The sequence below is a fragment of the Amborella trichopoda genome, chromosome 3 (genome assembly GCF_054954075.1).
Source record: "Amborella trichopoda isolate Santa Cruz 75 chromosome 3, AtrichopodaSantaCruz75HAP2 v2.0, whole genome shotgun sequence".
Classification (NCBI taxonomy): Eukaryota; Viridiplantae; Streptophyta; class Magnoliopsida; order Amborellales; family Amborellaceae; genus Amborella; species Amborella trichopoda.
In genome coordinates, this window is record NC_142338.1 from 43,582,443 (window position 1) to 43,654,531 (window position 72,089).

At 36.4% G+C, this 72,089-nt stretch overlaps 4 protein-coding genes across 15 annotated transcripts; 1 reads left to right on the plus strand and 3 right to left on the minus strand.

Annotated features, from left to right (window-relative positions):
- Positions 1–386: 386 nt before the first annotated feature.
- BMY2 (beta-amylase 2) lies at positions 387–34,606 on the minus strand. 3 transcript variants are annotated; one of them, XM_088860705.1, is made up of 11 exons: positions 33,843–34,606; positions 26,414–26,638; positions 23,831–23,952; positions 16,006–16,083; positions 15,381–15,584; positions 14,314–14,508; positions 13,833–13,997; positions 12,426–12,686; positions 10,406–10,618; positions 9,728–9,950; positions 387–749 (listed from the first exon to the last, which is right to left on the minus strand). In XM_088860705.1, exons 3-11 carry the CDS (start codon positions 23,879–23,881, stop codon positions 721–723), a joined length of 1,419 nt encoding a protein of 472 aa, XP_088716831.1. In that variant the 5' UTR covers positions 23,882–23,952; positions 26,414–26,638; positions 33,843–34,606; the 3' UTR covers positions 387–720. The 3 variants fall into 3 exon arrangements, 2 of the variants coding, with proteins under 2 accessions (XP_088716831.1, XP_011624011.2); XR_016051169.1 differs by lacking the exon at positions 23,831–23,952 and having other exon boundaries at positions 13,844–13,997; XM_011625709.3 differs by lacking the exon at positions 23,831–23,952.
- A 2,563-nt stretch (positions 34,607–37,169) lies between these two features.
- On the minus strand, positions 37,170–44,273 carry EMB1270 (Pentatricopeptide repeat (PPR) superfamily protein). The gene is made up of 4 exons (XM_006878591.4): positions 40,439–44,273; positions 39,665–39,865; positions 39,040–39,130; positions 37,170–38,885 (listed from the first exon to the last, which is right to left on the minus strand). Exons 1-4 carry the CDS (start codon positions 44,167–44,169, stop codon positions 38,340–38,342), a joined length of 4,569 nt encoding a protein of 1,522 aa, XP_006878653.2. The 5' UTR covers positions 44,170–44,273; the 3' UTR covers positions 37,170–38,339.
- A 7,617-nt stretch (positions 44,274–51,890) lies between these two features.
- On the plus strand, positions 51,891–57,394 carry LOC18422716 (protein CYTOSOLIC ABA RECEPTOR KINASE 5). 10 transcript variants are annotated; one of them, XM_020668244.2, is made up of 9 exons: positions 51,891–51,970; positions 52,503–52,669; positions 53,575–53,831; positions 54,260–54,386; positions 54,778–55,051; positions 55,523–55,655; positions 55,784–55,870; positions 56,029–56,181; positions 57,079–57,394. In XM_020668244.2, the coding sequence occupies exons 2-8, from the start codon at positions 52,573–52,575 to the stop codon at positions 56,155–56,157; spliced, it is 1,104 nt and encodes a 367-aa protein (XP_020523903.1). In that variant the 5' UTR covers positions 51,891–51,970; positions 52,503–52,572; the 3' UTR covers positions 56,158–56,181; positions 57,079–57,394. The 10 variants fall into 10 exon arrangements, with proteins under 10 accessions (XP_020523903.1, XP_020523910.1, XP_020523917.1 ...); XM_020668251.2 differs by having other exon boundaries at positions 56,029–56,158; XM_020668258.2 differs by having other exon boundaries at positions 56,101–56,181.
- A 467-nt stretch (positions 57,395–57,861) lies between these two features.
- POLD4 (polymerase delta 4) lies at positions 57,862–59,448 on the minus strand. Its single transcript, XM_006878594.4, has 2 exons — positions 59,183–59,448; positions 57,862–58,375 (listed from the first exon to the last, which is right to left on the minus strand). The coding sequence occupies exons 1-2, from the start codon at positions 59,346–59,348 to the stop codon at positions 58,182–58,184; spliced, it is 360 nt and encodes a 119-aa protein (XP_006878656.2). The 5' UTR covers positions 59,349–59,448; the 3' UTR covers positions 57,862–58,181.
- Positions 59,449–72,089: the final 12,641 nt, after the last annotated feature.

Below are 72,089 nucleotides of genomic sequence, written 5' to 3' on the forward strand. Positions count from 1 at the left end.
AAAGGAAGGGGAGGGGGGGGGTTCCTTGGTTTGTCTTTATTTGGCTCATATAAAACTTCCAAGGGTTCCGTGCCTTCACCCAAAAAGCCTAGAGAACTAAAGAAAGGTAACCCATGTTTGGGCTCCAAATTGGGATTTCTGCCGCTAAGCCAAAGTGAAAAGATATCATGGCTTTGAAGATCAAAAGGAGGAATTTGTTTTATACCTTCGAGTGAAAACATTCACGCTCTCAAAGTGAGTGTCCTTTACAGAATTTGTCGACAAGTCAAAAACACATTGAGAGAGAGAGAGAGAGAAATAGGGCGAGAGAGATTGTCGACAAGTCAAAAACACATTGAGAGAGAGAGAGAGAGAGAGAAATAGAGCGAGAGAGAGAGAAGGAAAGGTTTGCTCACCTGCAAAAGAGCTGGTTTTTTCCCTCTTTTTTTCTAATATGGAAAGAACTGTGCACACCGAAAAATAAAAGAAAAGAAAAAGCACCATATTCCATCCACAATGCAACCACAAAATGAGAAAAACACAAATAAATAATAAAAAAAAGGAAGAAAATCAAGAGATCCAAAGAAGTTGGAGCATTACCATCGTACTACACTGGGAAAAAACCAAATCCCATTTGTTCTCCCTTCTTCTTATTTCTTTTCTTTTCTATTCCCAGTTTCTCTCTATAGAATGCAACCCCACGAAATCCTGGCCAATTTAGAGGTCACCCCTACTTGTTAGTTAGACCTGAGCATCAATAACGGCTTCTCCTGCATATGTTTGTTCAATACGACATTAGAGAAATGTTCAAACATTCTACGTATATATTTCCTATTATGCTTCAAAATTTATAACTGAGAAAAACAAAATACGATAACAAGGAAAGCAAATGCTAATGAAAGAAGAGAATGCTAAAGCAAAAGCCAAAAAAGAAGACCTCTCCCTCTCTCTCCTCTCTCATTTACAGTAATTAATTATAATTGATCCAACATTTGTCTCAGAAATTATAAATCTATAATTAGTTTTGTAGAACTATTTATTATTTTTTCTAATTTTCCTATTGTTCTAATTTTTCTCAAGATTCGTGGAAAATGATTTTTAACCAGTTATCTTTTTTTTTTTATACTTTGAAACCCTTTTTTCCCGTCTTTTATAGACTTTGGATGTGTTTTACCATTTCTTTCTTTCTTTTTTCCTATATTTATTTTTTTTGCCCTTTTTTGGATCTTTTTTAATCTTTGGGAGTCTCAAGTAGGACTCGAGTGAGTGGACTAGACTTGCCCTAGTCACTCAGCTCGCCCAAGTGGCAAGTTCTAAGCCTAAGCCTAAGCCAAGTGTTAAAATTTTTGGAATGCCCTATATTACTATGACATTTGGAAATTTCGGCGCACCTTCCTCACCGCCTTTACAGTGTGGTCAGCTTTTCACAGCCTCTGCCCGCCCCCCGTGTCCCCTCGGGAAACAGTTTTTGTTTTTGGTGATCCATTGGAGAATATGCCCCCTGAAGGCTCAGCCGATTCCCCTCCCCCTTCCCCCCAACCAACTTCCCCATCCCCTTTCCCATTCCCCAACCCCCACCCATAACCCTTTCATGCCCCTCGGCCATCAATGATCCCAACGACCCTTCTCCCACCCCCCTCCCCAATCTTCCCCCCCCTTTATTCCTCCCCCTCTGCCATGGATGGCTCCCCTAGCCAACCTGGCCGAGTCCTCCTCTGATGGCTCTTCCTCTCGCCCCTCTTACCCATCTGTGGACTCATCCCTCGTCAACAATGAGGTAAGTTGCAAGGTCAAGCGGGAGGTCTCAAACCTCGATTGCAGTATCAACCATGACAAACCTACCCCCCTCTCTCTCTTTTTAGCCCCCTCTGCCATTGATATCCCCCTCAATGGCTTCCTTCCCAGATGCTCTCCTAGGAGTGTCCCCCACCTTAATATCCCCCTCAATGGCTTCCTTCCCAGATGCTCTCCTAGGAGTGTCCCCCACCTTGATATCCCCCTCAATGGCTTCCTTCCCAGATGCTCTCCTAGGAGTGTCCCCCACCTCATATCGCCAAGATGATTATCATCTCTTGGAATGTGAGAGGTTTGGGACATCCCCAAAAGAAATTGCGGTTAGGGACCTCTGTCTCAAACACCACCCAACCATTTTAGCCCTTGCCAAAACTAAACTCCCCTCTCCTTCAAGTAAGACAAGTTTGGGGCTGTAGCCCATGTCAGTGGGAATCGTTGCCTGCCACGGGGGCTTGGGGGGGCACCTGGGTCATTTGGGACTCTAATGCCCATAACCTCTCCTCCACCCACATTGCCTCTTTCTCAATTTCTGTTTTGCTATCCCGAATCCCGATGGTCTGTGCTGGAAGTTCAGTGAAGTCTACGGCCCCAATGTGGAATCTCTTAGACCTCAGTTCTGGGATGAACTTAACCTTATCACCTCTCCCCCACCCCACCTACTGCCTAGGTGAGGACTATAATGTCACTAGGTGGTCTTTTGAGAGGAATACTAGTTCTAGGATTTCTCAAGCCATGCTGAATTTTTTTGATTGTCTTCCATAACAACCCAATTGATATGCCAATCCAGGGGGGGCAATTCACGTGGTCCATCCACTACTCCACCCCGTCCCTCTCTAAACTTTACCGTTTCCTGGTCAGTATGGATTGGGACTCCTCTTTTCCAGGGTCCCATGTTTTTGCTTTGCCAAAACCCACTTCCGATCATTGCCTAATTCTGTTGGACACTAACCTCGCATCTAGAGGTCCCAAACCTTTAAGATTTGAATGGGTTTGGTTAGAAGAATGCTCCGTCAAGACCCAATTCCCTGCCTGGTGAGATTCTCTCCTCGCTGGCTCACGGCTGGGTGGGATTTAAGATTCAACGTAAACTCCAGTTTCCTAAGTCTTCTCTTAAAGATTGGAGCCGTCAGCTGCCTGAATCTTTCCAAGACTCTATCCTCAACCCTCCTGTCTATCCACAGCCTAGACAGCGCGGAAGATTCTAGGCCTCTCTTTGATTCCGAGCAGCAAATGAGATCCCAACTCAAGATTGATTCCCAGTCTCCTTAAAAAAGAAGAGATTTTTTGGCATCAGAGGTCCGGGATCAAATGGCTCCAGTCTGCGGACCTCGATACCTCTTTTTTCCACAAAATTTCCAATTGTAGACGCATAGACAATACAATGTCACACCTCTCAGTAGGTGATAAAACTCTTGACCAACTCTTTGAGGTCAAAGAAGCCATAATTTCCTTCTTTAAGTGGCTCTTTTCTGCCTCCTCTAGTTCCAGACCCACAATGGGTGACCTCTCTTTCCTCTCTCTCCCCCCAATAAAGCATCTTGGCTAAAGAGACCCTTCTCAGAAAAAGAAATCATTTCGGCTATCAACCAACTTGCTTTTGACAGGGCCCCTGGACCCAACGGCTTTCTGATGGCTCCCTGTAAAATACTTGGGGACTCTCTCTGCATCGACATCCCAGTTCTCTTCAAAGAATTCCAATCCAGGGGCGCCGTCCACAGGGCGATGAATCCTACCTTCATTACCCTCATCCATAAAATCGAAGGAGCCAAGCAACTTAAAGACTATCACCCTTATCAACTCCACCTACAAAATTATTTCCAAAGTCCTAACAACTCGCCTGAAGGGGGTTATTGTCAAAGACAGACAAATCCTCGATAGGGCTCCTGTAGCCCATAACTACATCCATTCAAAACACTTAGCGAAATTACCCAATCTGGTCAATAAACTAGATTGAGAAAAAGTGTATGACCATGTAGACTAGGCGCTTTTGGATGAGGCACTAGGACGGGTCGCCCAAAGGTTTCTTCCAGTGTTCGAAAATCGAACCGGACTCAGAACCGGCAAAGGGCCAGTACTGAGTAATCGGTAAACCGGCCGGTTCAATCGGCCTAACGGCAAGTACCGGGCGATCAAAAAAGTGTGTAAAAACTATAAAAAAAACAAAAAAATATATGAAAAGTATATTTAAAGCAATGATAAAACAAAGCACATCCTACTTACCCAAAAAAATAAAAAACCAAACAAAACAAAAAAAAAGAAAAAAGAAAAAACAAAGAACGTCCAAATGAATTTGAAAATTAGTGAAAAATGGGTTTTAAAAAATAGATTTGTGACCAGGGGTATTTTTGAAATTTTTCAAAAAAAATGGGAAAAATGTAAAGATAAGCATTAATGGCCAAAACACTTTCCAATCTTTGCCAAAATAATGAAAAACATTAAAAAACACATAACAAACAAATCCCTTATTTTTTGGGATTTTATATAATGTTTTTGAATTTCTTTTTAAAATACACGATCGGATCACCAAAGCCGTCCAGTGACCAATTCCGATCTAACCGGGTGGTTCCGATTTGAACCACCCGATTTTGTGAACACTGGTTTCTTCCCCTCCTCTAGGGGGACCTAGGTAAGGCGATCCCCTCTCCCCGTTTCTCTTTGCTATATCGGCAGAGGTTTTCAATCGGGCCATCTCAAGGATGTTCTCATCAGAAAGAATGCATGGCTTTAATTGTGGACCCCAGGGCCCTATTACCACCCACCTCCAGTATGCAGACGATACCCTCGTCTTTTGCAACGCCTCCCAACAGGAACTCGATAACCTCTTTCTCTTCATAAGATGTTTCGAGCTTTCCATGAGCTTCAAAGTAAAACTAAACAAATCCAAGATGATAGGGGTTGCTTTGGATCTCCAAGTCACTCAGTCCTTTGCAGACAACTGGGGATGCCAAGCATAACCCCTCCCTTCAAATTATTTGGGATTGCCTCTTTGCATTGGCAAACCCAAGAAGTGTTTGCGGTCGCATATCATCGACAAGGTCGACCGCGTATAAAAAAGGGTTGAAAGTCGGTCGGGAGCAAACAAAGACCGCATTAGAGAGACCACGGCGGAGAAAACAGGAAGGCTCATATGTGGTGTGGTACTTGCAGGCTAGAAGGGTCATTTTATCTCCCTGGCGGGGAGATTAAACCTCATCAAGGCCACCTTGCCAATATCCCGGTGCACCAGATGTCCATATTCCACATGCCAGCCGCAGTTACTTTTTGACTCGAGCAACCTTTTGCAGATTCTTTTGGTCAAGCAAGGTCACTACCCATAAGTTCCACCTCATCTCTTGAGAGAAACTATGCCAGCCTAAGCATCTCGGTGGACTTGGCATTCAAAACCTGAGGAAACACAACACGGCCTTGCTTGGAAGATGGTGGTGGCGCCTTGCCATCCAACAGGACCAGCTATGGACACGGATTTGCGACACAAATATCGATTAGACTCTTCCACTTGGGTGCCAGAATGCAGGCCCAACAGTAGATCTTCCAAAATCTGGAATTTTATCCTCTTCACCTGTGCCCTCTTTAAAAGTCTCCTCCATTTTCACCCCAAGGAAGATTCTCGTATTCGTTTCTAATACAACTTGTGGTTCGGGCATACTCCTCTCAAGGACCTGTACCCATCCTCATTCAGCCTAACTCGAAACCAAGGAGCATCGATGGCCAACGAAATGACCCTATCAGGCACCTCAAGATCATGGAGTCCGGCTTTCAGGAGAGCACTCAATGAAACGGAAACTTCCAACTTTTGAAACCTTGTTGCAGCCCTCCAGAACTGGTTCCTTGCTCCTCAGCGTCCGGGCCATAGTTATAGGAATCTCTCCACCGACCTCGCGTTTCCGATTCCGAAACCCGATTCCACGTTTCCGTTAAGGAATCTCCACAGAAACCGTTTTTCGGAACAAGGAAACTCGATTCCATAATTTCAGAATCTCGATTCAACACATCTTTAGAAACTATTTTCGGAATTAAGGAAACTTGATTCCTTAATTTCAGAATCTCAATTCAACACATCTTTAGAACCATTTATTTGAACCAAGGAAACTCGATTCCTTAATTTTGAAATCTTGATCCAACACATCTTTAGAAATTTGAACTCATTAATTGTAGGTTAACGTTCCTAAATATATCGAATCTGGATTCAAGCGAGGATTAAATCATGATTCCACGTCAAATGGAGTAAAAATTTTCCTTCGAATGCTTCTAGTGGTTGCAGGGTTTCATTATTTTACTTGTGCTTTACTTTAAATTTAAAATATAATTGGTAAATACAACACATAATTAAACAAACCATGGCGCAGACATAATCTTATTTTGTCTTTATAATAATGAAGTCAAAATCACAATTTAGAAATACTTTTTTTTGTATATAAAGACTGTAAGTTCAATAGTCAACACACTCACTTTAAAATTAGGGAAACCTTCTAATAAGAGATATCCAATATAGGTTCTAAAGTTGATGAGGCTCAAGAGGTGTTTGTTGCTTCCTTCTCCATAAAAATGAAATCTTGATTCCTGGTAGGGGTCGTCAAACGCATTCCATAGTCTATATTATTGTAAATCTCGATGCCAAACTGGTATGGATCTCTGATCCATGTACTTTAGAAACTTGATTCCAAATATGTTAGAATCACAATTCGAAACCACAACGTACTATGTTCCACATATGTCAGAAACTCGATTCCATAGATGTCAGAAACTCGATTCCGCATATTAATGTATCTTGACTCTTGGAGTGTCGATTCCAAGGAATTGGGAATCTCGATTCCAAGGAGGACAGAATCTCGATTCCATACGTGGATGAAACTTGGATCTATTTCGATCGAAACATGATTCTCAAAAACTAGGAATCTCGTTCTTAGCGATTGCTATTGTACGGACAACGATTCCGAAGACATGAATCTTCTAGCCGGCCGCGATTTCGCGATTCCAATTCCTAAAACGATTCGGGTTCCCAAGCGTTTCCAACAAACTATGGTCCGGGCCACATCATTTGGACTCCATGTCCCTCTAGGAGGTTCTCGGTTTCCTCCTATCAGAAACTCCTTCAGCCACCCACTTTCCCTCTGTCTCCCACATCCATAGTAGCTCAAGCTTGGTCTTCTTTTGCCCCTCCAAAAATTCAGGTCTTTCTGTGGTTGGCCCTGTCAGAGAGGGTTCTCATGGTTGACCACTTGTAGAGGAGGGGTTTTCCCATTCCCAATAGATGTGTGTTATGCTTCGCAGACAAGGAAAGCAATGCTCATCTTTTCCTCTTATGCCCCTTTGCCCATAAACTCTAGGGAGCTATCCTCCGGCTCTTTAAACATCAATGGGTGACACCATCTTCTGTCCCTCAGCTTCTAAACTCTCTGCACCCTTCCCCGTGGCCAAAATCAGACATTTTACTCTGGAAGGCTACGGTTGCAGCTACCATTTGGGCCTTGTGGATCGAGCGCAATGATAGGATCTTCCGAGGTGAATGGGCATCATCGGCTGCTCTCTTTGCCAAGAACAAATCCTGGGTAATTTTTTGGGCTTCCAACCACAAGCGGTTTAAAGTGTATCTCACACCACATTCTATCAAGACTGGGAAACCATTCTTCTCTATAGACAAATCCATATCCCTCGTGCTTCCTTTTGGAGGCCACCTGACCTAGAACAAATCAAGCACAACTTTGGTGGCTGCTCCCTGGGCAACCCTAGCCCCTCGAGAATCAGGGCTCTCCTCAGTGACCATTGTGGCTCCACCATTGCTTCCTCCTCCAAAAACATCGGCCATGCTGACTCTATGACAGCAGAGACTTACTTGAGGGGATCAAGTGGCTCAACCCTCAGTGGAACTCCTCGGTTGTGATTGAGGGAGACTGTAAGATAATTAATTGGACTTCTAGATCTACTCCCTACCCTTCGCCACTCGCTCGCATCTTTGACGAAATTGCACACCTCTGCAGGGATACGCTCATCTTATGGAGGGATACTTCGCGGGAATCAAACCAAGAAGCTGACACCCTCACTAAGGAGGCCGCTACATCATCTTTGGACAACATATTAACCCCTCCTCTTGATGGCCTCTGATTAAGAAGTGTTTTCTGCATCTTTACGGGCCCTCCAACTCCTTGTATATTTCTCTCCCCCCCTCCCCTCCCCCCCCCCCTCCCCACACCCACCCCCTTCCCCTTTAGGGGCGGCCTATCTTTTTGGTTATACTGTGCACCCCTTGCTGAGATGAACCTTTTTTTGTTTACAGAGCTCCTGCTCTGTGGGAAGCCTATTTTTTGATATCTTGGACTCTTTTACCATATAAAGGTTAACATGTTCAACCAAAAAACAAAAACACGTGGAAATTTGGAGACAATAAAATTACTCATGCAAAAAGCACATTAATATGTGAAACGTGATATACAATGAAATACAATTTCACACCACATATATATATCAGAACTATATATGCAGATATAATTGAGATGTGTGAAAGCCACATATAAACCATGTCACGAAGTCAATAACATAAACACTCATTCAGATAACATATTTTGAGGGTTAACAGCACTTGATATTTCTTGTATTGCTCATCTGACATTACCACCATCCCAATTATCCGCACTTCTCCCTCTTGAAAACAGAGGAAAATAGATTGATCCAACCCTTGAGAGTGTGTGTGTGTGTGTGTGTGTAGAGAGAGAGAGAGAGAGAGAGATGGATTTTATTAATTGTAAAAGACAACATTGACATAGACAAGAGACACAATGTAGAGATGTCTTGAGGGTCAACTAATTAGACTTGACTTGAGGCACCATCAAAAAATTTTCTTTTGTGATAATTCACCATCAAAATTTAACCGCATGGATACTCAAAGCAATTTGTACAATTCCCCTCATATACATGATTTATCCACAAAAGTACTCATAAGTAATCCCAATCCTCTCCCTAATATTTGTACTGCATAATAATTGTCCTAAAAATCCCACGATTTCCTCTCTCTCCCTGAAAAGATTGAAAGCAGCTTCATCTCCCATGAGCCATCCCCTAACAAGGGATCAAAGACCATCCCTCCTAGGAAAGAAGTCCATCGTAATATACATGCAATTGAAATTCATGGGTAGGAAGCTTTCATGTTGAAGATGAACTACTTTTTAGGACCTTCTCCAAGGTCACCAACCATTAGAGCCAACACTCCAATAGTAGAGCTGGTGAATTCAAGACAAGCGACCCAAAAGGGAACCAGTCCTATCATTGGCGGAAGTCATAGGAGCATTGTTACATAGAAATGGACACACATTTCTATTAGTGACACGGATGTGAGTGTCAAAAATGTGAACCCCAAAATGTCATCTAGACATGACACATCCCTACATCATATGGGTGTATGCGTGTGTGTGTGTCTATATATATATATATATATATATATATATATATATATATAGTTTACATCTGCATTTAAATATTCTACAATTCAAATGCCATAACAATAGTAAAGCATCACAAAAAAATTAAACTAAATTAATAAACCAAAATTGTATTTGTAAATATAAATTTTATTCATAAAAAATTTATTATAATCCAATCCAAGGTTGCATCATAAACATGGAAAAAAGCTAAAAGCCTATTAGGATATGATTATCAACTCAACTCTTAAAATGTGAAACGAAACTAAACTACATCTAGAACAGAAGAACTCTTTAATCTCAGGAGTTAACAAATACAAAAAGACCTAACCCAACATTAAACTTAAGCCTACTAGAGCATACCGCTAATTTCAGGGGAAAGCAGTTATTACACCAACAGAAATAAGAATACATACAAGATGAAGTCACACAACTACAATTATTTACATTTAACAAACATCACAAATTGAAGCCGTCAATGCGAATAAAAATCTAACAAATAAATAATATAGATTGCACTATAATCAGATTTGACTACTAACCATGCATGGATTTGACAAAACGATCAAACTCAGAGAAAAATGATGCCCTTTGTATCAAAGAAGGAGACATTCTTTGATATGCAAAGGAAGAAAGGTGGTGGCGATCTGGATCATTTCTCGGCTTTGCAGTTTCTAGGATCCTATTGAAGCCTTCCCTATCATAACATGGGACTGCATTCTGACTGGCAATAATCATTTTCTGATCCCATGCTGCATTCAGAACCTGAGAGAGAGAGAGAGAGAGAGAGAGGGAGGGAGAGAGCATGTTCACATACAAAGAAAAATAAAACTATATCTTCTTTTTTTAACGTTAAATACAACTATATCATTGATATGCTATAACAATACCATATTTTTTATTATTGTAACCTTTGTCATTTACATTAATACTTAAATGAAATGCAAAAAATGCATTATTTTATAAGCCACCGGTGTGACCATAATTTGGTGGTGGAGGAAATATCTCCTAATAAAAATGGTATAAAGAACCATGATGCTAAGTGTCAATAATATCTCGTGTTATTTTATTTTCCGTTAGCCAAGTGAACTCCCAAAAAATGAAGTTTTTTACCAAATTTAGAACCAATGGGATTATGGTACTATTTTTTTGAAACGAACATTGATTCATTTGCCTCCACAAGAACAGAAAATGCTATTTATCTAGATGACAGTTTTTACCTGCCAAGTCAAGCCTTCTGGATCTGCCATTGTCTCATCATTATCCTGAGGAGTTAACTGCAATCCTGAGAATATAAACCTGAATGTTGCAGAATGCTTCTTGAGAATATTTAGAATCAGAGTATACCCCTCCTGATTTGAGGGGTTATAGAAGCCTGCTGTAAGTTCTGCTGCATGGCTGGCAGTCCTATACCACCAATATACAGCTGGAATCTGCACATAACACAATAAGCTATTACCAAAACCTTGTAAAAACTCATTTCAAGTATTAAGAGATCATGATAAAGAGAGAGAGAGAGAGAGATGTAAACCTTCTCGAAAGTAAATATGTAATGAATTTAAAACTGGCATAGTTGGACAAAGGAATCTACCAGAAAGGTGGATGCTTTTTTCCATGAAGACAAAAGACTCGTGCCTACAACATCATAAACACCCATGGCCACAAAATACAAACATGCAAGCACATGAGTAATAAAAGTCCCCTCTATATAACCGCCCATGCCCACCAAACACATGAGTGTTGAAGGTCCCACCCTCCCTCCACCCTTCAAATCCAGGCAAAATCCTCCCTGCCCATTTTTGAAACTTCCCTCTCTCTCTCTCTCTCTCACTCTCTCTCTCTCTCTCTCTCCACATATATATATATATATATATATATATATATATATGGGAAAAGATGTTGTGTGCCCAAGTGCGTACTGCTACAGTAAATGTCCACGGCCTAGATTGAATTTTGGCTGATCTGACGCTCACCGATGTCCGATAGTGTTTGAATTTTAATTGTTTGTCTACAAATCCAAATCACTTGAAATTTTAGAAGTGTGTTATTCAAAAATAGGTGAATCTACGAAAAATAAAAATAAAAAAATTACATGAAATAAATTGACCAAAATACCCCCAAAAAGTTTCGGGGGGTATTTTGGTCAATTTGTTTTATGCGAATTATATTTTTTATATTTTTATTAGGTGTGCCTTGATAAGAAGAACACACGCCTAAAATTTCAAGTGATTTAGATTTGTAGAAAAAATAAAATTAAAATTCAAGCACTATCAAACATCCGTGAGCGTCAGATCGGCCACAGAATGGCCCAGATTCAATATGGGCCATTCACGTATGGGCGTACAGTAGTGACTCCCTATATATTTATATATATATATATATATATATATATATATATAACACTATGCAATGCCTATAGGCGAAAATGAACAGTGATTTTGCCTATGCTCATCACCGTCCAAAGTTCATCGCACGATCACAGTTGTTCAGTAGTGTTTTATTTATTTTTTTTCTTACAAATCGGAATAATCTGAAATTTGGAGCGTGTGTACATAAAAAATAGGAGAATATAATAAAAATATAAAAAAATAACTTGCAAAATATAAATTGGCCAAAATATCCCTGAAAATTTATGGGGGTATTTTGGTCAATTTATATTTTGCGAAATATATTTTATATATATATGTGTGTGTGTCTGTCCGCATGCGTCCGTGCATGCATGTGTGTGTGTGCGTGCGCGGGCGCGCCTGCACGTGTGTGTGTGTAGAAAAAGCTACCAATAAGTTGTCACCTAAAATGAATAGAAATTTAGGTTATACTCCCAACCGTTAGATCTTGATCAGATGGTTGAAATGAGTATATATTTGAATTTTAATCTTTTTTTTCAAATTGGATCAAGATGAAATTTTGGACGTGTACTACATATTAGGGTGCACAAAAAGAAAACATTTCCAATTTTTTAAAATAGGTGCGAGATGGTTCCAAATGAATATTCCTAAAATTTAAGACTAACCCGATTTGTAGAAAAAAGATTAAAATTCAAATGATAACATGTATTTTCAACCATGAAATCAAAATCGGGCAACTGGGAACATAATGTAAACTACTATCCATTTTATTTTTATTTTATGTGTGTGTGTATGTAGAAAAACAAATAGATAGATAGAAAGATACATAGATAGCGTGATAAATAAGTGACAAATTTTACCTTTAAAATGTGACCAAGTTTCAAACCCTCACCTTAGCTACAATCGGAGTCCCTTCAAATGCCAGGTTTGCCAAAGCTAGAACATGGTCCGCATGGTCGATAAGAACTTGAGAATACCATTGAAGGAAGAAGCGCCCATAGTAACTGTCATAATCACCTCTATCACAGAAGAAACCAGTCTCATGGGGCTGGGAGTTGTATTGTCCAGCATTATCGGGTCCCCGCGCCCAGAATGAGTGACCCCTTAACTTGGCTGCTTTCCTTAGGCTGTGCTGTAAATACTTGTCATAACACTGCATAGAGATACAATGAATTAATCTTCTGTTCTTCTGGGTTAGGTTATAATGGATCAAGTACGTAATCAGATTTACAAGAATGACCTCAAATTTAGGATTTAGGACCCAATTTTTCCTAAATTTGAGAAGGGAAGCAGAAATATGGCAGTCTCGGAAGGGTTGATCAATGTGATTAATGTGTTCATAATTCTATGTCATTTAATCGGACTTTCATGTAGCTAGGAGTCAGAAGTGGACATAATGATGCTATTTTGGGAGATGCTTTTGAGATTTTTGGGAATATGTTGTTTTTTCTGTTTTCCAGGGATTTTCTTGCGTTATTTAAATTGAGAAATATATTGAGTTCTCCATTTTCTTTATTTTTCCAGGTATTTTCTTGAGCTTTTAAATTGAGAAATATATTTGAGTTCTCCATTTTCTTTATTTTTCCAGGGATTTTCTTGAGTTTTTAAATTGAGAAATATATTTTCTCCAAAGAAATTTATTTGCGGAGAAATAGAAAGAATAAAAGTTCTCCAATAGCCGGATGTGTGGACCTTCCTGACTGGTTTTGTGAGTTCTTCTACAGGTCGTCTAGAGCTTGTTTGTCATTTACAACAATCAAATCCTTGGTTCTTATTTCGCTTAATAATTTCAACATTAGAGTGCAACCATGGTTTCTTCTGCTTTTGAAGAGAACAAGATCCTTGGTTCTTCTACAGGTGCCAAGTTCGTCTAGAGCTTGTTTGTCATTTACAACAATCAAATCCTTCGTTCTTATTTCGCTTAATAATTTGAACATTAGAGTGCAACCATGGTTTCTTCTGCTTTTGAAGAGACAACAAGATCATTTTGCTCCCAGAAATCTAACAGTCCCTCTCCCTTTTACATGTAAAATGGGCTACCAAACAGTTCTCATCACATATGAGCCCCCACAAATTATCCATGAACAGAGGTTATGATAATGTACTCCAACTCGTTTCTTTTAATTTGTGGCAGAAAATATTCAAATATGTAAAAGAACTGTGAGTTTGTGCACAGTCCTAAGACTGGTGCCAATAAAAATACCCAGAAGGAACCTTCAGCCACGATCCCCAAATATAACAAATAAAATTCTCTTGCAAAAGAAAAGTACACCAAAAGAACGGACTAAAAAATGGATACCTGAAACTCACCGATACCAGGATATCTCCATCCCATCCTTTCTGGAAATGAAGGATACTGAAGCTCCCCAGAAGGACCCAATCCAATCTCAACAGCAGAGATCAGACTCTCAACAAATAAGTCATCAAACTCCATTCGAAAGCTTCTCATAAAGTCAAAATAAACCTGCATGGAGCATAACACCATGTTTTACGAAGGGTCCTACCAGGAGAATTGTATACTTACAATATAAATAGCATTTTCTACTTCCTATGATTTTTCCTAACTTTTATACGACGCATTTTGAACTCAAGATACTAAAATTTTAGTAAAAAGAATTCTAATGGGGCTTCAAGCCTCTGTAGAGTCGCATTCAAAGCTAGCAGGTCGGCAAGCTCTTGTAGAATACTCATTATGTACATTAAAGAAAAGGAAAAAATATCAAATTATTCAAGATTATCAGTTCCCAATTAAGCATGATAAGAAAGTCCACATAAAGTACCTCTATGGCCGTTCTTCCTTTGAGTACCCGTTGTTTGTCAATGCCCCATGAGAGGCATTCTACGTTTCTCCTCCTTTCACGATCTGTGAAATATATATCCTGGTGATCTTTGCCAATCTCCAAAATCCACTTGGGAAGAGGGATTGACATTTCACTGCCTCCGTTTGCCCGACATTCATGAAACGCCATAACAATCTTCAAATACATTAACAAAGACATGATTCATTAAGTATTTTAATACGCAATAACAACCTTCAAATGCATAAACAAGGAAACAATTCAGTAAAATGTTTAAGTCATGAGGCAACAGATACATAATTACTTTCTAAAGGAAATTAACAAAAAAATAATTAAAAATTTATATGAAACATAATAATTTTCAAAGGGATGTGGATTCATCATATTATATAATTTTTCAGGAAGGGGCAGCAGTTTTGAATTTTGCTCAAGAAGATTTGACGGAAGAACAGTGTATCCATCAAGTAGATACACATATTGTTCTTGATATTACCTAAAACATTGAGAATTTGGGAAGAACCACATATTTATGAATTTTACTTTTTGACAAATGACATATATATAAAATATGAAGAAGGGGTATATTCTATTAGATTGTATTAGCCAACAGATCAATAAACTCTTACAACAGTTCACGCAGGACACAGTTAAACATGCACCAGATTCCAAGTAACTCAAGAAAAAAAAATTTAAGCTGGTAACTATAGTAACTCAAGAAATTAATAAACTATAGTCCTTGTTTTGCAATAAATCGGATCATTATTGCAATGAACACAAATCGGATCATAGATTCCAAGTAACTCAAGAAACAAACTTTATTCCTTTTTAACAACAGTTCATGCAGGACACAATTAATCATGCACCAGATTCCAAGTGACTGAAGAAATTAATAAACCGGAAATACTTTAGACAAATATCAGTAAAACAGTCATACAATAAAAAGCAATAATGGGAAAAAATAGTCAATCATATATTGCAATAAACACATTCATGGAGGCAGTATAAATTTTTTCTAGCATTGTCAATCAAATAAAGCACAAGAAAATCACCTGCAACTTAAGCTTGACTTCACGGACAATATTGAAGAGTTCGCGATAGCCAGACCATATATATTTTTGTGGACTCCATCCTTCAACAATGCCCCACCAGCACTCAACAATAACTCCATCTACATTTATGGACTTTAAGCGCCTTAAATCACGACATACAGCTTCTGGATCAACCAATTGGCAGAAGTTGTTGATAATACCTAACTACAATGGCAGTAACAGAGGATTAAAAGAACATACTTCACAAGAAGCGTACACCAGTTCAATCATGGGAAGAGTCTTGCTTTGTTACTCAAAGCACAGGCAAACAAATGGATCTCATGAATCTTAATTAAAGAACGCCTAAGAAAATAAAAAAGAGGATATACAATGCAGGGTAGTAAAATAAGTAAAACTTATACCAATAAGTTTTCTTTATTTTTATTGGTAAGTACATTATAAATCCAATGCACTATGGAAAAACCAAAGTCTATCAGATCATCAATGTCCATCACGTCAGTTGAGAATGATGATCCCATGGACTTTGGCTTGTCCAGAGACCATTGGATTATAATGTACTTCCCAATTTTTTATAAGGCATACAAAGCAAGGTGTCCAATTAAATATAAAAAGCATTGGCACTCACCGGAAGCATCACGTAAACTGGTATATATGGAGTTTCTGAAAAATCATCAGGGTCCCCAGGACGAACATCTCGCATATGCTACACGAAGAAGCAGAATATAACTCAGCCTCATTTCAAATGGAGAATGAGAGAAGCATTTAAAGAGTAGTATGTACTTGACTATTTTTTTTTTTTATTGGCAAGAGGAGACAAGCCTGGGCTTTGGGTTGTCATGACCGACACAAGTTGACCAATTGGGCGGAACCCTTCCATATTATTTAGTTGATCAAAGTAACAATAGAAGCAGTACTTTTCCATTTTCACATGACATAGAAATGCAATACACCATGTTGTTGATGACTCTCTAAATTTTCAAACACAGGCAGGATATGATGTATTTGAGTACTATTGACAAGATAATAAGTGAAATTACAATCATGGTTCTCCTTTCTTCACTTACTCCTATATATCTATTCTGCAGCAGTTTCCCATGGAAAATTCCTGATTTGAAAAGTATTCTATATTCCCCTGTTTTTTAAAGTCAGGTTGGTCGTAGAACTCACCCCTAGATGGGCCAAGTTATTACACGGGTGAGTCTGAGTTCACTCACCAAAGTCCGCATCGAGAGGTAAAAATCCCAAATATTTATTAGAAACCAGAAAACATGGGAAAAATTAAGAGAATAGATGCACAAGGAAAAAAGGTTTATAGAAGATGGCAAAACCTCAGATAAAAGCCAAACAAATGATAACAAATAGATAAAATTATAGTGAAATTCTAACCTTTCTGAATTTTCCTCTCTTTAACTCTCCAAACCCACTGGACCAGAGAGAAATCCTTCAAAAAACCTAGCTTTGATCTATCTAAAGCCTTGATAAGACAAATCCCAAGCTTCAATCTTTTAGAAAGCCTTGACAAGCCAAAAACCCTAGTTTTGACCCTTTAGAAAGACTTGACAAGCCCTAGCTTCAATCTGTGTACCAAATGTGAATTGGGTAAATGTTGAGGAAATCACTTCACCATTGTTTTGTTTCAGGTCCATTATGTAACCTCTCTCTCTCTCTCTCTCTCTCTCTCTCTCTCTCTCTCTCTAATCCCCCAGCACCCCCCCACCCCGCAAGTGGCAAGGGGAGTTTGGGGAGGTTTTGAGTCCAAGCAGACTCATTCAAGTTCTTGAACACTGCAATATTCCAGTGGAACATGGTAAAAAGCATAGTTGATAGGGTCTTCACCATCCATCATCATTTTAGAACAATAACTGCTACAACAATCTATCCCTTTTTCTTTGTTTTTTTCAATTTGACAGAAGGCCATTTTTTTTTTCTTCATAGGTATACATCGATATTGGAAAGGATACTAAGTCCAATGGTGTATCCACTGGGTCCTCACAGTTCATTGACATGAGATGATGATGGAGCCAATGAAGGAGCCCCCAAAATAAGACATGACTCCAAAATGGAATCTCTCATAGTTGTTGGACACGCCTGAGATTCCAAATCGATATAGGAATCGGAATTGAGAAATCGTGGGTGGCTGGAAGATTCCTGATGTCGGAATTGCTATCCATGCATGGGGAATTGTAGCAAATGAGATTCCTACTTTATCGGAGTCAAGTTCCAAACCAAATGGAATCGAGACTCCTACCTTTATGGAATTGAGTTTCAACCAAATGGAATCGCAATTCCTACCTCTTTAAAATCGAGATCCATACCAGTTTGGAATAGAGTTTCAATACATGTGGAATCAAGATTCCTACCTCTATGGGATCGAGTTTCAACCTAATTGGACTTAAGATTCCTACATCTATGGGAATGAACCCCCAACAACTTAGAACCGCATAAAAAATCATCAGGAAATTTGTTTCATAGGGAAAAAGGTTCAAGGTTCTAGAGTAATCTTATGCAAGAATCCCTTAGCATTGGATTCAATGTATTGAGTATGGTTAACATGGTTCCCCTAGTATTGGAACCAAGATCCTCAAAGGTCATAAAGACCTAAACAAGCGTTCCCCTAGTATTGAAATTGATGTATAATCACAGTATTAGAATTAAGGTCAAGGGTTCCCCGTAATCCACTAGGGAATTTGTGGTGGTGTTTACAAAACATAAAAATATTATCTCATGTATACTTGAAACTGAGATTTTGATTTCATATTTATAATTGAGAATGGAATTTGCTTATGCCATTGTGTTGCTCTATATTGTCATCCAAATTGAACCCAAATCTCTTTTCCAATTATCTTTAAAAAATAGCCGCTGGTTCTAGCACTACTAGGAATGTCATTCAAATCGAACCAAAATTTATTTCCTAATTATCTTTAAAAAGTAGCCATCAAGTTCTAGCACTATAAGAAGCAATTGTGTAAGAATCCCTAAACTTATTTTGAAAATGCACCATTTACTTGACGTGATGAAATGAAAGTGAGTGCATTTAATGAGGGAGAAAATTATAGTGACTATTATGGGGCCCACGCCCATCAAAGAAACCTAAAACCTGCAGTAACCACCATGGGCATCATGTCGATTTCGAAAACTTGAATGTTGTGATAATGTGTAAAATATTCTACCATATTTAGGTGATTTTCCTAAATATGGTAGAATAGGAAAAGATCGAGGAAGATGTCGCACATAAAATTAGAGCTGGGTGGGCGAAGTGGAAATGTGCAAGTGGAATTTTATGTAATCATCGCATACCAATGAGGCTGTAGGGCAAGTTCTATAGGACAGCGATGAGACCAGCTTTGCTCTATGGGGCAGAATGTTGAGCGAACAAAAAATAATATACCCATAGAATGAGTGTAGCAGAAATGAAGATGTTGGGATGAATGAGTGGGAAGAAAAAAAGGGATAGAATTCGCAATGAATCTATTCGAGAGAATTTAGGCGTCGCACCAATAGGCGATAAACTGAGAGAGAGTAGACTTAGATGGGCTGGCCATGTGTGGCGCCGGCCAAGTACAACACCTGTTAGGAGGTGCAAATTAGTTCAAATAGAAGGACTAAAAAGGGCAAGAGGCAAGCCCAAAAGGACATGGTTGGAAGTAGTCTGAAAAGATATGGGGACTTATGGTCTCACTGAGGATATGACCTTTAACAGAGCAGAATGGAGAACCAAGATTCATGTAGCCGACCCCAATTAATTGGGAAATGGCTAAAATGATGATGATTTAAGTGATTTTCCTGTTGTAACATGTATCATATTTAGGTATTTTATTTTACTGTTGTAATAGCTATTATATTTGGGTCTCAACGTGGGTATGAACCATTTTATGCAATATTTTATTTTCTTGTTGTAACAGCTACACATGTTGACTTCCCAATATTGCAAATTCCACAGGGATCAGTGTATACATACGGCAAATTGCCCCACAATTTGTATAGAGTGCAAAGACATCTATATTTGCTTTATCATGTGCTTGAACATTACATTCTCTCTCCTCTATCTCCATCTTAACATGGTAACAAAGCAGGGCTGAGACCATAGGATATCTATTGCCTCCAGCGACACTAGAACCATAATTATTCTCTCTTCTTGGGCTTGAAGCGACGGTGTATTAGTAACATATTATTTCTAGCAAGATCATCTCGTTTTCCTTGCCTATACATAAGTTTTTATCCCAAACTCTTTTCATTTCCAGCAACCTCATATTTCCAGCAATCACACATTTGCGGCAGGATCAACTCAATTTTCTTTTACCAATAAATTTAATCCTAAACTCTTAGGTATCTTAAACTCAGTAAAAAGCCCTAGACGTTTTTTTTTATCCCACACAAAAGTCCCATAAATACACTCCATATCTTTCTTGCCAAAAGAAACCAGAAAAAGGGGATCTTTGCAAACTTTGAAACTAAGGAATTAGTACCTTGAAGGGAAAAAAAAAAAAATTAGGGTTTCAAGTTCTCGAGAGAAGAAAATGTTAGAAATCAAGCATGATATTTCCTTGGGAAGCAGTCAATCTGATCATCCAAGATTGATTATCACTACATATAGAGCTAGATGGGACAAAGTACTTAGAACGGTCCCAATTTGCCAAAAAGTTCATAGATAGCCAGAGAAAATTGGGTTATATCACAAGAAAGGTGAAAGCAATAATCCAAAAAAAGCCAGGCTGCACTTAGCCGGCCGGGGTTGTCCTGGCTGCCCACCGCCTATGCAGCCGCCTCGTCAGCCCAGGTGGAAGAACATGAGTAGGTGTCTAATCTAATGGTTTTAGGTCCAAATTCTATGGAAAAATGCATGTTGAGGCATAACACATTAAGCATGCATAACACATAGTCCATCCATAGTCCATACACTCCATACCATTAGTCCAAACTCCATACACAGTAAAAAAAATTGCATATTGAGGTTCAAAGTATTTGAGACTTGGACATCTAGTTAACAACACATTAAGAGAAATAGGAAAATATAATCCAACGTTCAAATTCAGTACTAGAAATAACACATAGTCTACAGTCCATTGACGTTCTAATATAACCAGAAGAAGACATTTCGAAATAACAAAAGCAATCTCAAATAAGAAGTTTTTTCACTAACCTAGATTGCTCGATCTTCAATCTTCCACTTTTGATGTTTCCCAATCTCCAATTCTTCCCAAAACCGTCTCTAATAAGCTTTTAAAATCGACAAAATCAAATCCAAACCAAAAGGATGAATTTTGGATCGATTTTTCAAAACTTTGAATTACTTGATCAATCTTACAAAATGCAAAAATGCAGCTTTTTTCTATTTTTTTCCACTCTAAACGGTAAAAAAAGGGGTTTAGGACACAATAACCCACCACCACCACCACCCTCCCCCCCCCCCCCCCCCCCCCCCCCTCTCCTCTTATTTAGGGGAAAAGGACTAGAATCCCCCTCCACAAAGGGCATTTTCGCCCTTGGGCACGCACAATCCCTTGGTATTCAAGGACCTAAAGCCCAAAAGGACTGCCTAGGCCTAGGCTATGCACCCCCCTAGCCCGCCTAGGCGTTAGACCAGCCGCTTTTTTAAATTGAGTGAAACAGCCTCACACAAATGATCAATCCCATGATGAATACAGAAATTAAGAACTCGATAATAATAGCATGGCTCCCTCATTCTATGCAGTCAAGTATCAACTGGGAACTATTGTTTCTTAAGCCTGCAAAGATATAAAGGAGACAGTGCTAAAACATACTCACAACGAGATGATATGGCTAGGATTTACCAATTGCATTGCGAAATAGCGAATTTGCAGCAAGGGGGAATGATTTTGGAAGAGTACTTTGGGATACTAAGGCATAAGTGGGAAGAACTAAACAACTATCAGCCTATTAATCCCACCAGATACCATTATAAAATAGGCCTAGCAACAAAGGATTTTTGAGTTCTTAGCAAGCCTACATCTTAACTTTGAACTTCAAAGAATATAGGTTCTAGGAAAGGACTTACTGCCCTCACTTGAATCAGTCTATAAGTATGTAAGAGGGGAGGCCAATAGAAAGGCTATTGTAAAAGGAGAGAGCTCAAGCATCTATCATTAATGATCAGCCTTTGCAACAAGTTTCAAGCAAGGAAAAGTGGGTACGAAAGGACCAATTCGTGCCCCACTTTCTCCTGCTGAAAAGGAGAAACTCAAATGCTCTCGTTGTAGGAAGAGGAGGATCACCCGAGAGAACTATTGGGACTTGCATCCTCACTTGAGACAGAAACCAAGGAATGCAAGTGCTAGTATTGTACCAAGTTAAGGGGGAGGAAACCTCAGCCGCAAAAATCAATGTATCCAATCTAAGAGATTAGGCCATCACAGATTTACAGCAATAGTTGACCGCACTCAAGGCTTCAATCAGCTCGAAGACACCGAAAGAACAGCCAGGTACATATGCAACTGCAAACCATTCCTCCAACTCCACCTCTTCTGCATTATGGATCATTGATTCAAGGGCTACTGATCATATGACCTGCAAGAAAGTTGGGTTCTTTTCCTTTTCTCCTGCTCCCAGTGAAATTAAACTTGTTGATAGGTTCATGACCAGTGCCTCTGGGAGTTGAACATATAAACATTCATCATCCTTGTCCTTGACCTCTGTAATACATCTGCCTTATTTCCTTCCAAATCTTATCTCTGTTAACAGCCTAACAAAACAACTAAACAACGATGTCACATTTTATCCCTCAGATTGTGTTTTTCAAGACCTGAAAACAAGGATGATGACTGGTGGTGGTCTTGAAGATAATGGGTTGTGCATGGATGCACACTGCTCTAATACCATGTTAACATTCAGAGAGAAAGTAATGTTCAAGCACAAGATAAAGTAAATATAAATTTCTTTGCACTCTATGCAAATCGTGGGGAAACATACCCTAGATATACACAAATCCCTAAATGACTAACAATATTGGTAGGTCAACATGTATAGTTGTTACAATAGGAAAATCTCCCAAATATAGTATCTATTACAGCAAAAAAATCACCCAAATATAATAACTGTTACAACAGGAGATTCACCCAAATATGGTAGAATATTATACACATTATAACCAAGTTTCCAAAATCGGCATGATACTCATGATGGTTGTTGCAGGTTTCTTTAATAAGTGTGGGGCACATAATAGTTTCTACCAATGTTCAAAAAGGCATATGCGGTTTGGGCTCTAAGCTGCCTAGGCGCTAAGGCGTGCGCCTAGACCCAAAGGCGGCATGTGCTGTCTTTTTTTTAAAAGTTGGATCCCCTACACCTCCCCCCATTTTATTGTATATACTATATAATAATAATTACGAATTAATACTATTTTTTTTTTGTTTACCAATAAGTTAAAAATTACTATCAAATGAAAAATGTATTTTAGATAAATTAATAATTACGAATTAATACTATTTTTTGGTTTACCAATAAATTAATAATTATAGTTACATGCAAAAAGTACTTTCAGTAAATTAATAGTTATGAATTAATACTATTTTTTGGTTTACCAATAAATTAATAATTATTGTCACATGCAAAAAGTATTTTCGATAAATTAATAATTACGAATTAATATTATTTTTTGGTTTATCAATAAATTAATAATTATTGTTACATGCAAAACGAAAAGAGGCACAAAAAGTCTAATTCTTCCATATATTAATTAAAAAAGAATTAATACTATTTTTTGGCTTACCAATAAATTAATAATTACAAATTAATATTATTTTTGGTGCAGGTCAAGGCAGCGCCTAGGTGCCCAGCTTTTACACTGCCTAGGCGGGTGCCTAGCAAAAGCCGCCTAGGATAGGCCGCCTGGTCCATGACTAGGCGTTTTCAAAAAATGCCGCCTAGGCAGCTAGGCAGCCAAGTTTTCGTTCATTGGTTATTACAAAGTTAAGGAAAGTTAAATATGGAATGAAACCGTCACCTGGGGCTTGGATCAAAATACTTAGTATAGCAATATATCAATTCGGATTTCAGAGAAGTGGTTCTAATCATTTATATTTATCAAAAGTGATTCTTGTTCTACCGCAATACCGATAGTGCATGTGGATGAGATAGTGCTCATAGGAAATAATGATTACGAGATTCAAAAAGTGAAAGATTTCTTCCGCCAGTGTTTTTGATATCAAGGATGTTGGATTGGTCCATTGAATACTTCCTTCGAATAGAGGTAGCTGAGTCTAAACAAGGGCCTTTTTTGTCTCAAAGGAAGTATAATGTTGATCTCCTCAATGACACAGGAACGCTTGGGGCTAAACCAACAGAATCCCCCATAGAGGTTAATCACAAATTGTATGATCAACAGTCAGAGCCTCTGAGTATCCGTGGTGTATATCAGAGACAAGTGGGAAGACTTATTTTTCAAAAACAATATGTACTCTATTTATTCACTCCGAGAATAATTCGCTACTTACCATGGCCTCCAATAAAGTTTGACTAAAGGATACTTTGGGCAAGCTGGGCATCCATGATGTATATGCTCCAGCTTGAGGCGGAGTATAGCGATTATTATAGGCCCTATGCCCATTAAAAAAACCTGCAATAACCGTCATGAGTATCATGCTCATTTTGGAAACTTGCATAAGGTGATAAAGTGTATATTATTCTACCACATTTTGGTGATTTTCCTATAGCAACAGATATCACATTTCGATGATTTTTCTGCTGAGACAATTAGCATATTTAGGTGATTTTCCTACTGTAACAACTATACATGTTGACCTACCAATATTGTAACACCCAAAGGACATGTGTATATATAAGTCATATTGCCCCACGATTTGTATAAAGCACATCTATGTTTATTTCATTTTGTGCTTGAACATTACTCTCTCTCTTCTCTCTCAATCTTATAAAAAATAAAATAATATTTTTTTTTGTTTACATTCTACTAGCATAACTGGAACAAGTGTTAAAAGTCTAAACATCACAAGCGCACTCATGGTCAGAAGGTGATAGAGATTTTGACATTAGAAGATTACAAAAATGTAATTATGTACAATAAAAAACTACAATATGATGGAATCTGGATTCCGTATAAATCAAATCAAGATTTAAAAAATGTGGAATCAAGATTTAATAAATATTGGAATCAAAATTCGAAAAAGTGGAATCCATATTACTAATATGTGGAATAACTATTGGAATCAAGAATCAAAAAAGTGGAATCCATGTTACTAATATGTGGAATCGAGATTCCTGAATCTAAGGAAACAGATTCCATGAAGATTTTGATGGAATGGCATAATGAAAATAATGCAGCAGAATCTCCACAAGGGTGAGATTCCGATAACTATGATCTCTCTCCCTTTCCATTTCAAGAGTCCATGATAACCCAGGAAGTTACTTTCATTACCTAGACTAACACCACGCCATCGTGGTTTTTGAGGAATTTCAGTACTTCAGCAAGAACGATCTTTACAACTCTTAATGGCTCATCTAAGGTTGCTTTTGGATAGTTCACTTTACTTCTTTTTTTTGCTCATGGCAGAAATTTTTAGGGCTCATGTATCTCACATTGGCTTCTTCTTAGGCTGACAAATCAATTCAAAGGGTAAGCTTTGCCTTGATTCAAAAAAAAAGAGAATCTACCTAACTAAATATTTTCATATAACCTAACCATGTAAAACATTATAAAAATGACCAAATATCCTTATCTTACTCAGAATGATTTAAAAGACTGGTTTGCACATATGATAAGACCACAGAGATAAATTAGAAAAATCATCAAAGAAGACCCCAAAACTTGCACTCTTAAATCTCACAAATTAGTCTAGCCTGTTCTTGTTGTATCATTTTAATATTTTATCATAATTGCTTCACAGTTTCTTAGGAAAATTTGCCATTTAAATTTTCGCATTTGGAATTTACCGCACAAAGTTTTGTTATCTTTCTTGAGATGTAAAAGGAGAAAAGGTAGAGGGATACTTTGCCACCTATTTACCCATGAGAAAAAAAAAAAAAACTAAACAGGTAACATATTTTTAAGTGTGAGCTTATTTACCAAGCAAGCATCCACCAACTCCGTAGTAGTATTAGAAACCACCTTTCCCACATAAACAAAAATCTCCTCCCCCCCATTGAATCAAAAAGAATTTCCAGTCAAGAAAGGAGGCAGCCTTTTTTAAGTTCTTGGTGCTCTAAATGTACCAAACAATTTAAGTCCTGGAATTTCTTAGGATCTCTAGCTATATTCAAGACTACTGCAATGTTTGAAAGAGTTACCACCTCGAAATTCTTGGGCCTCCTTCTGCATATTTGGCAATAGTTGTCATACTGTTGAAATCACTTAAATTTTAAAATCATTGGATCCTTTTCAAGAACCTCTTTGGCCTTTCTGTTGTTCAAATTCTCTCTAAAAATGATTTAGACACCCTCTTGTCCTTGTTTCCAAAAAGCAAACCACCACAATCATGCCTTACGACATAATCATGGCTTTTGAGAGTCTTTGCCAACATTCTTTTCACCATATTTGTCCCCATCTTTCCAAGTAACAACACAAAAGCCATCAACATCACTTTCAATTCAAAATTTTTAATATGGCAGCATAATTTATTGCTTAGTGCAAAAAAAAAAGGATAAGCATTATTCCTTTAATACAGAATGTTGATACTTTTGATTTCTCTCTACCACCCCTTTTGTGCTCTTTCAAGATTAAGAAAATATGAAAATTTCCATTTCACGAAATATGTCTGCATATTAATATTCTGTTTAATAAGTCATGCATTTCAGATATTCTACCATGCCATTTGTAAAATGCTACTTTATTTGAACTGTCTTCATGGAATTTAATGTCACAACAAATATGACAGAATTGGACAATCACAGTAACTACTTGAGCAGAATACCTATATGTAGCCACATTCAGAAAGATCAAAAATAAATAAATAAATAAAGTTAACTTTTCAGTATCATCAAGTAAATCAAGATTCATACATTGAAAGCAACACATATGGATCAGTTGGTCATGTAGCAAATAAATGAAAGGCAATACGTACCTGATCTGCATCTAGACTGTCTGACGAATCAATCGGACTAGGGTTTCTATATTTGTCATTTTTCTGATCTTTTTCAGTGACTAAACCTGAATCAGGGGATGTAGGTGACAAGCTGTCCTCGATCCTAAGAGCGGATGTTGGAAAATCTAACGATGATTTCATGGAACAATTCTTCATGGAAGTTGCAGAAAGGGGACTCTCAACTGCCCTGATAGGGAATGGTGTCTGTACAAGACCAAAAAACGTTCAGTTAAGTATAATCACAGAAATCAAAAAAGAAAATTCACGGAATCACAATAATATACATCAACTTCAATAGAAATCAACAATCTGAAAAGAAAAAGGAAAAAACAAAAGTTAGTTGTTCAACGGTTCACTAAGCATTGAGTTACATGTCATTTCAACATGCAGAAAAATCAAAGAAGTCTATCATGTTCCACTTACCATTTTACAATCGTTAAGTAGAATCATGAAGTGTCTGGTGGCAACATTGAACAGAAAGCCTCTTACTCCTAATACACAACTTGTCTCTTTGGGTAGATAGCACCAAAAATCAAAAAAGATTCCAGCCCAAGTATAGATAATGCTTAAAGCCATGGGTAAGAGGATATATATGCTAACATTTTTCTGTTGCTTGCTGGCAATGATTTTTATTAACACAGTCACAAGTCTCATAATCAGTGGCTTGGTGGACCAACTAGAAGCATTGGTTAAGAGAGGATATTGATCACGAGCAACTTAGAGCATCGCGTGGATTGAAGCATAATCAAATCCTACAAAGGTCAATGAGCTCCACCATTATGAGCTCATTATCAAAAAAAAGGTGTTAATAAAAAGGTCAATGAGCTCCACCATTATGTCTGCGGTCATCATGGGACTGTCAATCATAGTGCCTCCACTTAATAACATTAAATGAACCACTACCACAATCAAAGCATTTAGAACTGAGGCTAGTTAGGAGAGCCATGATTTCCAAACAGTCTTAACTTCCCTAAGGTTGTTGTTCCATGAATATATCTGGCACATCTGAGGCTCCTGGATTCCTAATCAAAATACCACTCAAATTCATTTCAAAGCCAGCCTTTAGAGGGGCGTTCCAGAATGCATCACTTAGAGGGGTTCCATAGAGCAAATCACACTTAGTATGAATCTTATCTAACAAGTTGCCTCTCGCGTGGAGGGAGAGATGTCAAGCCCTTTCATAATCAGAGGTTAGGTTCTTTAGAACATTGTCTCTATATTGCTATGTAACAATTTAGACATTCAGACCCACATGTTAGTGCTCAGAGTAAAATTAGGTGATCAATCATTTCATGAGTACTTCTCAAAAATGACAGTTGAGGTGTCATTATAGTCGGTCCAGTTACTAAATGGGGGGCAATTAAAAACAACAACATTGATCCAAACAATCTTTCCTATTAATCACATACAAGATAATCCACGATTCTTTGTGTTGGGAGCCAAAATCTCCAACATCTACTTAAGTTAGTTTGAAACACCAATAATCCAATTTTAAATTTATTGAAAACTGAAAAAAAATCACTTGGTTTATCAATTTAGATAACTCTTCCTGAACTTGAGAAGTCTCAAGTTCGTGATTCTTTTGAGTCTCTTGCCAGTTTTTGGAAGGCTCTTGAGAGGTTATGGAGAGAATCCATTCCATTTCTAGTTACAATCATAGTAAATTACAATCAAAGGATTATTTATCAGATATTGTAATCCAAGAACAAACCTTAGGATATGAGCATTCTCTAATCTAAAAGCAAATTCTAGACCACATTGAGAAATATATCAACCCAAAACTCAAATCGCTCATAAGGAAAGAACACTCATACTGAAAATGAAGCAGGTCTAATTCCATTATGTAACAAGAGATCAGGCTCAAAAATTCGAAAATGGGTTCTCAGTGATTCGACTTCTCACTACCAAAATTCCCCTTATTGCTACTTATACAAATCTATATATTATCAGATGCTTGTTTGGTGAACAGGAAAAATATTGGTGCTCCTAAAGTAAATTTCTTATAGGCATCTCATTTAAAAGCGATTTAGGGACCTAAATCATGTTAAATGCATTAAGAGTGAGGCTCAAAGGGTGTAGGTGAGGGATGACGCGGTCAATGAAAGGTAGAGAATCTATTTTCAGAAATTTTAAAATATGACCACCATGGGAACTCAGCATTAAAAGGAACCATTGACATAAATGAGATTGGAGGTTATAAATACTTTCATAAAACTAGGATATCTAAAGTGAAAGAAGCTTTGAGAAATATGAAGATAGGAAAGGCTTTAGGACCAGATAGTATACCAATAGAGGTTTGAAAGGGCATGGGAGATATTGACATATTTTGGTTGACCAAGTTGTTCAACAAGATTTTGAGAAAAAAGAAAATGTTTAATTTTTTATTTTTATATAACGTTCCCTTTAGTTTGTATTTAAAAAGAAGATGTCCCTTCTTTGTAGAGACTGATTAGAGAATAAAGAAAGAGTTTGATTTTTTGAATAGATCTTGGTGTGGACTCCCTTGCAGACTCAAAGAGAGTATAATCTCTCAACCTTTAAAAATTTTTAAAAAAAAAAAAAAAAAAAAAATTCCTGCATAAGACTAGTCATGCTATATGGATGAAATGTTGGGCAGTCATGAAACAACATATCCATAGAATGAGTATTGCTGAGATGAGGATGTTAGGGTGGATGAACATCCTGCTGCTCATGGTGTTTCACAATCAATAATGGAAATGAACAAAGAAGTGGTGGACCATGCGGAACAGCATATTGGATCACTCCATGTGGCACGAAGCCACTAAATCAAATGTTTTGGAAACTCCTCGTTGGGAGATGAATCCACATGATTTTGCATTAGAGCTCTAGATCTTTCTTTCTCCCTCGTAATAACAATATCTCTAGGTTTGCAGCAATAGCTTGTTATATCTACTAGATTACCATTAACTACAATATGTTTATGGTTAACTAATTGTCTACGGGTTCCCTTGAGTTCTTCATCACGGGCCCCCCGAAAGGTTTGCTTCTTACTCTATCTTGGACGATCACGGAAATAGCGAGAGGTTGCAACCCCCCTTCCCCCCCCCCCCCCCCCCCCCCCCCTCCAATACCATAAATAAGTCGATCAGTCGATCAATCCATCAATCAATCTCTTCAGGATGAGACATGACTCAAGCGAGGTGTTCAATTGAACGTGATAGAAGAATGTGGGGATCGCTCCATCCCTAGGCCAATAATTCCACTTCTACGTCAGTCCGAGTCTCATATAAAATCATTCAATCAGTAGAGAGTATATTTATAGGACAAGCGAGTTGGCTTCCTTCTTTCCTTTGCCAAGCATGTAAGCAAGTGTAGCTCCATTAGCAAACAGTGGCAAGACAAGGAAAGATAGAATTCAGATGCATACAGTCAACGGAACTTATAGGTAGCTCCAAAAGGTGATAAAATGAGAGAAAGTAGACTTAGGACGTCTGGTCATGTGCAACATCAACCTAGAACAGTGTCGGTTAGGAGCAGTGTTTTGGTTCAAGTGGAAGACTCTAAAAGGGAAAAGGGAAGATCCCAATGGACATGGATGAAACTAGTGAAAAAGATATGTGAATTGTGGTATGACTAAGGGTATGCTCTTGATAAAGCGGAATGGTGAAACAAGATTCGTATAGCGAACCCCAAATAGTTGGGATAAGGCTTGGATGATGATAATGATATTGATGATTTCTAAGCAATTTCAAGTCATCACATTTAAAGTAGAGACAAAAAAGCATTTATCACAGTCCAACCCAATACTCTCCTCACAAGCCTAAGTTCGTTCAGCACTTTCTAGACACTTTCTATTGTAAGGTGATTAGCTCAAAATGGTTGGGCATGTGCAACTGAGGGTCACTCTTTTCATGGAGTTGTGAATATTTCTAGGAAAGCCTTTGGGTTATGATGTTGTTATCAAGACCTTTGGCTAGTTGCAGCTCCAAGAAGGAGGAAGAGAGAGCCTAGCTTATTGGTTTGTGGTGTTTCTTTTCAGGATGGAAAGATTTACTCGTTGAACGGGATTCCACAAACATCATTACATTGGGTTCTCTGCTAAAGGATAACCCATCGAGGTTACACAATGTGTTTGAGGAAATTTTTGTCCTAGAGTTCAAAGGTCACTTTCTCTCAATCGAGAAGGGATACAAAAGAGAACAAGGACTCCTTGGAGCAAGAAGGGGTCCACAAAACATCTTTAGAAGTTACTTTTCTTTCAATTCTTTAAGTGAAATTGTAGTAACTCCATTTTTTACAAGACCTATATACTAGTAGATCCAATATTTGAAGCAATGAAGTTACGTTAAAAATAAAATTAAAAAAAATTATTGTTCAAAAGATTGGACGAGGGATCAAAAATTAGCAACATATTGATAATTAAATTCCTTCATGTTAGTGAAGTCGCATTCCTAGAGCCACCCAAGGCATAGGTGCACCGCTTGTCCCCTGAAATATCTTATCCACTCTCTCTCTCTCTCTCTCTCTCTCTCTCTCTCTCTCTCTCTCTCCTAACCTTCCTCCTCATTCAATCTTATTAACTCCTCCCTCCCCATCCTCAGACAGAAGAAATAGAGGGGGGAAAAAAGAGAAGGAAAAAAAAAAAAGTTAGGCTAAGAGTGGTCGCCTCCTCTATCTCTGCCCCTTCTGTTCCTCGTATCTCAAGCCTCTCCATCTCTACATATCCCCTTCTTTCTAACTTCCCCCTCCCCCTCCCCCTCCCCCTCGTCTTTTCTCTTTCTCTTGCTTAACTCCAACCTTTTTTAGACAGCCATTGCACCCTCTAAACATTCTGCCCCTATCTCTATTCTCATCTCCCTTCCTCCCCTTTTTTCCTTTATCTCTATCTCTCTTATACCTATCCTTCTATCCCCTTTTCTCCCTCTTTCTCTTCAATCCCCTCCCCTCCCCATTTTTTTCTTGGTATCTCGCTCTGACGAGCTAATGCTTCCAAGGATATCAGAGTTTCTCTTCTTTCGCTTTCTCTCTTCTCTATTCTCCATCAACCCCCCCCCCGCCCCTCCCCCGCCCTCTCTCACTAATCTGAGGACTCACATTGCTACGATGAACTGCTGATGCCAAGGATTGTTGATATTCAAGACCTGTCAAATTGTTACTACAACCTCCCCACTCTCAAGGCAGAAGCATCCCCACAGCTCACCCAGAAACATCTACACAGCTCACCCAGAAACACCTGCACAGCTCAACCAGTAGCATCCCTTCATGTTGTCCAACAGTAGCCCCACAGCACGCCAACCAACAGAATCACACTCCATTTCCCTCTTAACCTCTCACTGCAAAGTGTTTTTTTCTTGTTTCTCTTAGGTTTTCTTTCTGTTTTTTCTAATACCTAGTTTGGGTCGTCTAATTTGTAATCTTCCCCTCTTCCCTGGGGAACTTTTTTTCTTTATCTCTTAATTTCTCCTATTATAACAGTCATGGTTTAGTCTGACCACCCAACTTGTGGGATGCCATCCGTAGTTTAATCATATTGTAATTTTTACCATATGTACAAAAGTTAACATACTTCTCCAAAAAAAAAAACAATCACATTCCTTACTCATCAGCATATATTCCAAAGCGAGCCTAGACATGTTAGAGACAATGACAATAGATGGCTCTCGGGGGTCTGACCACCCAACTTATGGGATCCGCACTTTGCCTTTTTATTTAGAGTTGGCCCTTGGGTTTGGGTAGTATCGAAGGTTCGACCATAGATGCTATGATACAGTTGAATTTGACCCAAAAATCCATATGAAAATACTCCATCATCATCATCATCATTATCAGAGCCTTTTCCCAATTATTTGGGGTAAGGTATATGAATCTCGGTCGGCCATTCTGCTCTATCGAGGACCATACCCTCAATGAGGCCATAAGTCCCCATATTTTTTCTCACTACTTCCAACCATGTCCTTTTGGGCCTCCCCTAATCCATTTTTAGCCTTCCACTTGAACCAACTTGCACCTCCATGACTTCCCAAAATCCTCATGATCATTTCAAGCACATCAACCTCTGATGAATAGAATGATAGACAGGAGCTTACAAGCTAATTTAGACTATGCTAACTAATTCTTCTGAAGTCCAACATAAACCGATGTTGAGCTTAGGTAAACAATTGCCTCTAACAAGTTTATGTGAATAAACAAAGAAATAGCTCAATGGACGAAGAAAAGAAGAGATAAACATGGCTGAATTGATGCAAAAGCTAACTTCAGCGGTTGTGTCAAAAGGCCAAAAAAATACCCCAGAGTTCTTGGACCGTACAGTACACATTTCATCTGGATATGATTCACCAAAACCATAATGAATTTCCTTTCTCAATAACCTATTTTAGTGCAATCTACCAAAGCCTACCAAGGGTATTGAACAAGTTTCTGCTGCAGTACCACCAATTTACCAGGACAGTATCCAGGACACCCAAAAACCTAAATAAACAAGCAAAAAGAATGCTTATTTTATCAATGCAAAAGAAAAATACTAAATAACTAATACGATTGGCCAGGCAACAAGCAATTTCAGCAGAATAGCGAACACAAGAAAGAAAATAAGCCCCAATAAATGAAATGATCAAACTAAAAAAAATGTGGTACACATAAAAACATTTAGAGAGAGAACAGAATGCCTGAAACAGCAAAAAAGAAACCATAAACATCTAAAGAAGATAGCGCAAATGATAATCCTAGTTGAGTGAGAAAAGAAGAATTGACACAGAAAAATAAATGCTAAAATAGAAGTGCAAAATGCAAACAAGATGGGACAACACAAATTTGAATAGAGAGTTATGTACACTGATATTGTTGAATAGAAGAAACAAAAGTACAACCAAATGCAGTGAACATAAATGTGAATCAAGATAGTAGCAGCAGAGGCAGGCCGTAGTGCAATTGGGGCAAGCATAAATTCCCATTGATGAAAGAAAACTGCACCACAAAAATAGATAAACCAATGCTGAAACTATAATGTAAGTAGAGAGTGAAAGTAATAAGCAGGGGATGAGGGGCATGGTCAAGGTTCAAAGTAATGAGAGAAATAGAAGTGTTATTTCCATCAAAAGGAGGAAGAGGACGTGGTGCAATTGGGGGGAACATGAATTTGCATAGTGCAAGAGAATTATAGGGGGAAAAAAACAAGATAAAGCAATCACACAAACCAGATGCCGCAAACCGGAAAACCAAAATGTGGGTGGAGAGATTAGTAGGGTCATGGTTCAATTGGGGTCAATATAAATTCGCATGGTCATAGATATTGATGCCCAAAACAGAGAAAAAAGTAGCATGGTGAAACTGAGGCTAACAATAAATTCGCATAGAAAAACTTACGCCCAAAAGAAAGAAAAGCCACGCAAACAAAGGAAATTGAGCAAACTAAAATGTGGGGCAGACAGAGAGAGAGAGCAGTGAGTACCAATGTAGCGGGGCTGGTACGATATGTAGTACCATCAGGCTCAACAGTCCAGCCCGCCTCTCGAGCCAAGGCAGCGAGCACATCATTCATATCGGCTCGAGCAGGCAAAGTGAAGTTCCCATATTGCCTTAGCCCAGCAAGCATACGGGAAGTTATAGCTCGACGATGTCTCTCTCTAAGCTTTGTTCGCTCTTTCTCTTTCTCTCTCTCCTTCCTTCCCTTTGTGCTCAAGCTTGTAACGCCAGCTGCAGTTGCAGCAAATCCTCTGAGCCTTCTCGGAGTCTCATTTTGTGGGGTTTGGATCAGTTGGTTCTGGACTTGGGCTTGAGAAGGAATTTGGACCTGGAGTTGGGGAGGAATTTGTGCCTGGAGATGGTGGTCATTGTTGTGGTCTAGATCTTGCTTCACGCTCATCTCTACGCCTCTGTTGTAGTCCATTTTCTCGCTGTAGAAGTTCTAAACGAAGCTTCCATTACCCCTCTCTCTCTAGAACGGTGCATCCATTACCCTCTCTCTCTCTAAAAGATGCATCCATTACCATGACCCCCCTTCTCTCTTTCTGTGAGCTAGGGTATAATTCGCTTCTCGGTTCTCTCTCTTCCTTCCGTTTTGGCTTACTTCTTTTCTCTTTCTAGGGATAAAAGTCTACCATTTTCTCTCTGAAAGAATGAATTCAGGGCCACTCTCTCTATTCCTCCCCCTCCCTCTAGGGGACATATGACAAATCTCTCTTTCTCTCACTAGATTAAGGTGAACACAGCGGCAGGAGGAGAGAGGAAGAGAGAGCATTTAACAGCGGAGGAGAGTGCAGGAAGGCAGGGCCTCCATATTTCATGATACCACACTTCCGCGTGCCCCTCATATTTCTAAATTGACCAAAACACCTTTATTAGGGGCACCATTTTACCAGAAAAAACCCTTGCTTTGAGCAAAACGAGGGGCGTTTACTCGGCCGAAAGGCAGGTTTCAACGAAAAAACACACTTACATATCATTGTTTTTGTTTCATAAGTGTGGTGTCTAAGGTTGCAACCTTAAACAATCAAAATTTTGCACACTTACATATCATTGTTTTTGTTTCATGAGTGTGGTGTCTAAGGTTGCAACCTTAAACAATCCAATCAAGACGCACTTTCAAAATTTATCATAACATATAATTTTGGTGTAAAAAATTATTAAGATTATTTGAAAATATATTTTTATATCTAATTATAAAATTTAAAACTCCAAAACTAGTTAAAATCAAGTAGATCTATAAAGATATGAAAATCTTGAAAATAGAGTCTAGATAATGTGTTGCAAGATGCACTATTTTTTAGACTCAAAATCTTTTTTTTTTCGTATTCATACATCTTGATGTCGAGATGATCAATTAGAAAGTTTATCAACATTAAGACAATATTTTTTAATAGATTTTTGAGATGCATCTCTAATTCTACATTTTAAGGTTACAACTTTATATAAACTTGTTATTTCTTTTTATATGTAGATTATTTTTTTTGTAATAGCATTTATTGTCGTTATGAAGGGTGTGACTTCATTTACATGAAGTATGACATCACTCACATAGAGCACGCCCATATGGATGATGTCACACCCCTCTTAATAATCAGAAATACCCTTATTTAAATATATTAGATTACAAAAAAAAAGGTATATTATTGTATGAGCACCTTGACATAACGCTTAAATAAAAGGTGCACCCTGAAATCTGCTAGAGAATATGAACATGAACATGAGCATGAGCATGTTACTCTCATGCTAAAAAGCCATCCAAATAATTATTTTGACCTCGAATAAATTTGTAAAAAACCAATGCACCTTGTAATATTTATATGCATTATGTATTTTAAAATCTTCAAGTATTGACAGATTTGCATTATTTTTGTTAGCTTTAAATTTCATAGTTTGTGGTAGAAAAGTGATTTTCATAAGGGTTTTCGGTACCAGAACTATATCTTCCAAGAGTGATTGGAGGTGAGCTTTACAAGATTGTTTAAGATGGATCCCTTGTATATTTTGCACCAACTTTAGCAATTTGATCAATGTTGTGTGAAAAAGTACTGTCTTGTTGATGTACGCTTCTGCAACATGATTTAAGAGCAAACCAGATCAATGTAGACACGCATTTTAAATTGACTGCACTCCTAAATACTTGGATCTTAAGATACAGAAAATGAGCCTCAAAACATAGGGAAAAAAAAGCATTAGAACAAACTCTCATACACCCAAGTTCTCATTATTCTACAGTCAACCTAAGCCATTATCTAAACCTGAATATTTCTTAAATATTCCCTGAACCCTGAAACCTTTAGCTTAGGAAGCCCAAGCATCCAAAATAAGGCAAGTTTTACATTGAGTTGAAGAGAAAAATTTCAATTCAGAGATTTGGCAAAGAAATATCATTCGAATCGTGATCCCAAAAAAAATGTGTCAAACATATCTTATTAGCTATCAACAACTCATAGTGAGTCTATGGAATGAGAACTTCTAGCGTTCGCATGTTGCGTCATGCCACATTTCAACCTGTGACTGCCTGCAAACAACCGCCTTGCAATTTCAGATGTATTTTTGTATATAAATAGACCTTTTATTTGACATTTTAGGCATGTAGTAGAGATTATAAATCCTAATTTCCTTAGGAGACTTAGAAACCCTAATTCTCCATGCAATCCATTATCATTGCAGTGTAGAAATCCTCCATACCTCTTCATTTTCACCTATCATGGCCTAAACCTTAGTCTCTTAAGGATCTTCTTAAATCTAAAGTTGGAATAAGCATTTTCTTAAAGAATAAAAAGGGATTCAATCATTCATCTCAATCATATCGAAGCTTGTACTCCGGGTGTCGGGCTGGTGAGCCTAGCAGCCAGTAAGTACCCCTTATTTTGTTTGAGGTTCTCACACATTTTAAGTACCTTTGTATTTTATTTAGTTTAAGGCGATCATGGGGAATCGGTGGGCTTCTAGGTGTATCCTAAAGGAAAGGCTATGTAGAATGCTCTAAAGCATTGTAGAGAGACTAGATGGTTCTTAGCTATTGGATTTGGACCCAGTGGATAAATCTTGACCGTCGGTTGTAAAGCTTTGAGCCTATATAAGAAGGAAAACCCCTTATTTGTACGAAACCTCTGAAGAGTGATGAATACTTAAACGTTTGTAAACATTCTTATGATCTAGTGGAATTCTAACGATTTCCTATCCAACTTGTGTGTCACTCTCTTATTTGTGGGTTAAGCTAGAGTGTGGTGGTGCCCACTAGTGACTAGCACTTTATGCCTAGTTGGTGTACGGTTATGCGAGGGGGGGGGGGGGGGGACATTGGCCATTTAAAGAGAAAATTTTGATGAAAATTACAAATGATCAAGTAGACAACACCTCTTTGGCCAAAAGAACAATTTCTAGGGGTAAAAAAGAAAAGAAAAGCCTAGAAGAGTAGGCAATCTGATTATAGACGACTATAACCTGGAATACCAATGAATTGCTAATTCCTAAAATATCCAAGAAAGTACTTGCCCTTCTCTGATGTAAAGGAGCCTCAAAGCCCACATGATCACATTCAATGAGTCGCCCACCACTAGTGGAGGACCCAGAAGGGGCTCAGATAAAACCTTCAACAACAATAAAAAGGGGCCTTTGCATGGTTGTAAGCTCCAAGTGAATCTCTCTATCCTTAGGCAAACAGGGTCTTGGTCCTTGAAAAGGCCTTGCAACACTAGATGAACCAGGATCTTCAAAGGAACTGCCACCAAATCTCATCTTCACCGGTAGATCACTAACATCATCCAGAAATGGCCTGCCAATTTGGATTTGGATACTCTCTCTCTCTCTCTCTCTCTCTCTCTCTCTCTCTCTCTCTCTCTCTCTTGCAGATAGGCCACAAGGCAATTGAATAATGGAACTTAAGAGTTTGAGACACAGAATTTCATGCCACTGCTCTCTCTCTTGCAGATAGGCTACGAGGCAATTGAATAATGGAACTTAGGGCTTGAGACACAGAATTTCATGCCACTAGGCAATGACTTTCAACTTCCAACAGTTACAGCGATAAGTGTCTGAATCCACTACGCTTATCTCTTTCGGAAGAACTAGCCCTTTAACAATCAAGCTACAACTAGAGAGATGACATCTCCTCATTTGGGAAATAGAAATCAAGCTCTCTCATAAATCTGGTTTTTCAAAAGGCATCCACCTTGTCATTGTTACCCCCTACATCAACATCAAATTCTTCAAGCCATGGATCCGAGTTTAGACAAAAGCACTTCAACTCAGGAAGCTAGGCACTGAGAATGGTGGTCAGGGCCTATTTGGAGAGGAAGTGGGCAGTGAGCATGAGTCACACGGCAAAGAGGCAGTCGGATTTGAATAGGAATTTCTGACACTCTCTCTAGATGGAATCAGCCATTTGTCTTCATTCTCGGTCAGAAGGTAGGGTGTTTTCTTTCGATGGAATGGATTCTGAATGATAAAATCTCTATCATTAAACCTCGTTTTCTCTCTATTTTGCAATGGCCTGCTCACTAAATGTTGCTCTACTTTTAAAAAACCTCCTTTTCCTGAACTTCATTCTTCTTTGTGACCTTAACATCCTCCCTTGTCTCTTCATCTTCTCCAACTTCTCCTTCCTTCCCTTTATATCAGCTGTGATAACTCTCTCTCTCTTTTCTTCACAGAGGAGTGCTAATCTCGCAAACGTCTTTGGCCTCACATCCCCCAACCTCTCCTGAATTTCCTTGAACACTGGAACCAAACCAGATCGCATGAAATAGCCTTCATTAAGTTGCATTGAGTTTAACTCAGGCAAAGAAGAAGCATCTCGTAACTCAAGATCCATGCAAAAGGCTGAGTCCTTTAACCACATTCTAAGAGAGTGAGCTTTTGCTACAAGTATACCAGTGCGGGTCTTAGAAGGCAAAAATGGGGAACCCATCTCCCATAGGAAAGCCTTGAGAGTCTTGCTGATGGACACATTGTTGTATTCTGCTGTCCCAGTTATTAATACTACAGACTTTGGGGACTCTGGCAAGCCTTGTAACGAGGCATCCTGTACAGAAACAAATTCTTAAAAAACATTTTTAAATTAGATGCATGAACTATAACATATTGAAAGAGTGAGAGAGTCACTTTTGATTTCCTTTGGTTTGGTACGATGCACATGCAATTGCACATGCACCGAGACAAGGAGGGTGGGAGATTACCTGCATATGGTCGAGCCAAAGAGTGAGACCGACCAGTGCAGCACCCCCAGAGAGCTTCCTAAAATCAGCACCCCAGTTCTTTTCTGCTACCCTGGTCAAGCCAAGCAGCAGGCAGCAAAGTTAAAACGTGAAGATTTCAAGATACCAAAATAAGCTAAAGGATTGTCTAGAAAGAGACCATTTATCTTTTGTATATGGTGGTGATAGTCATTCCCACTTAGTAGATGTCAAATTGGATGGCTTGCAGTGAATCAAGAAGTTGGAGAATTTTTTTTTTAGAATTTTGTGTTTATTCAATGCCTCTTACAACCACTCATTTTGAAATTTAAGGGACAATAATGATAGTGACCTCTATGTACAAAAGATAAATGGTATCTTTGAAGTCAATCCCATAAGCTAAACCAAGAGAGACCAAAATAATAGTACTTATCATAATTATCAATCACCCGACAACAGAAAGACAGGCCCTGTCTTTTGAGTCGGTGTGATAATTGATTTCAAATTTTGGTACCAAACTTGCTCCAAGCTCGAAGATTTTAAATTTTGGAAAGAATCATTGTTATTCACCAGAATGCACTGATTAGTAACAAAGATGAATCTTACAGCAATAAGAGAATGGGAATACCTGAAAACATCATGTGGGTATATATTCTTTTGTATGGCCATCTGAAAAACCCATGAAGCGGCAGCCCGACGTTCAAATGCCCATAACAGATCCTCTAAGGCATTTACAAAACGAAAGGCGGCATCTTCCTCCAAGGACCCCAGTTGCTCCAAGAGATGGTCCATCTCCAAAATCAACAGCTCGGATTTTCCCATCAAGAGTCTAGAATAACATAAAACAGTAGAATAAACTATCTGTGCCTCGCGTGGTGTTCATGATTTAGGAAAGGGATTATATACTATGAGACCATTTATCTTTGTTATAAGGAGGTCACAATTACTCCTAACCATTAGATGTCAAATTGAAGGGCTTAAGGCGTGTCACAAAATTCAATAAATTTTTCTTTGAACTTTGAATCTAATCAATGACACACTTACAACCACTCAATTTGAAATTTGATGGACAAGGGTGATTGTGACCTTCTTTCAAAAGTAATTGATCTCTTTGTATACTTATCAATAGGAAAACTCTTAGTAATAAGAAACAATGATTATGCCAAGGGTAGTTGAAAATATTTCCAGGCTACATTTGGTCTCAGATTGGCAAAAACTTCATAACACACAACCATCTCCTATCCCCCCTCTGCGCATGGGGTTTTCTTCATAAAACCCCAGAAAAATAAGAAACTTTTACATTTAAAACAAGAGGAATTTCTGGCATATAGTTTTATAACAAGTTTCGTTTTGAAGGAAGAAAATGGTAACTTAAGACTCATTACGCATGAACCACCCATACCTGAGGGGAAGATCGAAGCCTACATCACTCAAACAATTAAGAAGTTTCAATGCTTCGTTCCTTTGTCGACAGCGGCTCGCTGCCCTTATAAAGCATGTCCATACTCTATAGTCAGGATCCACCCCATCTCTCTTCATCTGCAACATCTTCTCTATACCCAACTCATACTCCCCATTTTTCAAATACACATCAATGACAGAAACATATGGCACAGTGCCCACATTCAATCCTGAACTTTTTATGCCCTTAAGCACATTCTCTGCCCCATCAGGAAGGCCTGCCTGCCCATATGAATCCATTAACAAGTGCATGGTTGCAAGAGATGGCTCAATCCCATCATCTTTCATCTTAACCAACAAATTCTCAGCCTTTTCATGGCTACCACAATTCCTATATATTTTCAACAATGAGTGATAAACACCGCGGTCAAGCTTGAACCCCTTCGATACCATTTCCTTAAATAGAACCTCGGCTTCCTCCCATAGCTCTTGCTTACCACAAGAAGAAAGAAGGCTTTTATATGAACCCAACTTAGGGTCCAAACCCTCTCTCCTCATTTCATTCAAGAGGGAGAAGGCTTCTTCAGCCCTAAGATCTTTACTATACATAATTATAAGTATGTTATATGTGTCCTCATCAGGTTCGAAACCCATTTCTTGTATCTTCCTATACACATCCACTGTCTTCCTAAAGTCCTCAATTCCAGTATACATTCTAAGCATACAATTGAGTATAAAAAGGTCACATTTGAATCCTGCCTCTTCCATCTCGGCTACCATCAACTCTACATCCCTAACTCTCTTTCCTCGAGAAAAAAGCCCCACCATGTTCCTGTAGAGATGCATGGTGGGTAGATAACCAGCAGCTTTCATGCCATGGTATATCTTCTTCACCTCAAAGATATTTCCAGCTCTCGCAAAGGCATCAAGCATCAATAGAATCGTACTTTTGCTTATCTTGAAACCCATCTCCTGCAACTCTTGGATCACCACGTAAAGCTCATCTAACCTCCCTGAGTTAATCAAAGCCTCCATGAGACCATTAATAGATTCTACAGTAGGGAATGGACCATCTCTCACCATGTTATTGAATACCGCCCGTGCTTGCTCGTATTTACCACTTGTGGCATATGCATTTATCAGAGCATTCCAAACTCTCCTAGCCACTGTTGTGTATAGTCTCAGTGTCCCAACCACACTTTCAGCTCGCTGCCAAAGCTTCAACTTCCCATAGGATTCAATCAAAGTTACATACAATGAGAGATCATCGATAAGAACGCCCGTCTTTTCAGCTCGTTGGATCACATGATGAGCTGTTTCAGGAAAACCCATCTTCGAATATGCCATGGCTGCACATTTAAAGCTGATGGGGGTGGGTCCAATGCAGTAAAAATTCATATCGGAGTACAACTGTGAAGCTTCTGCAAATAATTCAGCTTCTTCACAGCATAGAATGAGAGTTTCATATGCACTACTACTAAAATAATCACCACCTGAAAAATTCATTTTATAATATTCCTCCATGGCAGCTTCGGTTTGATGAGCATTACAAAGCATCAAAAGCAAGGATTCGTGCACTAATACGCTTGATGCACTTGACTTTGGAGCATGTTCCTTCAGAAAATTAATCAAGGAGCGAGCTTCTTTATGCCTACCCAGTGAAGAAAACCAACTCAATATAGGAGACACAATGTCGCTTTCTGGTACAAACCCTTGAGTGACAGCTAGCCTCAACTTATTAACAGCATCTTCAAAGCACTCTGCTCTCACTAGAACAGAGCACAAACCAGGTAGGCCAATATCCATAGATTTTTTAATGTCCTTTATCAATATTTCCACTTCCTCATGCTTGCTATCTTTCACAAAAACCTGAAGCATCGTTTCATAAAGACTTTGGTCTGGTCTAAGACCATCTCTAACCATCCTCTGATATAGACCCATGACTTTTCTAGTATCATTTGCCCTAATTAAAACATCGAGCATTACTGAGTATGCTAAGTGATCAGGTTTTATACCAGACTTTACCATCCAATCAAAGGTTTCTCCTGCCTCATCACGCATCCCGGCCTTAGCATACCCACAAATCAAAGCACTATATGTGCGCAATGTGGGTCTAACTCTTGCATCTAACATCTCTGATAACACATCGGCAGCTTCCTTTACTTGACCAGCTTTCCCAAGAGAGTCTATCAACACAGTGAAAGTAACCGAATCAGGTGTACACCCAGCAAGCTTCATCTCCTCATATAACTGAAACCCTAATTCATGCTTACCCATCTTCCCATACATGTGAATCAAGGTGTTATATGCTATTTCATCCAGTTTAAACCCAGCACGCACCATTTCCTCGCATATCCATTTTACCTTTTCCAAATTCTTATTCTTTGCATAAGCATAAAGTAGAGAATTAAAAGTCACAGCATCAGGGAAAAACCCCTTTCGACCCAATTCATTATATATATTCTCCACCTCTTCCAGATTACCTGATCGTCCAAAAACTGAAATCATGGCATTGTAAGTCCATAAATCAGGCAAGCAACCATGGTGCTCCATATCCTGAAAAACCCTAACCGCCTCTTCAGAACTTGACCCTGAAGCACATGAACTTATAAGTGTATTATAAGTGATTATGTCAGGCCTAAGACCTGACTTTCGAATCTCGTTAAGGATATCCATCGCTGAACCGGGTGATAAAAACCTCGCTTTCGCTCTAGCATTTATAAGAGTATTGAAGCTTACAAGGTCAGGTTCACACCCTCTACGTCTCATGAGCTTGAGCAATTCTTGGGCGTCATCAAATCTACCTTGTCTAGCATAAACCCCCATCATCGAATTATAAACTTGAACCACATTGCCAATCTCTGGTTTTGCCCTAGAAAAGATTGCTTCAGCTAAGGTTTCCTGGTTCGCTTTTCCTAAAACTGCCAAAATTGTAGCAAGCATTCGAGCACTAGGAGTATACCAGTGCCTGAGATTCAACCATTCGTATATCTCAAGAGCCCTTTGCCAATTGGAGTGCCCCACCCATTTAACTACAAAGCAATAATCAGTTGGCGATAGCTGAATTTTATTAGCATCAAGCACATCTGCAACGAATTCTGAAGGCTGGAGCTTAAGAATCTCATCTGTGAGAGATTGGACCCTTTGTCTCCAATCCTTGGCTCTCTTTAGGGCCAACTTGCTCAGTTTCTTTGCCCTTGTCCTACGGTCCGAGCGAAGGGTTTCAGCATAGGGACCAATTGTTCTCTCAGAGTCGGATTCCTCCCTGGTGTTCTCTGAAAACCTAGAATCCTCCATGCTTTCCTCCGAAACCAAAGCACTTTGCATGGTTTCCTCGGAAACCAAAGAATTGCTCACTCTATTCTCTGAATCCAAAGAATCTTCGACCTTTTTCTCTGTAATCAAACCATCCCCCATGGATTTCTCTGAAACCAAAAAATCCAGGGTTTCCCGTGAAACCAAAGAATTTAGGGTTTTCTCTGTAAATTTGAGATTTGGCCATCTAACTGATGGAGAAGCTCTGCTATACCTAAATTCTTGAACCTGAGCTTTCTCCACTGAGGCCTTTACAGATAGGGTTCTTAAACTTTTAGGGTTATTTAAGGGGATAAAATAGAATTTAAATGTAGTGGTAGTTACAGGCAGTAGCAGTACCTTACTTGAAAGACAAGCATTGGGGGAGTGTAGAGTCACAAATGATGATGAAGAAGAAGAAGACTGAAGCCTAACCATGCCGAAGTCACAGAGAAAGTGCGCCACTTGATTGATATATATTCATACTCTTTTCTTTTGTGTTTTGAAGGAAAATGGGGGAATAAAAGACGTAAAATATCTTTAGATATTTTGGAGAGGTAGAGGTTTGTGTCTATAAATTTTGCTACTTCTGGTTTAGAAAATCTTACACTAGTTTGAAAATCAATTTTTAATTTTAATTATAAAATTTAAAATTTTCAAAACTGGTATACTTCGAGCAAACACATCTGTAAAGACATGTAAATCTAGACAGTTTAAATGACTTGTTATATGATGCACCATAATTAAGACTTGAAATTCTTTTAGATGTGATTTTGATGACCGAAACTTGAGTTTTCATATCTAATTATAAAATTTCAATACCAAAATAGTACAGATTGAGAAGGTCTATAAATACTTCAAAATATTAAAAAAATAGACGGTTCAACGGATGTATTATAAGATACACTATTTTTAAGACTAGAGATCTTCCTTTTTCTACATCATACATCTCGCTATCGATACGATCAATTGAAGGGTTTTTCCAGCGTCGAAACAATCTTTTACAATAGATGTTTAAGAGGTGCAATAGTAAAAGTGTATAGCATCTATAAACTTTTTCTTGTGTTATCTATTCAAATGCGATGCCCTTTAAATCCACGTAAAACATGTATGGACTTTGATGTTAAACATGTTTGGATGAAATGATAATAATCGCAATGACTGTAATTTTGAGAACAAAGCTTTTTTAATGTTAAAAAAAGATTTATATATTAATCTTATTTTATTTTTGATGTATGAAAGTAATTTCCATATACTTTCAATTTTACACTCGTCCCACTTTTTTATAATTTTTTTATTTCAAAATCACCTCTAGCTCTAACATGAGATGTTTGAACCCGCTTTTTTTTGAGCGAAAGGTTCAGACATTGTGTTTAAACTAGGTTTTCTTTTTTTCTTTTTTTTTGGCAATTTGGGTGGACATATTTCCGATTAGAACTAGTTTGTCATTCAAAAAATGACAAGTGAGTGAGTCCAGACATCAAATGTCTGAAACTACCCGCTTCGTTTTTTTGAATGTGGGCTGAGCTTGAGCATGATGTTTGAATCCAACCTAATAGGAAAACAGCTAGCATGGACAACCAATGTGAACCGGTCTTCCACTTAAAAATTCTCGAGGTGATTTTAGAAAAAAAAATAGTAGGACCCATACAAAATAGAAAATAGGAAAATTAACAAAAAGATTCATTTTTATTTTGAAAAATTAAAAGGAGTTCCACATATTTTATATTTTACACTTAGGTCTCAATTTTTATTATGAATATAACACTTTATTTTTATTCTTTTTCTATATAGTTGTGCTCCAATTTTGGGCGTCCACACTTCTCACCATAATATATCTATAAAGAAATACTTAATTATGATTAATTTAGGTAAAAAATGACTAAGATACCCTATAAATTTCAAAATTATAATGATGAACATTTTATTTGTTTTGAAATATTTATTTTGGTGTTTTTTTGTAAATATGAGATAGTGAGAAGTATAGACTCCACAAATTTGAGCTTAATCTAAAGTGAGACTTAAGATTAGAAAAAAATAAAAATAAAATACAATATTCACCTTAAAAAGTGAGACTTAAGTGTAAACTATAAAATATATAGGATTGTTTTTAAATTGATAAATTTACAGATAAATATTGTTTTATTTTTATATTTAAAAATATATTGTCTATAAAAAGACCATTTATCTTTTGTATATGGCGATCACAATCATTCTTGTCCCTTAAATTTCAATATGGGTGGTTGTAAGAGTGTCATTGAACAGACACAAAGTTCCAAAACAAAATTCTTGGGCTTCGTGATATACCTTAAACCATCCAGTTTGATAAATAATAAGTGGGAATGATTGTAACCTACATGTACAAAAGGTAAATTATCTCTTTGTAGACATATATTCCATAGTTTAATCAAGTCACTTTTTTTAGACCATAAAGTATATTTTAATTTTATCTCTTTTTTTTGTAAATCTTATTAAGTTCAAATTAGGTATATACATAGTTCTCATCAATCATATAACTATAAAAACATGAAAAATAATTTAAAATAAATAAATTTATCAAATTAGCTATGAAGAGTATATAGGTAGTTTAATAATTTTCTTCGACTTATTTGTTTTTTTAATATTTGTTATCGATGTATGATGGTTTGAAGTATAGACGTACTAAATTTGAATTTAATCTGATGTATAGAAAAAGAGATAAAATTGAAATACGTTTTATGTTCTCAAAAAATGAGATATGGAATTATTTTTTAATATTAAAATAAAATAGGATTTAGATGTAAATTTTACTTTTAAAATTTGAAAATAAAAAAGAGATTTTATGTTAATTTGATAAAATTTTCCTATTTTTAATTCTTAAAATTAAAAAATAATATCAAATATTCTTATATTATATAGTCAAGTCTAGCTTTTTATAGTGAATATTGTAGGATCCGGTTTTTATGTGGGCAAGCCCTCATATGTAGAAATGCGGGCTTCTTAATAAATCTATTTTTGAGTTGGATTTTAATTCTTAAGTTTTAGGGACATGTAATCGCTAACATGGAGATCATGAATATGAATAAATAAATAAATTTTAAAAACTATAAATAATAATTCTAGTTAGAAAACATTTGGACTATTATTTTGCATGGTTTTTAGATGGAACACCTACTTGCATCCATCTTGAAGATGGATGCTTTACACTTTCTTAACCACATTTGTAGAAATGTAATCCAGCCTGCATGAAACAAATTTTCAATATGAAATGTTAGTTTTATTTTTTCCTGGATATCTAATTTTATTCTTTTTATAATGCACTACTTTTGAGTTGCAAAATCATAGGTCTAAAGTGGAAATATATAGGGATTAATATAAGATATGTTTCATATCCCTAATGGAAATAGGACCTTAACTTCCCTCTTATTTATTTTATTGAAAGCAATATTTGGATAATTGATTAGAGAGGTTTTTGGGAGACATATATGACTTTTTTGCAAAAAAATATCATTAGAAAGAGATGCTTCTGCCTATAAGCACTCAAGATCAACTTTGACAGTAGTTCAAAAAGAAATTCAGGACACGATGAAGTGGGAGGACTCTTAAAAAAAAGAAAGATCACAAGGGAACGGTTAAGCTATGTTTTGGTGGGAATGTCATAACGCATGAAGTGGTGAAAGCACTCTAAAGTTAAAAGTGATCATTTCGGAAAGAGATTCTTTTAGACAGATTAAAATCCACAATATATATATATATATATATATTTTTTTTTTTTTTGACAATGTTACTTAATTTTATTAGTATAGAAAAAAGAATTATATAGGGTTGACACCTTAATTGTAGAATTAAAGTGCAACTCTAAATCATTAAAAAAATATTGTTTTGATGTTAAAATTTTTTATAATTGATCATCTCGTCATTCGAGATGTATAGATATGGAGAAAAAAAGAGATTTCAACCTCTAAAAATAGTATATCTTGTAACATATTATTTGGACCATCCATTTTCAAGATTTTCATATGTTTATAGACCTGCTTGATTTGAATCATTTTTAAAATTTAAAATTTTATAATTAGAGATAAAAATAAATTTTTGCACCATCTTTAAAAAATTTGACACCAAAATTGCTTCTCATGACAAATTTTGGAAGCGCACCTTAATTTGATTGTGTTAGGTTGCAATCTAATGCAAACCACACCCTATAAAAAATTACAATGGAAGCACTCTAACAAGGTCCCCCTTACAAAAAGACTTTGCAAACCCACTTCAAAAGCTAAGCCATCAGGTAATTCTTTGACCACCCAAATATATATATATATATGCTTGAATGAGATTGTCATGGACCTACAAACATCCATAAATTCCATCCATAAAGATCTAAGTCTCAAATGTGCCTAAACTCCATATTACAATAATGAATGGCATTCAAAGAATCCCCCTCGATAATGCAAAAGCCTGATAGCTGCCATTGAGAAACCAATTTGACCCCTTGTAGATCAGCACTCAATTTAGCATCACTCGGAGACACAGTTCTACATGGCCTTGCATAAGAGAGAACATCAACCCCATCAAAGTTTCTCACCACTCCTCTGAATCCAACTTGCCCTGGATGCCCCAAAGAACTACCATCAAAGTTTTATGCAGCCTTGTGGTGGTGGTTCCCATCTTCCTTTCGATCTAACCTTAAGGATATCCTAATTGATCAAATTTCTCAAAATGAACATCACATCTTCATTTGACACCCGCTCCCCTTCCTTGATAACTGAGAACAGTTGAGAATCCCATCCTATGAGAGAGGACACCAATAGAATTGTCCTATTGTCAAAGGGGCAATTTGGAAAAGTGGAAAATGACAACTTGTTGACTAAGTCACGATCCCACACAAATAAGATTTCACGTATCATTTTGATGTGGGAAGATATTCCTCAGGATCTCTTTTTATGAGGTTATAGGATAAACTTCTAAATATGGTTGTTATCCCTTGGCCCTTACATAAAAGGGAATACATGAGAGGCTATTATTGCTCTTGGTTGATTTGAACAAGTCATCTCTCTTGGGTCATTCTTTGGGCGGACACTTCTTGGTGTATTAGAGATACATGAAGCCTTATTGGTGTATTAGAGAAAAATGAATCATTCTTTTGCAGAGAAGAAGAGAGAAAAAATTATCATTCTCTTAGAGGGAATATTATCCGTTTTTGAAGAGAGAAGAAGAAGACAGAGAGTTATTATTCTTCTTAGAGAGAAGAAGAAGATGAAAGAGAGTTAGTGTTCCAGTCTTTTCTTTGTTGTAAAGAAAAGAGGGAGAAGGGAAGAAAAATAAGAGAATATTTTATTTTAAAGAAAGAAAGCCTCTAGAAAAGAAAAGAAGTCACTGAAATCAAAAGGAAATCTTAGATAGAAGTCTTTAAATGAAATCGATGATCCCGAAAAATGTTGTTTCTTGGAAGACTATTGTAACCTATGAGTTTAATGGTGGATTAGTTTATTTCTCCCGTTGACATAACTTGAAAAGGTGAATTACGTAAATCCAATGCCAGTAATATTTATTTATTTATATACTTTATTACATGTTTTTCCACTCATACACACACACGTCGACTTTGGCATAATTGTATTTCTCATATTTCCTGGTTCCGCTATGCACAACAACATTCGTGTGAGAGGGCTCTAAATGGGTGAGCTCAATAAGTGGTATTAGAGTGTGTTTCCCTTGCCGCTTGGTCCTCCCTATCACCATTTTACGGCATAACGAACCTAGCGGTCGTAGGGCGAGTAAGGAAGAATACAAATCCCTTGGGCAGCAGTAATGATCAGACGATGCAACGATCGGGCAGCAGAAACATCTAGACAACACAACAATCGGGTGGGAGTTCATGATCTGGGGGCAGTTCACGATCAGGGGGCAATTGACAACATGGTGGCATTTCACAATCGGGGGTTAGTTCATGATCAGGGGGTAATTAATTGATACGATCGAGCAAATGATATCGCTCAATGGTAGTAATTGGATCATCCGGAAGCCAAAGATGAAAGATCTACTATACTTTTTGGGCTATAAGATATATATTTATCTCTAAACATCGGTAAAAGACCATCACCGATCTTCCCTTCTAAAATCGTTCTCCCGACCAAGCAACATCATCGATCAATACCACCTTTCCCACTACAATACCGCTACCAGAAAGATAATCTTAACAGCAACCAAGAGATTTTCTCTCTCTAGAAGTGGAAACAAATCAATCCAAAACTCCATGGGAATGCCACCTCTCTCTCGGAGTTCATGTCTCTCTCTCTTGAAAACCGATTTCAAGCTTGGAGATCCCTTCTCATAACCTTCAAAGGGATAACCTTCAAAAGAATAAGATATTATGTCTTCATTGAGTCTCTTATATTGATATCACTTTTTTGCTTCCCAAGAAAGTCTATTTTTATTATACGATAATACCCTTAATCTTTTTTAAAAAAAAATGGGTATAGCGATTTGGCTATCACCAAACCCAACAATCTTCACCTTGATAACAAAATCACCATAACTACCTTGGCGACCTTCATTAGATAGATTTTTTTATTTCTTCACACTTGGCTCCAATGTGGAATTTTCACAAACTTTGCCTTCATATTTCTCCACCTCAAACCATGTATCTCAATCAAGTTTCGCCATTCATTTTTTTCTTCATATAAACCTTAGCTCCATACACACCTTGTGCTTTGATACCTTGTGCTCTGATACCAATTATAGGGCTTTTGGTAACCCCTAGCTTGCGGAACCAGGAATCTCAAATACTGGGATCCCACCCAAGATCGTGTATATGATTGGTTAAATATAAAGTAGATGAATACAACTATAAATCGAATGCGAGAAATAGAGCAAACATAAAAAAGACATACCACCACAATATACGATTTACGTGGTTCACCCCATATGGTCACATCCACAACTTCAGCAAGTCAAAATCCATTATCATAATGACGATTACAGTTTTTGGTTACAAGAGAATATTGCTCTCTAAACATCGGTAAAAGACCATCATCGATCTTCCCTTCTAAACCCGCTCTCACGATTGAGCAACACTGTTGATCAATATCTTATTTCTCACTGCAAAACTGCTACTAAAAAGATAACCTCGAGAGCAACCGAGAGACTTTCTCTATCTAGAAGTGGGAGTCTTAGCTAATACAAAAGTAATGGGAATACTACATCTCTTTCCGAGGGCCATGTCACTCTTTTGGAGGCTCATCTCTATATTGGAGATCCATTCCCATAAGCCTCGTAGGGTTGTCTTCAAAAGGATTGGTATTATGCTTTAATTGAGTCTCTTATATAAATATCACTTTCTTGCTTTCCAAAAAAATCCACTTTTATTTTACAATAATATTCTTAATCTTTTATAAAAAAATATGGGTATATAGTGATTTGGCTATCACCAAACCCAACACACTGGTCCAAGCCCTAACTTTTTAGGCCCATTACCAACCAACTATAGTGAGGAGATGTATCCTTTCATAAATAAACGAAAGAAGACCCTAATAAGCCTCTTTCCCAACCTATACCCCAAAGTTTCGGCGTATAAATCGAAAGGAATCCACTAAATGACTACGCATAAAATAAATAAATAAAACCAAAGAAGAAGAAAGCCAAAAATAAGCAAAAGAAACCCATTTCAAACGGTTCCCGCAAGGAACGTTTTACCTCTACTTTTTATATAAAAAAAATTGTCATGGAAATGACAATAGTGCCCCCAATCTTTTCTCAAATGGTTAACAAGGCCTTGTTCCTTGGTTTTGACTTTCAAGTGCCATGAACCACCCTTATCTTTTATGAACATATTATCATTTGGTAAAGTATACAACAAGACCACCGACCTTTAATATTGAGAGGTAATAGTCCTTTTTAATCTTTTTACATATAATGACTATAAAAGATTGTGATTTTTTTGTACCAAAAATTAGACGTATCAATTTTTATTTTTGATTATTCGAAATCAAACCATACAATTCGGTATCATTTTTCCCTTGTATCAAGCTATTCAGGTCATTTTGTTAAAAGATTTCGAAGTGACTAGGAAATGTGGCCGAGGGCAAGATGGTAGGATTGGAGGAACAAGGGCATTTTTGGCAAAATGATCCAAGGTTACTTTAGATATTTCCCAAGGAAAATGGTGGCGTTTTAGTCATTCCCCTGTTCAACCTTTCATATGCGATTCATGTCCAGTAGGTGTACGTACCTGTATCATTCAGCTGAAATTCTGAGATTTCTGGTAATTTTTTAACAGAGCCTTTCTTTTAGTTTGACATTTTAAAAAAAGTTATTGTATTTTCAGGGAATCGTATGATGCATGTATACACCTTTTGTATATTTAGCCCCTATATCATATTGCTAATTTTCTTTTTCATTAAATTAATTTAAGGTATTTATGATCAATTTTATTTTAGTTTTACATCCTTATTCTTTTGAGATTAGCAAAGCCTGTAACTATTTAAAAATGATTGCACGGTAATAACATTTTTAATTTGTCATTCTATTAAGTAAATGCATTTTGGAGGTTTGTATCTTAATTTGCGAAATACCAATTTTAAATTTCTTCTAAATTTTTTGGTTGATTTATCTGGGATTGTCTATTGATTGTTTCAAGAGAACGAAATAACACATGCAGCATTTCAAACTTACAAAATCAACGAGTTAGTTATTGCTAGTATTGGAAATTCATCTACACATTTAAACAAAGAAATTCAAGCCTCTCTTTCATGTGTAGTTTTGATTGGTTCAGTTACAATCTCAATGAATGTTAGGACGGGTCTTCGAAGAGGTCATATATGTGAATTGGTTTGAGGATCTGAAGTAACACGCATAGAATACAAGATGTGCAAGCTATTATGCTGCTGTTATGGAGGTAAAAAAGAACCTCATGCTCAGCCTGTCAACCAATCTACAAACCCATCAAGTGGACAAACGCGTGGTAATAATTTTGCCAGCTCCTCTGAATTCATCAAATCAAACACCGTTAATTTTACAAATTTTTAAGTCGTGCCCATGTTTGATTCTTAAATAAAATTTGCAGAGTCTCCAAAAAACTGATGTTGTATCCATCATCAGATGGAAGTTGCAGATCACATTATCTCTTTCTGTATGGGTGTCATGTGCTCATAGCCAAGTCCTTGTTGCATCAGATATGATGGCTTATGTTATTAAGTGATAACATAGTTCTATATAAAATGTGATGCATTCATAGTCCAGAGCATGATGTGGCTGACATCATGATTTGGGTCTTTATGATGCTTAGCTTATTTCTAATTTTCCATGTGGAATGCATAATTAATGGTAGCATATATTTCTATATGAAGTTATGTTTTCTTCAACTGGACATGACATATTCTCCTCGAATATGCGGTCGTCCTTTATTTTTATATTAGTAAGAAGCAGGAACCAAAGGGGCCAAATATTTTGCCAGTGCCAGGAATAAAGTTTATTGGTGAAACTTCTGTCAATTCCTTGAGTGTATGGATTCAAAGCTCTCTCTCTCACCATTTGTATGAAACTAGATATCTTTATGTCCCTCAGTTCCTAGCTAGAAATTTTTTATGCCGGCCCATTATCTATTACTGGTTGAACTTGAATTTCCTTACCGGGAATCTTGTCATGTATCCCCCTCAACCACTAGTAGTTTAACATATTTTCTTTGCCATGTCAAAATTCCTGAAATTTATTCACTGATGAATTTTCTATCTTCATTGGATTTTCCATAATAAGATTTATGCAACAAATTTTAACTAAGATATCATGTAGTGCTTCTATACAATAAATTCTATGTATGTAAATCGGGACCAAGAATTTCACTGATATGCTTGGTTTTTAATGTTACAGGAAATAATGAAGGAGCAAACAGGGGTACCAGTGCTGCAAGTTCAGCAACCCCACAGAAAGTCTTACCCATTGAAGCACCTGCATTTTCATTAAGCGAGCTGAAGAAATTGACTAATAACTTTGGATCAAAATACTTCATAGGAGAGGGTTCATATGCACGGGTTTACCGTGCAAGTATGCATAACGGACAAACTGTGGCCTTAAAGCAACTAGACACGACTGACCAAGAAGAGCTTGATTCTGAATTTATTGCACAGGTAATCAGTGTTTTACAAGACAGACTTGGGTCAAGACTCGGTAGGATCTCGAGCCCATGTCAGGTGGGCCAACTCAGCCGAGTCTTGTTGATTCTCAACTGATTCTCCTGAGAAGAGGCATTGAAAGTGTCAAAAAGTGTGCGGCTGAGTCTCATGGTATTTGTACAGGACTTGTCAAGTCCCAAGGTAAGTTGGCTTGGGTAAGTCCTGAGTCAACTCTGCGGGTTTTAAGACACTGCTGGTAATTATTTAGGCAGAAAAAACCTGTGATATTCAAGGAATTGTGAGCGAACCCGCCAGGGGACTGGGGAGGGGGGGAGAGAGAGAGAGAGTTCTTCTGTTATATATTTCAACTATTGTTGCTTTCGATTGCATCTTGTTATACCCCATTGGCTTTCTTATGTTTTGTTGTGATTCTTTTAACTCAGTTGTCCAGGGTTTCAAGACTGAAACATGAACATATAGTCGAGTTGGTGGGATACTGTTTAGATGGGAATACTCGGATTTTGGCATACGAATTTGCGACACTTGGTTCATTACATGATGTTTTACATGGTAGATTCACAAATTTATATCCCCCTAGTGCTTTTCTAATAGTGTACTACAAGAAACAGAACCATGGAAAAACCATAGTATATTGGGTCATCAATGTTCATTGAAATGATGGACAGTGATGAAGAGGTACTACAATGCACCAGTGGGTCATATTCTCATGAGTCCCACTCTCTCTCCATCACTGCCCATTTTAATGGATGGCAATGACCCAAGAGGTCATGCTTCTGCCATAGTCTCTTAGATTTTCCCCCCTCCTCCTTTTTGAGGTAAAAAATAGGAATCTGGTATACTTTCTCCTCACTTTATTGTAATGAAAAATCCTTCCTTGGTTTCTTCCTAACCTTTGGAGAGCTGTTTCTTATTCATTTATTCTCTCTCAATTTTTTATTAGGGAAGAAAGGTGTTCAGGATGCTCAACCTGGTCGTGTTCTTGATTGGAATCAAAGGGTGAGGATTGCTGTTGGTGCAGCAAAAGGACTGGAGTATCTCCATGAGAAAGCTCAGCCTTCGATCGTTCATCGTGATATAAGATCAAGCAACATTATGCTCTTTGATGACTTCACAGCCAAATTAGCTGATTTCAACCTCTCCAACCAGTCTCCTGACATGGCATCTCGGCTTCATTCTACTCGTGTATTGGGAACCTTTGGATATCATGCTCCTGAGTGAGCATATTTTGGCCAAATCTATATGAAAATCCTATTATGAAAAAGTATGCTATAACATAGTGGACGATGGAGAACTACAGTCTGTTGGTTTCATTATTGTTTCATGAAATGATGAACAGTGATGAAGAGTGTAACCCACCAGAACAGGGCTTGATCCTACTGGTGAATCCCTCTCTGTCATTACTCTCCATCATCTCATTTTACGCGATTTCCCCCATGGACTATGGTTTTATTGCGTACATTTTAGTAAATCTCCAGTTTGCTTATTGTGCTTTTTTTTCCATTGAGAAAATTTTTCAAAATTAAGTATTGTAACAAGAATTTTTATTTTCTACCATATTTCTATAGTACTTTTTTTGGAAATTTCAGTGTTTTTTTTGCTGCCCTTTTAATCTAGGATTCAAATTAAAGAACATTTTTTAACTCAAATCTTTATGCGAGTATGTCCACCCAATTTGTAATTTTCAGGTATGCAATGACCGGGCAGCTAACGCAAAAAAGCGACGTATACAGCTTTGGAGTGGTTCTTCTCGAGCTTTTGACAGGAAGAAAGCCAGTTGACCACACAATGCCTAGAGGACAACAAAGCCTGGTCACTTGGGTAATTGATTAAAACCATAATTAAATATGGCTACAAATTACTTTGCGATTTTACATATGTTTCTGAAGCATTCTACTTGGGAGTCTTGGACACTACAGTTTCATGTAATCTTTTCTCTTCATTGGTAGGCCACTCCTAGACTGAGTGAGGATAAGGTCAAGCAATGTGTAGATCCAACCTTAAGGGATGACTACCGACCTAAAGCTGTGGCCAAGGTATGATCCATGATGCACGGAAAAGATCATTCGTGCTCGAGGGTTTATGATACAAACATGAGCTTCGATGCACATGTTATAATTTCGCCTTAAGAATATTATTATATTTTTCTTGTTTATAATTAACTTACATTCAAATATTCCTATGGTGGATGTAGATGGCTGCAGTTGCAGCACTCTGCATTCAATACGAATCGGATTTTCGGCCTAATATGACTATTGTCGTCAAGGCTTTGCAGCCACTGCTAAACCCAACACGGACAGGAGCAGTGGAGCCAAGTATCTGAAGTAAGCGTAACCATGTTTGTGAGGTTTGTAGAACCACTTATTTCCATTCTCTCTCTCTCTCTCTCTCTCTATATATATATATATATAGGAAAGAGATGGGATTAGCCCACTAGTTCATATGAACATATGAGCCCAACGTTCCAGATTGAATCTGTATAGATTTGACGATCACAGATGTCCGATAGTGTTTGAATTTTAGTTTTTTTTTTCTACAAATCTAAATCACTTGAAATTTTAGGAATGTGTTTATCAAAAAATAGATGAATCTTCGAAAAATATCAAAAAAATATTTTATATGAATTAAATTGACCATAATACGCCCGAAAAATTTTATGAGGTATTTTAGTCATTTTATTTTTTACAAATACTTTTTTTATATATTTTTATTAGATGTGCCTTGATGAGAAGAACGCACACCTAAAATTTCAAATGATTTGAATCTGAAGAAAAATAAATAAAATTCTAACACTACTAGACATCTGTGATCGTCAGATCGGCCCAGATTCAATCTAGGTCATTGGACTCATATGTTTATATGAGCTAGTGGGCTAATCCCATCTTTTCCCATATATATATATATATATATATATATATATATATATATATATATATATATATATATATATATATATATATATATGAAGATATTACAAAACGCTTATAGGCGAAAATGAACAATGATTTCGCTTACCCTCATCACCATCCAAACTTCATCGCACGGTTACAGTTGTCCAATAGTATTTCATTTTTCATTTTTTTTTAACTAATCAAAATGATCTGAAATTTAGAACGTGTATACATCTTAGTGACACCTAATAACAATATAAAAAAAAAAATTCACAAAATATAAATTGATCAAAATACCTCCGTAAATTTTCGGTTAAAGTGACTATTATTTAGTATATCGCTTGCAAATGCAGGTGGAGAACTTTGAATTCAAAGCGAACAATTGGCCTTGGGCCCATAGCTATTGTTGGAAAGACAACTAGCTGCTGTGAAAGCAAAGGACACTGAAAGTAACCCATGCTAGCTTCGTAAAACCATTTATGTATATTTCCCTCCTTTTCATTTTTTTTTTCTTTTACTTCATTATATCAAGAACCTGCAACCTGTTCATGTACTTCAACTGATTGTGAAAGCTCCCCTCTCTCTATCCATGTTTTTCTGTTTGATGAGGGAAAACCATCATATAGAAATTATTAAATTATTGAATTTAGTGGATATACAACTTCTATATCTTTTACCTAGAAATATCGAGAACAAATTCTTTTCCCTGCAGTCAAGAGTCTTTCAAACAATTACTGATTCGTTTGGTTCATGTTTAGACCTTGTGTAGGTTACACCCGAAAAAAAAAAAAAACAAAAGAAAAGAACTTTAAATAGCATGGAAATATCTGGCTAATGATCAAATTCTCTGGAAATACAAAAAAAGAGGGATTCTACCCATCTAATTTACTAATAAGAACGACATATGAGAGAGAGAGACTAAACATGAATTTATTTCTTCTTCACCTAGAACAAATGATAGCATGAGTTTGATAAATTGTTCCTCCCTACTTTACAAGAAACTCCATCATTAATGGTATTAACAGCCATGACAACGGCGCTTTATGCTGCATTAGAATGTTCCATAGATTGCTTTCCTAAAACATATTACTTTCAGTAGTTCAAATGGATGATTTGGGCCATAAATGACCATGTGCTTTGGTACAACCCATCAGATCTATTCACAAACTAATTGCCTTTTACACACATATCAGGATATAGCCAACGCACCATGATATAATCAAGCATTAACTAGTAAAACTACATTACAAAGTCTTGGCTTCTCACACGGAACTCCATCCATGGGTTGAACAGAGAAAGTAAAAGAAACAAAGTAGTTAACATAAGGCAAGAAGCCTTACTACATGTTTGCTTAACTATGAAAGCGGTGCGCTAGTGCACCGTAACACACCATTTCTTCTCTCTCTGGAAGTCTTCAGCTCGGTTCTCCCAGAGTTTATCTTTCTCTCTAGAAGATTCAAACTCGGCCCTCCCACAGGCAATCCAGGCCTGCATTGCCACCTTTGAGAAGGGTCTCCACATCTTTTGGGGGATTCATACCAAGCTTATTAGCTCTCTCCCATCGCTCGAGCCTAGTGAGCCCAATGCATGGACCATAGCTCATGTTCATATCAAATCCGCGTAAGACCTCTTCACATTGGTCAAAATCACCTGTTGATACCAACAATGAAGAAAACCAGTCATTCAAAAGAATCACAGAGAAAAAGCATTTACAGATGATTTCCTTGAGCCTTGTAGTCACTGGTTAGATATTTCTCATGGCACAAAACAATGAGTAAATTAGAAGTACAAAACGTCTGTCTCTCTCTAGCATGAATAACCTAAGGCATCCAAGATTCACGACTCATAACCATCACATGTTAGAAAAAGACAGAAGGCTATTTAGGAACAACAATTAACAGTGAAAACTTGGGGGCCGATAATCATAAAACATGGGACAGACACATGTTCAGATTTGTACGCTATACTCAAAGGTTTCCAAAAAGAATAGTTCACATCCCAGGTTGCAGGTTCCAGCCCCATAATTACGAGAGAGAGAGATCAGAGTCAGAGAATAGTACATCCAAATTCTTGAGAGACAAAATTACAAACAGATACTAATTCATTATATCAGAAATCAGTTAAATTTCATGAATGAAAACAAAAACAGAACGGTTCTAGTTTATAACCAGTATCAAAGTCAAATCGAGAAATAATTCACAAACTCCCTAAATCTAAACCTTTACTCAATAGCAAACCCTACATTTATTTTCAATGTAAATGAACCAACAAAAAGCAAGGCCAGAGACTATGGACTTTCCACTAATCTTCAGTTCCAAATCCTACCATTAAACAAAAACTACAGATATTCTTTTAGATTTTGATCTGCTATTACAGATAATGGAAACATATCTACGAGAGATAAAAAGCTAATAATCAAATAAGGGGATAAACTTTGGAGAGAAAAGCTAAAGAGACCTTTAATGTCTATGGAGCCATGAGAGAGTAGGGCAGGTGGTTGTGCAGGATCAGAATCAAGCCTGACACCAGACTTTGAAGGCTTGGAGGGCTTGGTATTGTTGTTCTTCTTCCTCTGCCTGTAAAACGCCTTTATGTCACCACCTCCTCCTCTCACTGAAGCCATTCTTTATCTCTCTAAACCAAGTAAACCTCTTTCTCTCTCTAAAACAAGCAAACCTTTAAGGCTCTCTCTCTTCTGTAGCAAGACTACAATTTCAAATTTCAAATTTCAATTTCTTGCCTTTGTTCTTATACCAGTGTTCCTCGCTCCTCGCGCTTGAGGGGTATTGCTCAGATCTTTCGAAAATTCACAAAACACCCCTTACTTTCCCGTTAATGACAAAAATCTTCCTGATTCTCATTACGTTCAATGATGAAAAGGAAAATTGTTTCAAGCGCGCTGGACCGCATTTCTACATGTGCTGTCCAAAAAAGTGTAAAGCAACCATCTTCAAGATAAATGCAAGCAGGTGTTTCAGATAAAAACAATGAAATTAACGGTTCAAATGTTTTTTTATTAGAATTATTATTTTTAATTTAATTTTTTTTTTTTTTTTTTTTATATTCATGATATCCATATTAGAGTTTACATGTCTTTAAAAATTAAGTCCCAAAATCCATCGCAAAAACGTATTTCTACATATGGGGGCCTTGGTCGCATAAAAACTGGATCTTGATTAAAAGGGAGAAAATATAAATATAAATAAAAATAAATAAAACCACTCGGGGTTAAATTGATTGTTTAGAGCCTAGGCTCTATACAAACCACATCTACTCTATATATTTGAAATTCAGTACAATTGTTGTGCATTGCCAAAAAAAATACATTGTATAGGATTAGTTATTAGGAGAAAGTTTATATAGAGCCGAGGCTCTAAACAATCAAATTCGAGCCTATCTCAAAATTTTCACTAGAAGAGGTTGTTTTGATGCTCAAATATCCTCAACTTGATCATCTCGACATCAAGATGCATGGACATGAGAAAAAAATGGATTTTAAGTTTTGAAAATAGTGTATTTTGTAACGTATTTTTGGACCGTCAATTTTCAAGATTTTCAAGTTTTCATATATCTGTCGATCTATACTATTTTTGAAGCTTTAAACTTTATAAATAAAAATAAGATAAATTATCGCTAATATACCTATATTTTCCTATAATCGAAAAAAAAAAATCCAAATTTTCAAAATCTCACCTGCACCCTTTCTCACAATTTTCAGCTTTTTTTAGACCAAAATAACCTCCACGATAGTCTTTTTACAGTAAAGAACATTACAGTAATTTAAATACTATAATAAGTTGAAGGAGTGTTACGGTAATTAAAATACTGCAATACCTTAAAGTAGTATTACGGTAATTAAATACCGTAATAAGTTGAAGGACTATTACGGTAATTAAAATGCTGTAATACCTTAAAGTAGTATTACGGTAATTTAATTACCGTAATATTGCCCAAGCCTCACTTAAAGAACACAAAAGATTTTCTTATCTCTCGGGAGTCTACTATCTATTTACTCCCTCGACAAAAATCCAAGCTAGCTGTATTTTTCAAATCTCAAATTTTTAGGATATAATCTCTACTACTTATAGAATAATTTCAACAAAAGAAATTTTCCAAGTAAATTCTTCTGTATATTAGAAAAACCTAATACTTCAAGATTTAATAGAAACTATCCAATTTTCAAAGAGCTAGTTTTAAGTGTCGCAAAACTTACGATTCAACTCTTTCAAAAATAATTTAGTAATTTTTATATGGTTCTCAAAATTTTAGAACAAAAACATTCTTAATAGGTGTTTTTGAGCGAGGGAGTAGATCCACATTGTGCTCCCATGGGAACATGGATTTTTTGAAAAATGAAAAAGGGGTAGCCCTAATATTAGCTTCGGTTTGAAGCTTTTCAACCAATAGGGGTTTGGAATTGATGCGGAAAGTATTACGGTAATAAGAATACCGTAAAGACTTCCCCACACATTACGGTAATTACATTACCGTAATAATAATTCAAACTATTATCGTATTTAAATTACTGTAATACTCTTTGAATTTTTTTATGGTGTTTTAATTACCGTAAAGCTTAAAATGTATTACGGTAAAAAGCCTACCGTGAAGGTCATTTTAGTCCAAAAAAAGATGAAATTTGTAAGAAAGGGTGTAGGCGAGGTTTTGAAAAGTTAGGGTTTTTTTTTTTTCCAATTTTACTAAAATAAAGGTATATTAGCGATAATTTCTCTAAAAATAAAAATATATTTAAGGCTATCACAAATTCTTTCAATATTGAAACCACATGTCTCGATACTATTTGAAGGTAGGCTCTAATTTGATTGTTTACAGCCTAGGCTCTATACAAACCGCATCCTTAGTTATTAGGCATCTTTTATATATATATATATATATATATATATATATATATATATATATATATATATATATATATATATATATAAATATATGAAAAAGTCTTCCCAAAGCCTATAGCTGAAAATAAATAGTGATTTTGCTTACTCTCATCATGGTCTAAATTTCATCGCGCGGTCACGATTGTCTGGTAGTGTTTTATTTTTCATATTTATTTTTACAAATTAGAATGACTTGAAATTTGAAGGGTATATTCATCAAAAATAGAGGAATCTTCGAAAAATATAAAAAAAATATTTTACATGAAAATAATTGATCAAAATACTTCTGAAAAGTTTCAAGGGTATTTTGATCAATTTTATGTACGGATAATTTTTTTTATATATTTTTATTAAATATAACTTCACAGCCTTCAAATTACAATGTTAAAAGATAGCGAGTGTGAAGGATCGATTTACTAATTTTTTTGTCAATTTTCTAAAACAAGTTACTTTTTGTGATATTTTCATCATTAAGTAAGGGCAATTATTATTACAAGATAATGGGTATTTTTATCATTTCCATAAAGGGTAAAGTTGAAATTTTTACTAAATAGTAAGGGCTGCTTTACAAAAAAAATTTCAAGACAAATAAAATTTCAGGACACTAACTTCCAAAATGTCATTGTATGTTTGTAAAAATTTCAAATTTTCCCTTAATAGTTAAGTTACCTATTAAAATAATTTTTTAAACAAAAATTAATCATATTTTTGATATATACACCCATCACAACTCCTTCTAACTTTGATCTTTGTATTTTGAGTGGTTGTTAACTCTAGACAAGACAAAACCCCTCCCCCCCCCCTCTCTCTCTCTCTCTCTCTCTCTCTCTATATATATATATATATATATATATATATATATATATATATATATATATATATATATATATATATATATATATATATATATATATATATATATATATATATATATACATATATATATATATATATATATATATATATATATATCAAATGACACAAATACCTTAGTTCTTCGGCATTAGTAATGCTGAATAGTGTGTTTTTTAATTGTAATGTGGAAAAACTAAGGGTATTTTTATCATTCTGTTCGAGTCTCTTAAGATGTTAAATTACTAAAATACCCTAGACATTCTACATTTCCAGTAAAGAATAAGGGTAATTTAGAAATATATATATACTTTTAGGATAAAATACTTATTTAAAAAAAAAAAAGAAATTGACCCTTTATGTGTTAATAGAGATATTATAACCCCTTTAACGATCTTGTAAGAGGTTTCATCCCCTTATTTGATATTTTCCTATTAAAAAAGTCCTCTTCCCTTAGTCCCTACTATTTGCCATCATCGGCAAATTTATCAAAATGGATTTAAGATATGAGTTATTTAACATTTTACCTATCTATTTTGATTTAATTTTAATTTTTTTACGAAAGTAACGTGATTTTGAGTTGGAATAGTAGAAAAAGAGTAAAATGTTGAATAGTTGAAAAGTGAGGTGTATCCTAACACTTATCCTCTCTTACATTTTACGCATGTCTCTATTTTTTCAAGGGAAATTTATGTACGGACCGGGTTTTGTCCCGGTATAACAAAGTGGCTAAAAAATAGTATGTTATTACCTGGATGGACGGATCCCTGAATTATTTTTTACAAGTTTGCCACAATCCGATTTTTCAAACATCGGACCGCTTGATAACGCCTATACTTTCCATTTTTTGCCAAATTTTGAAACCGATAAAAAATTAAAATCCAAAAAGCAAAAATATCAACGCCGCTTCTTCTTCACCCCTCTCCCTTGTGTTAGATCTCTTTATTAATGATTAAATTTATACAAGACCAGTATAGATTTACGGCCAGTAACAATTAAAAATAAATAGATAAGTACCAACGGTTATGGATAATTACTAACTAATCTTATCACAATCAAGAGACACCTAATTAAGATATATACATATACATATCAATACACATATCCATATTGATATGTATTCATAATGATGTATATCAATATAGATATCCATACGCTAACACTCCCCTCAAACTCACGATGTTTTTACACAATGATGCAGATAAAATAATAATAATAATAATAATAATAATAATAATTTTTATTATTATTAGTTTTTTTGAGTTTATCTTTTAACTCAAAAATAGGAGGTGAGAGGCTTATCTGTTCAACAATGCTATGTAGCATCTTTTTGGTATGTGAGGTTAAGAGATATGGACGAGAGAGATAATAGGTTGAGAGAGAGAAAATAGGGAGGAGAGATAGAATAGAACAATGTTTTTCTTTTTTTTAGTCTATTTAAGGGAGATATCCCTTCGTTGTAAATTAGTGAATGAGTTAATAACATTGTAAATTAGTGAATGAATTAATAAAATTTTGGTCTCGTGAAGAGATTATTTTTTGGGTGGATTCCTTTATAGACCTTTGAGAGATGGTATATTATCTCAACTTTTTCTTTTTATTTGTTCTGGTTTGATTTTATCCCTGCATCAATTGGTAACAAAGCAAGTTAGATCTACTAATAGCAAGTTAGATCCAGATCTAGTGATATCTAGTTTGTTTTACAATGCCACCAAAAGTTAATCAAGCTAATCCGGCTCCTATGGATGATCGTTGGGGACAAGCTATAAAAATTTTTGTTTTACAATACCACCAAAAGTTAATCAAGCTAATCCTGCTCCTATGGATGATCGTTGGGGACAAGCTATAAAAATTTTGACTACAGCACTAGAAGAGATAAATCAACGGTTGTAGCGGTTAGAGAACAATGTTCTTCGTGAAGAACAAATGATGCAACGGTTGGATCAGAGGTTGCAGCGGTTGGAGAAGAATATTCATCGTGAAGAAGGTGTTCGCAGCCACGTTCACCTTGCACTAATTATTCCACTAATTATTCCACGACAAACCCATAAAGTTGATTTCAAGCCTAATGAAGAAATTTATAGGTCAGATCCTCCGTGTCTTATAGAGCGACCAGAAGATTTTAATATTAAAATCGATCTCCCAAAATTTCATGGTCAAACATGTTCATCAATTACATATGATGCGTCTTTGGAGCTGGACCCATTCCTAGTTCAGAATAATAATCAGCCTAAACGCGTATTCAACAATTACTCTTGGAACACAATTGCCGGCAAATAGTCTTATATTAGTCTTGAAGAAATTGAAGAAAATGTGCCGAGGCGCATGGTCGGATTATATCACCAATTAGCAAATGGTGATACATGGAAGGATTATATCACCAATTGGCAAATGGTGATTGGTTTGAAGCTTGAAGCTCGAGGTTGAACTTCTCCCAACCTCGAGAGAACGATGCCGAAGAAATAATAATAATAATAATAATAATTTTTATTATTAGTAGTTTTTTAAAATTTAGCTTTTAACTCAAGAATAGGAGGTGCGTAAGGATAATTAGGTGGGCAATTGGTATTGATTAATTAGTTGGTTAATTTAAAAATGTAAATAGGATAAGGTTAAATCTAAGGGAGGTTTATTTGTTCAACAATGATATGAAGCAAATCTTTTTGGTACATAAGGTTAGGAGATAAGGATGAGAGAGAAAACAGGTTGAGAGAGAGAAAAAAAGGAGGAGAGATAAAATAGGAAAGTGTTTATCTTCTTTTTTTAGTCAACTTTTATTGTAAATTGGTGAATGAAAAACAGTCAGACAGCTGAGAAAACAGAATGGTACGTAGAAAAGCTAACAAAACTTGGTGTGGATCCGAGACAAATTTAAGAACTTCCAGTCTGAGACAGATTTAGCAACTCGCAGTCTGATAACACATTTCAGAACAGAGACAAAGGTTATTTTGTAGAGAGTTGAAACACGACTCGGCAAAGAACAAATGAGTCGTAAGCGAATCTGAGGCCTTTGGCAGTGCTTCCTTAGTCTATGAGTTTTTTTCACTAAATTGAGAGTATTGATTGATTCAACCATGGACGAAGAGGAGAGCTGAAGTTTTTATGTAAAAAGGATAAAATGGATGAAAAGGAGAGCTTAAGTTTTTGTGCAAAAAGGATGAAATAGCAAAGTGTGTTTTGCCAAGAAAAAAAAAAACCCTGCCGATCCACAACTCCTAGGATATTATTTCAAGAAAGAGGGTTTTGCACAAAGTTTGCAAGGGACGTCAAGGTTTGCTAAAGGCAACCACAATTTCAATTTGATCATAAGGCAAAGCATAATTTTAATACAACCCAAAAGAATTTTAGAGAGAGGTTGGCAACTTCAATGGGGTCTAAAGTGGCTGAAAAACAGATGGTCCGTGGCTAGGACAAAGAGGATGTGGCGAGAGAGAAGACATCATAGAGTAATATGATGGAATATAAGCAAAGGTGAAAGAGAGAGGCAAGTGTGTCTAGAGAGAGAGAGAGAGAGAGAGAGAGCATAATATGGGTTGTTTCTCTCTTTAGAAGAGAGAGAGGTCTTTTCCTTTTCTTCCTTGTGGCTAAACGGTGCAGCTGTTTGATAGAGTCGGAACGAATCGAAAGCTGAGCTCAAATCCAGCAATCTCAAATCTGAAGTGCGAGCTCAAATCTGAGGTTGAGGAGCCTATGACTTTGATACCATGTTAGAAACGCATAATATTATAGAGAACTTTCTATACAAGACCTGTATAAATATACAACCGTTAACAATTAAAGATAAGTATCAACGGTTATGGATAATTACTAAATAATCTTATCATAATCAAGAAACACCTAATTAAGAGATATATACTCATACAAATACATATCCATACTGATACATATTCATAATGATGTATATCAATATAGATATTCATACGCTAACACCCTCTTCCTCTAGAAATGGGTGAGAGCTCGTGAGTTGAAAAAAAGGGTGATTGGGAGATAATATCTTGTGAGAGACCATTGATAAACCTTGGAGAGAGAGAAAGAGAAAGTACTTTATCTAATTTACATTTCATGTGCCTTCAAATATCAGGGCTTGATCTTGGGAAAAGTAAATTTACCTCTTCATTAGATTTTATGCACAAATGCGAATCATACGGAGGTCTTCCTGCATTTTATGATCTCCCCTGTTTTGGTTTGTTACTTTCCAATGCTTTCCCATGTTAGTCATGGGGTGTTCATTTGCGAGACATTTGTATTTGTTTTTTAATTTGGATCTATGTTAAAAATAATAACTTATTGAATTGAAGCCTCATGAAATATTGTTTGATCATATATGCCCAGTGTCCATTAGTTTGCTTGAATTTTTTTTGTTCAAGACAATAGAAGCATTGAAGGCTGGTTTATTGTGCTCTTTGTACAAGACTTGGATCCATTTTTTTGTTTTATCAATCATTACTCTATTTTTTTCATTTAGGTTAAATTTTTTGAATCTTTTAGTTTTGAATTTTGAAATGATTGTTTGTTGGTTATTTTTTGGGAACTCATCTTATCTATGATTTAAGAATTGAGGAACCTGATGGGGGCAAGGTGGAAACTTTATTTCCGTCATTCCTTTCTTATTTTCTTATGAGAAATCTAAGATTAGGAAACTTGGACCGCTGTATGGAAAATCGGGTGGTTTAAATTCTGATAGGCCGGTTCCAGTTTCGACCAGTTTTGGTGAATTGATCGGGTACTTTTTAAAAGAATTCAAAAAAAATTGTATAAAATTCTAAAAAATAAGAAATTTTTTTTGTAATGCATTTTTTAATGTTTTTCAACCTTTTGAAAAAAGATTGGAAATTGTTTTTGGCCATTAGTACTCATTTTTTTTAGTTGTTTTCATCTTTTTAAAATAATTTAAAAATACCCCTGTGTACAAATGGATTATTTAAAAATGTATTTTTTTCATTAATTTTCAACTAATCATGCCTTTTATATTTTATTAGATTTTTTTATTTTTTTAAACATTTTTTTTTTTTTACCTCCATGGACTTGTCCCATTAGGCCGATTGAACCAGTTTCCGGTTGCGATCCGATTTTCCATATATTGACTTGGACACATGACAAGTATAGAATTTACTAGAACTGGATTATCTCCAACGTCTGCTTTAAAAATCAATGGCAGAGTTGAACTGCTTTTCCGTTTGATAAGAAAAATAATGTATCAAAATCCCAAGGTAGAGAACTTGTTTGGCATGTTTATCATTTCTTTTTATGGTTGAATGCATTTCGTGGAAACCTCTCTCTCAAAAAATCTAGCAACGAAATATTCATTAATGAGGCTCCTTGTAAGCTTATGGGAAGCTCTCTATATCTCAATTTGTAAAATAAAACTTCTGCATGCCATTACTCATCAATCTTGCTTGTGTGATGCTTTCGCCCTTAGAACTTCAATTCTTATCTCAAATGTCCCATGTTTATAAAGAAAATCAAACTAGAAAATACCATCCTCTCATTTGCTATCATGTCATAAACCCTTTAGAATTAGAATAATTTCGTAGACTGAACTATCAATTATGCAATGTCAAAGGAAAATTGTTTCATGCAGGCTGGACCGTATTTCTACATATGCAGTTTAGAAAGTGTAAAGCATCCATCTTAAAGATGAATGCAAGTAGGTGTTCCATCAAAAACAATGGAAATTAACGGTCCAAATGTTTTCTTACTAGAATTATTATTTCTAGTTTTTAAAATTGATTTATTTTTTCTATATTCATGATCTCCATGTTAGAAATTACATGTACTTAAAAATTAAGTCTTAAAATCCATCTCAAAAATAGATTTATTGAGGGGCTTGGCCGCATAAAAACCGATCCAATGTCATAACATTTCTTAACAAGGAAAAAATGAAGGTCACAACAAAGATGAGCAAGTCAAGTGTCGTATATTTCTTTAGGATTGCGCGCTGCAAGAGTTTTTGGAGGGCTCACATCATCTGTAGAGCCACATGACATCAAACTTCTCTTAAGAACAAAGTAACAAAGTCCATAGAAAGATATAATGAATGATAGATGCAAGGAGTTTTATCATGCCTAAAATACAGTACTTTTCAAATCCTTTTCTAGCAAATGATTTTATTTACGAAATTAAAGTTAAACTTGAATTTGTTAGTGCTAGGGATACCCCTCTTTCCAATATTGTGACAGAAATTGAGTTTTCACTTAACCATAACTAAAAAGTAACTAAAAAGAGAAACAACAATCAATGCATCTCAAATACCAAGTCATAAGTAAGGGAAAGAGAGAAAAAAAAAAATGAGGTGTTAGGATTGTTAAAATGTATTTTTTTAGAAATTATATTAGTCTTTATTTTATTTTATTATGAGTGATATAGTGAGGTTGTAATTTGTAATTTTGTGTAGTAAGAAGTTATGGAACAACTAACTGGTTAGTAGTTATTGTTGTAAGTTAGTAAGTATTATTGTGAGTGAGGAGTTATTACTATAAATATGATTGTAAGAGCATATATTTAAAGAGAGGTGTATTGTGGAAAAAATTGGGTCACATGTTTTAAGATTAATCTTAAGTATTAAGATTGTAATGCTTTTATATACCCCATTTTTTATCTTTGAATGAAACGTTTTTCTCCATTTCATATTAATTGTTCTTTTTCTATTTCTTTGGATGTGAGTTTTGAGCTAGTGTGACATTATTACACTAATTGAGAAGTGAATTGTTCCGATATTCTAGCATTTATCTTTCTCTACAGCCTTATGGATTTGAAAACTAGAGAGAGAGAGGAGCGCGTCAAGGTTTTAAATGAGAAGGAGAATATGGATGTCAGGGCTATAAATGAAACATAAGAGAGTAGTGAGAGAGGAAGTGAAAAACCAGAGAAAATGAAGACTGCCAATTTTATTCCTAAAAATCACAACCATTGGGCATATAACACTTGCGTACACAACCATTGGGCATATAACATTTAATTGTGGCGATTACTTTTTGGAACTCAAAAAGTTGTCACGATGCATTGATGGTTGAGATTACGAGAGGCACAGCTTTTGACTTTTGCGATCACATATGAAAGGTGAAAATAAAGACTTGTTTCCTCCTTTCTATAGACATGAAAGTCGTATGATTTTCTTAAGAATTTGTGAGAACTTTCTTTATTTTGAACAGCGGCAACTCTTGTGCTTTAGATCTCGTAGTATTTGTGCATTTGTATTGACGAGATTGTTTTATCAATCCTATGTTCCCATATATCCCAAGGATAAATTTGTTTCGTAGAAACTTAAATGCATACTAATTCATATTAATAGAGGGCAAATATTGCCTTAAAAAAGTGGTGTTTCATACTTGGGATTTGAGAGATTGAACCTTCTTACATTTATTATTTTTTGCCCTATTTCATCCTCCATTTCCAATAAGAAAAAAAAAAAATTTCATTTGAGTTTGGGTAAAGAGAGCGGAGAGGTGTCAATTTTCGCATAAAGAGAGCCAGTTTAGTGTGTGGTTAGGTTTGAGAGAGAAAGGAGCGAGCTAATTTGAATCGAGCTTATTTATCATTTAGGGGAGGGAGGGGGAAGGGAGAGAGGATTTTTATTTTGGGAAATTTTTGTATGCACTCAATTAAATTTACAAAATTACTATTTGGTTCATATTTTTGCATATGTTATGATAATGCCTATATTTTACCTATTTTATTATTTTCTTCAGTTTTGCCATATGTTCAATGTTGCAGACATCGTAACCCATTATTCTTATATTTTTATTTTTTGTGGTTTGTAGTTTCTAGGGCAATTTAATGCTCCATATATTAGACCGACACATTTGCAGGGCAGTCTAATATCAGAAATATAAAACTGCCCTATTATGGATTTTGGATTTGAATACTATAGTTTGATGTCCAAAACATCAGACCGTTTTTAAATTATATATATAAAAAAAAAGAAAATGGTCACACGCGTTACCAAGGGTGATTGAGAGAGAGATAGAGCTGGTAACGAGAGAAAGATGGTGATGCATCGGACTTATAAGTGATTTGGTCAAATATTGCAAGCACCCCCATTTATATCTATTTTTGACGTGCAAACCTATTTGTAAGTAAATTACTCTTTGGTTTTTAAGAGATAAGTTGCCTTGCACATGTTTAGAATAGATTATATCAATTATATATTTAGAAAATAAAATGAATTGAACTAATGGGATACAACTTTTAATTGATAATTAATATACATGTGAATCTTTTTTTTGGGTCAATCAGTGGGATAAGGGCCCATACCCTTTTGGTGAGAATGGGTTCGGAGCTTCAAATCCCCCTCTCCCCATGTTTTTAACTTTTTATAAATTTTTTAAAAGTTAGAAAAAGTTTATATAAGGTATCACCTAAAAAACCTACTAGAGAAGAAGGTTGTTCCTATGTTGGAAAGCCCTCAAATAAATCATCTCAATTTCGAGATTCCTAGACATGAAAAAAAAAGAAAACTTTTAGTCCTAAAAATAATTCATCTTCTAATACGTTATCTGGACTATACAGTTTCAAGATTTTGAAGTGTATATAGATCTACTTGATCATCATGATTTATAGAATTTTAAATTTCATAAATAAAGGCAACAATAGATTTTCATACCATCGCGAGGCTTTGTGGCACCCAAACTCGATTTTCGTACAATTTTGAGATGTCCCCCTACTTCTTGACACCTTATACAAACCACCAAGTTCGAATAAGTTAAAGTGAAAAGAATTTACGCTCCCATGGGAGCATACTGTTCCATTGGCTCCCTTGGGGCAAAACTCAATCCATAAACATTTATTGGACCCAAAAATTTGGGGATGTAATATTTTCAAACTGAGATCAATCTCAAATAAAAAAAAAAAACAAAAAAAATTGTACTATCTATGTGCCTAAAAAAAAGCAACCTCCCAAGATTGAACAAGAATTGTCAATTTTGGAAGGAAAGATCTAGATGTTCAAAAATTCAAAAATCCAATTTTTATATTTTTTTTACTTTATAATGGTAATCTAGTGATACTTCAATGGTTCCTATAATTTCGGATCGAAAAAATATTGTTAGGTATCTAATTAGTCTGAGGAGGTTATTGCATAATATGCCATTGCGAGAGCAATATACACTCTCTAAGTTAAAATCCCAAGCGCTACCAATAGGCCTGGTCTGGCCGGAATCTAGGCTAAGGCCCTCCAACTCGCACTTTAAAAAAATTCATATATTTTTACAAAGGGTGTGGTTTCTATAAGGCTGCAACCTCAAATAATCCAATTAAGACTGTGGACACCCCTCAAAATTCTGCTAAGGGAACTCCTACAAATCTTAATTTTGGTTCTAAAGGACCACACAAACTCTAGTAAAGCATAGGCAATCTAGACCCAATTTAATTGCTTCAAAACTACCCAAATCTTATTCCAACTTGAAGTAGAACCCGAGATCTTTCCAATAGTCCAAGAATCGTCTGAATCGGACATACGAATAAAACGATATAACCAATGACAATTTAGTCCCTGTAAGACCGAAGCGTCGGGCCACGGGCCAAGCTGTAACGCGACCCAGAAGGCCCCTACATGGCTTGATGACACAATCAATATGTTTTATGATGTAGTGAAGACGTTTTTTTGAATTAGATAAGAC

Bases quoted from the DNA above. Each gene is read 5' to 3' on its own strand.
- LOC18422716 (XM_020668244.2), top strand. From the start codon at position 52,573: ATGTGCAAGCTATTATGCTGCTGTTATGGAGGTAAAAAAGAACCTCAT. The intron at 54,387-54,777 runs GTAGATTCACAA...ATTTTTTATTAG, and splicing joins ATTACATGATGTTTTACATG to GGAAGAAAGGTGTTCAGGAT. The intron at 55,052-55,522 runs GTGAGCATATTT...TGTAATTTTCAG, and splicing joins TTTGGATATCATGCTCCTGA to GTATGCAATGACCGGGCAGC.
- POLD4 (XM_006878594.4), bottom strand. From the start codon at position 59,348: ATGGCTTCAGTGAGAGGAGGAGGTGGTGACATAAAGGCGTTTTACAGG. The intron at 58,376-59,182 runs GTCTCTTTAGCT...TGGTATCAACAG, and splicing joins TGGCTCCATAGACATTAAAG to GTGATTTTGACCAATGTGAA.
- EMB1270 (XM_006878591.4), bottom strand. From the start codon at position 44,169: ATGGTTAGGCTTCAGTCTTCTTCTTCTTCATCATCATTTGTGACTCTA. The intron at 39,866-40,438 runs GTATGGGTGGTT...ATGTTATTCTAG, and splicing joins GGCTTCGATCTTCCCCTCAG to ACTCTTGATGGGAAAATCCG. The intron at 38,886-39,039 runs GTAATCTCCCAC...GTTTCTGTACAG, and splicing joins TTTGGCTCGACCATATGCAG to GATGCCTCGTTACAAGGCTT.
- BMY2 (XM_011625709.3), bottom strand. From the start codon at position 34,280: ATGGACTACAACAGAGGCGTAGAGATGAGCGTGAAGCAAGATCTAGAC. The intron at 12,687-13,832 runs GTATCCATTTTT...ATCTCTATGCAG, and splicing joins CTGGTATCGGTGAGTTTCAG to TGTTATGACAAGTATTTACA. The intron at 10,619-12,425 runs GTGAGGGTTTGA...TGTTATGTGCAG, and splicing joins GGACTCCGATTGTAGCTAAG to ATTCCAGCTGTATATTGGTG.